We start from the raw sequence: 63,344 nt of genomic DNA on the forward strand, positions 1-63,344 counted from the left end.
TATGATCTTTTAAGGATTTCTACACTTTCCACTCTGCCTGGCAATATTTATTCTCCTCAACATGTCTGTTTAATGTAGCAGCATTCAGCAACGTCTTTCAACACATTACGGTTTGGTTTACTCTTGTTTTGCCATGCAGAGTTGGCTCTGATTGGGCAGTACTTAATATGGTTTCAGCTGTGGTTTACATTATATATTATTTAGTAGGAATATAGATGCCTCCTATGTGGGTCTTTTAGCAGTTTTGATTCATTAACAAATCTTTAACTCTACCACACACTTAATGCCAAGTACCTATTTTTCTCCCTTTTCATTTAGGTCTATGGAACACTTTCTATGCTTTTGCAGGCACAGCAGTCTGTCTTAAATTGCAGGTAATGAAAAACTCAAATGCATGTAGAAAGGAAATCTAAGGCGCCATCTGTTGTCTGAATATCAGACTGCAACATATTAATGTTTAATAAAGTATTTATTGACCGTTTTTTAACATGGGGGAATCCTTGATATAACTTTCATGTCATTAGAGAACCCCAGCTATTAATTAATATATTCACGGCTCACAGTGTGATGGTCAGTGGGAAGAATGCCTCTTACATTACTGATTATTGAGACGAATGTCACCCTTACAGAAAGCCAAGAAAAAGATCATTGGTGTCACCTAAACTGACTTGAGAGGTCAAATCGCTCATTACTCAAGGAACCTCCAGCAACTTCTGAAAGGACCCTGATTAAGAAATAACACCTCTAATATTTTATATAAAATTGTTTTACAAGGTATGGGGGCCATCAGGCATAACTCCTCCAGTTTATTAAATATATATGAAAGGAAATAAACTCTTGGGATATATCACTCTGTAATTAATCTATATGAGTCACTTTTTGAACTGAATTATTGAAATGTGTTAACTTTTCGTTTCTATTATAATTTATTGAGATGCACCTGTATATATGTATCATAGGTGTACATGATGTGAATGTGAGGTCATCTCCCCCAAAAGTTGAAGCAGAAGTTTACCTTTTTATAACAGTAATTATTCCGAGCACAAAAACAAATGGCTCAAACCTTGAACAAAACCCTTCATTTATTCCTTTTTAAATGTGGACAGATCCTCGGTCATAAGACTCAACACATTTTTGTTTTTTTATAGTTTCAAATGGAACCCATTTGATTAGTTGCCTCCTTTCCCGGGCAGACTTTTATAATAAATAAATAGGTCAATAAATATGATTTAATGATGCCTACCTACACCATGTTTCTTGGGCACCAACCAAGGAGGTCCCCCTAGGAAAATAGCCAAAATCAGTCCCTAGCTTTGTCCTTTGTACTGACTTTAGTGCCCAGAATATTCATAGTGGTGCTGCCCTAGTTCTGAGTTCTTCATTTAACAAACATAGCGATAGATATAATGGTATACTGCAGAAAAAGTAGGCACACCTTTGTCTTCTTAAGCTGCCATTGCCCGCCTTCTCATGGATGTTTTGTGTAACTTTTCACCAGTATTTAGCATTGAAATTTGGACCACTCCTTGGATATTTTACAATACATTTTTAACTACATTGTTTGTGTGATTCCTTTAATGAATTACCTGTTTCAATTCCCTTCACCATTTCAAGAGGATTCAAAATAGGGATTTGACAAAGTAGTCCAGAAAACCTCCATTTTTTCTTTCTGAGCTATTTTTTTTGGTGCTTTTGCTATTTCTGACTTGACGTTTCGGCAGACCACATTCTCATGAAGCACACATTAGTTGATGTAATACACAATTAATTGACTTGATTGACTCCATTCATCTGACTTGATGACAGCAAGCTGCTGCCAGAACCCTGAGCAGAAAATCAATCCCAAATCATTTCCATCATCATCATGTTTTAAAGTTGGTATGGGGTACTTCTGAAATGCTGTCTTCCATTTGGTCAACATACAACATATGTTTACGGTTACTGTGGACAAATAACTGTCAAACAAAAATCTATCAAATTCATCAAAACTCATTTTCTTAAGAGTTCAATAGCAAACTGTACTTTTTTTAAGGAATCAAAATATTTTCCTGGCTGGCAAGCTATCAATTTATGCAATCTATTTGTATTTGTAGATGTCTGCACTTTGGCACATATTTTGCAGAGGTAAATGGCAGTTACAGGAAATAATAACTTTGAGGTTAATGGAGTTTTATTTTAGCATCAGCCGTCTTTTTGCCTAAATTTGCCAGACTCACCAGCCCCTGACTTTTTAAAACTTCTTTGTAATGTATTCTATTGTAGATTTTTTCATTACATTCAACTGATGAAGTTCAAATTATTTAGTAATCTTAAAAAAAAAAAAACATTTGCTAGATGGGAATACACAACTTCCTTTATATGTGGCATCGTGACATCACCCAAACAAACAGAAAAATGTTCCCTGATACCTGAGGTTTAAATAAGATGAGATCACCAACATACTCTAAGAAGGTTCTTTTTATTAGATATATTCTGAAACATCTGGTTGTATTATGATGGATGTGTAGAGGTGTACTAATTTTTCCACATGACAAGAATGCAGTTTTTGTATCAAGTATATCACCTTTATCTGTAGGAACTATTGGTATTAAGATCTAAAGTCTAAATGCTAAAAAAAAAAAATCTAGAAGTTTCACCTAAATGTTCTTTTTGCAAATTTTTATGGATTTTTTTAAATACAGAAAAGGTTGCATATAAGAACAAAACAAAGAAAATTAAAAAGTTCTCACCTAGAAATATACACGCCTGGGAACCTGAAAAATACAAATGTATGACTTGCAAATAATATAATGGAGGGAAGGGATAGAAGGCCATAATACCAAAAAAGCTTAAAGTACTGACAGTACGCTAATATACCCAGCAATATCTATTTCACAGGTGTGCCCAAAGCGGAACACATGGGTGTATCAAACACTTCTTGTCCTCAGAGTTATAAGCAAGAAAAGAGCAAAAAGAAAAATAAAAGATAAAAAGAAAATGAAGAAAGAGAATAAAGAAACACCACCACCACTATTATAAAAACCACTGGTAGGAAAAGAAGAACGGGGGTAAGGAAGAGAAGAATAAGGTAGGTCCACACTATTGTGGCTCCAGCCGACACATCTTAGGAGGAGCTCCAATCATATGGTTAGGTAATATGTGATCCACGTTCATTATTTTAAGTTATCATTATTATTAATGATAGTATTTTTATAGTGCCAACATATTATGCAGCGCTGTACATTAAGTATTATTATTATTACACAGTTTTTATATAGTGCAATCATATTACGCAGCACTGTACAGAGTCCATAGTCATGACACTAACTGTCCCTCAGAGGAGCTCACAATCTAATTTCCCTACCATAGTCATATGTCATTAATGTAGTCTAATGTTAATTTTTGGGGGAAGCCAATTTACTTAACTGCATGTTAGGGGTTGTAAATGACAGAGAGATACAGACAGGGACACAGGAGGAGGAGAGGACCCTGTCCGAAGAGCTTACTATCTAAGAGGCGAGGGATGTAGTGGTGGGAAGTGTGAGGGTATTAAGACACAGAAGAAGACCGGTGGGCAAGTTTGAAAAGATGGGTTTTGAGTGCCCTTTTAAAGGAGCAGAAAGTAGGAGCAAGCTGAATAGAACGAGGAAGTTTTCTACCTTGTCATGCAATCGGGCCGCCATGTTTCATTAATAAATTATCATATAACTTTCTGTTTAACCTGAGCTACTGTGGGTGTGCCCACCAAGCTTTCGCAATGGTCTGTTTCATGACCATGAGTTGTACTAACATTTTCACTGACTGTATGATTGGCATTTGCAATGGCAGCTTTTCTTTCCCTCTCCATAAAGCTCTGCCCACTACATTTATATTACACAACACAATCTTCTACTTACTGCTTTGCATCTTTGCTCTAAGCACTGTCCACACAATGATGCTGAATCTTAAATATTTTTGTAGGTTTAACATTACAAAGGGTGCCACAGTCCAGTGATTCTGAGTTCTCACTAACCAGGATGTAACTGGACCTCTCTCATACAACTGATCTTGGTTGTTGCTACAACAATGTCACGTCATTGTGAGATGCTGTCAAGCTTTTTTACTGACAGTTATTGGACATCATACACCTGAGACCTTCGAAGATCCGATCCTTATGCACGAAAGGCAACAGATTACAACTTGCCTTGTTTTTTATCAGAGAACTACATGCACCTGTTTGATTTCCTTATAAAATAACTAAAAAAAAATTATTACTGATGAGAATAAGTGTCCCTGATCAAGCATGGTCAAGGTTGAAGATAGTAAAGAGTGATGAGGGTCTGGTGTGGTGAGAGTGGAGGAGCATGCATGGTCTGTGGTGGGGGAGTCACCATTATGTGTCAGTGGTTCGGGGGGTGGGCTAAGGGGGGTGTTGGGACCAGCACAATTGGTGCTCAGGCACAATGGTGGGAGTATTGGGGTGGCATGCACAGGTACCGAGTTTTGGTGGTGAGAGCCGGTTAAAGTGTGGGCAGGCAGGATGGTTAGAGTCCAGTTCTGGTGATGAAAGTGAGTGGGGATTTTGTAGGTACCATAGTTACACCAAGGGTGGGAGCAAGAGAATGAGTGATGACAGTGGGGGTGCATGAGGGAGCATGGTTTGGGCTCTAAAAAAAGTTGAAACCGCATAATGATAAATGCTTTTGAATATCAGGAGCTGCCAAGTTAGTCAACAGCAATACCCAGTGATAGGTATTCTGCAGTCCTGTGACATATTCCAAATTTATTGACAGCTATAGCGTTTAAAAAAATTGTAAGAAGAGGAAAAACCTAACATCTAGCCTCCTCCTCCCAACCACCACCCCTTGATAACTTATAACTTTACTCAATTCCTATTCACCATCCCCCCTCCCCCCTTTTATAATAAGTTAGGAAAAATACTAGGTGAATTCACTGAGGTATATTATGGAAGATAACACACTTTAGTGTACGAGGGAATGTAAACAGCAGGAGCCGATATAAGAGAAATAACTCCAAGAATGCAAATCTGGGACATTAACTATGTGTTAAATGTTATTAGCTTCCACCCTTAACAGCACTTCTTGATACTGTGTTTCCTTTTTTATTGTATATTGTATTTTTTTTTTTTATTCCTGGTTGTTCACCTACTATTGTATGTTATTTTGACGTCATGTTGAATTCATCCAATAAAACGTCAAATTAAAAAAAACATTGTAAAATATATCTAAAGCAAAGTTTTTTGTTTTTTTTTTTATTTTGGATACAGAAATGCGTAAATGGATGTCTGCGAACAACAGAAGACAGAACAAGGTGATGGGTGATTCAACATTTTATAGATTGTATAAATGGGGACACGTCTTTCCAAGAAGGAATTTCCCTTCATTTAGGAGAGAATTCTATCCACTTCCTGGTGTGTTTCTTGGACAAGTAGTGAAAAGAAATCCCTGTAATACAGACAGACTCAAAGAACATATATAACATACACAATAAAAATGTGTTCCTGCATACTAGTAAAAAATGTGTGAGAAATGCAGAGAGAAGGGGTCCTTGTATGACAGCAGCCAGTACATGCCGGAAGTAAGTTCCGGAAGGCATGAAAGGGGTAGTATGTGAAGATTTGGAGGAGTACAGAAGATATGACATTGGGCATTATGTGCAGGAGAGGAATCCTGAATCTTATGATAGAAGGCAATATGTGCAGGACAGAAATGCAGAAGGAGAAGTCCAAAGTGATAAAGATAATAGTGAAAAACAAACAACTGCTTAATTCTGTTCTGGCAAAATAATAAAAAATTTATAAAAAAAAATCAAATTATTGTGTGTATAGGTAATAATATACTACATATAACATTTGTTTACCTGGGAAAATACCTAGAGATGTAGCTAACAACATAGTGGTTGCTGAACATTTATTGTACCAGTGACATTTTATATTGCCTTCAGAACCATTGCATGCTATTGCCAGCTATGTTCTAATATGCTAAATCATTTTTAACATTTAGATTGTTTATACAATAACAATTTCATAACATATCTCTTAGATTGTAAGTTCTTCAGGGCAGGATCCTCTCCCCCTCCTGTGTCACTGTCTGTATCTGTCTGACATTTGCAACCCCTATTTATTGTACAGCGCTGCATAATATATTGGTGCTATATAAATCCTGTTTATTATTATTTATAATAACACACATGAAGTTAGTGATTTATCATTTGGTTTCACATTTCCCAGGCTGTAGGAACAATATTCTACCCTTTATACAATATATACTCATTAATGGTATTTTTATTCCTGTCCTTGTTATCATTGTTAATATTTTGTTTTGGTGCATATATATACACCTTGCAAAATTTCCACCAGTCCCACCCATATTTAAGTATGGTCCTCTAATCACAAAATCTAGATACTTTAGTGAATATTTCTTTGTCCAGTTACAAAATATTTACTCTTATCTGGTAATCTGACCTGCACTTTTGATCTATATGAGCTGAAAAGCTTTGCGGCACTTTTCAGGTGTCATTTTCAATGGATATATTATTTATGGCCCTTGAGTACTAAGGTTTAGTTACATATATACTTCAGGTATATTTTTAGGGTTAGATTTTAGTACAGGATGTATCATTGTGGGAGAAGAACACATTCTGGAGGACATTGGACCAGGAGATACCTTTAGCTATTCTCATGTGTCTGTGAGTACCAGCAAACAAATTGACTTGTTCTTGCATAGATGTCATCATTGGGTCAATGTTTGGACATGACCATACTTTGTCAGCCATTAATTCTTTGTAATGTGTGTAATGTCTACAAGTACATATAGACAGTAGAAGATATCTGGGTCTGCTGAAATCAACATGAATGGCCAACAAAGGTCATAGATTTAGAGTATTGGCATTGGGAAGCTATAGAAGTTTATGGTAATGCACAAAAAGCAAAAAAAAAAAAAAAACACGGAAATATCCTTGAATGGCCAAACTTTTCTCAAATGGCCCTGGAATGCTAGTCAATGTTCATGCATGTGGTTTAATGGAGGTTTTTTTGGAATCTTTAGGTCTAAGTTCACATAACTACATGTGTTAAAAGGGTATTGGTCACCCATTTTCAACTGCCGTGAGATGCCGTATGAAGCTTACCAAAAACAGCATGCAACTAAATACATATACATTGGACTTCAACTGCTCATATTATTTACAATGAGTGCTTTTTGGACTAATTGTTGATCATTGTGAACCAAAGCAGTACCTCTATTGCCCAAACACCCATGGTGCACATTTATACTGTATAATGTAACATCTTTATCATTGGTATATTATACCAGCTTAAGATCAGAACATTTTTATGCTACACATTTGAGGGTGCTTCTAAATGTGATGCTTTGTTACTGCAAGCATTCAAGGTCATTTTATGTATTCCAAATACTAATAAAATAAAATACTACTGTAAATGTGATTTGATACAAACTGACTTAAACTTAAATTTCCCTTTACTTTTATGGTTGCTAAATGGAGCAGCAGGAAAGCAAGAACTTACTGTAGTTCTGTATAGGTCTATAGAAGCCTCCAATAAAGTGCACAGATCAATTTACAATGAATCTGATGTCTCACGTATTACTATAATCTTTACAGGGCTCACTTACATACTCAAATCAACAGGCTGGGAATTGGATGTGTTTTAGCTGTGCTTGGATTGTAATGTTTTTGTGTTTGATGAAAATAGTTCTTCACTGGTATTTTGTTTTTTTTTTTTTTTTGTTAGGGGTTCCCATAAACTATTAATAATGGTAATGGAGCATGTAACATCTAAACTGATTATTCTTGTGGTACTGGTATCAGGTAAGAATATTTTTTCTTCTATTAAAAAGTTTTTGGATATAGGAAATTGATGATGATATGAAGTGGAAAAAAAATATGAGAAAAAAACATTGTAGGTAAGCATTTTAAAAAGCTTAATTTTGAGTCTCTTTCAGTTTTTTTCAAGCCTAATTTCCGTTGTTATTAAAATGTGATGTTGCATGACTATACATAAATAATAACAGGAAAATCACAGCATTTTATGACCATCCAGTGATCACAAGAGGCTGAATCAGTTTTGTGATATAATCATTCATGTAGTTTCGATAAAAAGCCTTTTTTAGTGTCATTAGTTACTCCTTTTAACATTTAATTATTCTGGTTTAAAGGTGTTAGGTGTTTGAGATCTTCCTAAATTTGTGTCCCTTTTTGTAAAGCCACACTCCAATTGGCTTGGACAATGGGCCGGATTTAATAAAGCTCCCCAAGACTGAAGGAGATAGACTATCATAGGAGAACTTGGGTGATCCAGCAAACCCAGAATTGATATGTTCCAGTATTGAACTTTGATTTTGACAACTAATAGCAAAAGATTGTTAAGAAATCCATTCCAAGTTTGCTGGAATACCCATGTTCTCCCACGATAATCTATCTTCTTCAGTCTTGGAGAGCTTTATTTAATCAGGCCCAATAGAACATGTGCTTAATTAGGTGGTCATCCAATCTAATAAATGTCCACAAGTCCCTGCACCAAGGATTAATAAGATTGGGTATACAAAATTCATCCTGGTAATGTTTTTTAGTTTAGAGCTTCTCCATACTTAAAAAACAGCTTTGCATAGCCTGAAACATTTCAGACTATTGTTGAGGGCTTTAAGCTTTGATTTGCTTCTTTCTTAAACACTTTTGCAATACAATAGTATAAATATTTATATATATATATATATATATATATATATATATATGTATATATAATGTATGTTTATTCTCAAGTTCTTGGACAACTTGTGGACATTCACCACTATTTTAACGTGTTCTGGAGCAAATACCAAAATGTAATAGTATTCTACTCTTTGGTGGAATTAACCTATTATCCCACAATTTGATACCGCACACAATGCCAGTGCCTTCCCGATGGTGAACACAATCAATGGAACACATATCAGGAATTTGGAATATAATTTTTTTTTTTGCATGTTTCTTTGTTTTTATTCAAGGTCTTGTTAGGCACCCCAACCCTCCATTGACAACTGCATCTACAGTCCCAGCCTGGCCACCCCAAACAGCTCAGGATTTGGTGTTACTCATGCAAGGAGTGAATCCTCAGTGTTCTGGTAGTATACAGTTTAACACATCTTCTACAACAATTGAAAGGTGGCAACAATTTCTTGGGTCATTGCTCCCACTTATCCTAAATAAGGACCCAACATTTGGGCTTCATGGAACTTTAAACACACTTTTAAATGCCGGCAGTACACAAGGTAAGTTCTATTATAATAAGTCCTTTTTATATAAAACCATAGCATATCATAACACAATAAAAACCAAATGAAGCAAAACAAATGAAATATACATGTAAGGTTCAAAAATAGACATTTATTATTTTTCTCTTGCAGGGGACTTGAAACATCTTTTGTTATGGTAAATGATTATGATATCCCTTGGTGTGTTTTCACAATTTCTAAATATTTAGTTTGAGTGGTTTGGTTTTACATTCTGTATATTCCTGTTCCTTTTTTAATCTGTTTTTATGTTTTTTTTCTACCTTTTTGCTGATTTAGTAAAAAGCAATTCCACTTTTTGGCAGATTATATATTGCAAAGTAGAGGAAGCCAAAGTAGTATATACTTCTTCTAATCTATTTTATTTTATGTTTGCACATGAGTTTGCACATACTTTGGGTGCAATAGAAAATGTTCATGTTTTGCATCTATGTAAGAAATGTAGACACTATAAGAATTCAGATCTATTGGACAGTAGCGGTACCATATATAGCAGGGAGGTGAAAAAAATGTGCAAAATGTGAATATTTTTCACAAAAAGTCTTTTGGAAGCACATACAGTATAACCAGACAAGGCAGCAGTACAGAGTTTATTATTTACTATCTTTATAATGTAAGGTGGAGTTATATGTGAATATTTGAATTTACTCATTGATTAACACCTATGATCTCTTTTTAGGGGCATGTCTCATAATCTGAGCTGGGGTTTCCTGGATTTGCCACTGGTTAGACCTCTGCCTAAAAGTTCCCAGGTTTTTGGTGTTTCCCTCAAAGCTAATCTTTCCGTGTTTCTAAAAACCTGCTCTGATCGCCTCCTCCCAGCACTGAGAAGCGTATGCACGTTTATTCCTGACTCCATGAGTGGTAGTTTGCAGTCACTATGTTTGCAACTAACAACTATTTCTCAAACAATGCAAAGGGACAACCAGCTATGCAGATATTTCTTCACACAGCTGTCTACCTTATTTGACCCATGTAGCACCAAGATTGTACGGACTGCCAGATCTGTGACTGTAAGTTGCAATTACACATCATGGCATACCTTAGGAGCCTCTTCTTCTGATGTATCCACATGCAGTGAGCAAGACAAGCAACAGTTCATTCACTCAGTCTGTGGGGACAAGACCCTACTTAACCAACTAACAATTCAGACAACAGACAACAACTGGTTACAAGGATTCTGTGCATACAACACAAACCCAGATAACATGTGTCAGTACGTGTCCTGGGACGCCAGTACTATCTCTGACTTTTCTGTTGCCTATTGCTGGCTGTATGACCAGGACCAGTTTACACTTTATCTTTGTGAAGATCCTGATTTCTTGTATAAGCTCAAGGGGAATCCAAACAATGAGTGGCTTGATCCAGTCTGTCCAACTGAGGCCCCAACTGATACAGCCACACTATCTATGATCCAGCAACTCTGCAACTATGACCAATGGCAGATAGAAAACATAGACCCTTCTCTTGTTGCATTCTGTGCATGGAATGATCAGACTGCTTTAGCAAACTACGTTTGCCTATCTCTTGAGGTTCCCCAACAATTGTTCATCTACGAGTTCAACCCCTGGATTGCAGAGATCTGTCATAATTTCACAACAGGAAGCTCAGAAAATACCTGTAACTATTTAGCATGGTTGAAAAAAGACAACAATAACCAGTCAACATTAGCTGTGTCTTCATCTTTAGTCTCCAACTGCAGTCAAATAGATGAGAACCAGTTCTTGTCTTCTGTTTGCAAAAACTCTACCCTGCTAATTACTCTGACTAGGGATACAAACAACATTTGGGTGCTTCCATTCTGTTCTCAGCACCTGTGTAATTATACAACATGGAACTCTAGTGTTGATGCTGAATCTGTAGATTTTTGCTGGCAGTTTGATCCGAAGCAACTGGAACTATTTCTTTGTAGCAATCAAAGTACAACCAAACAGATTAAAGTGTACAAATCTTCAAATCTAACGTGCAATGGTAATACCACAAACGCAACACTTTGTAATTACAACTTTTCCAACTTGACTGCATTGAACTCATCCATATTGGCAACCTGTGCAACTAAGGATGCACAACATTTTAGTCAATTTATTTGTGAGAATTTTACACTGGTGACACAACTCTCTAAATCATCTGAATATAGTTGGATCCCATCGTTCTGTAATGAAAAGCTCAATTATAGCATAGCTAACTGTACACAGTATATCGTTAACTTTCTTTCTTCATCATGTCAGAACTCAACAGATCTTAACAAGTTCACAGTATGGAATTTTTGTAATTACTCCTCCTGGACAGTTGTGAATCCAACAGCTTTTTTTGATTCTTACTGTCGGTATTTTGACAATATGACTTTCTCACAAGTTCTTTGCAATCGTTCTGAGTTGTATGATAAATTGATCCAATTTACAGCCAGTGGTGAGATCATTCCAAAATGTCATTCTGCTGAGATATGTCCAGGTAGCACATGGAATCTAACATCTTTACAAGATTTCCTAATTCAATATTGCTTCCAATGGGATACCCAAAATTTTACTCAGTACTGCTCAAACAGTAGCTTTAATAAATTATTGGATGAAATGAAAAACCTCTCCTGGGTCAAATCATATTGTGGTAACTCTAGTCTTCTGTCTGATGGTTTAAACCATTGTGCTTCCATGAACTGGATTCAGTCATTCTGTAATGGCACTCTTGGACCATGGTGGAGTCAAAATTATAACTGTGAATATGGTAACTGGGAAAATAACCCTCCTAATTCTGATAACGTTTTACTGTGCTGGGTGGTGGACAGAGATAACTTCACTGCCCATGTATGTGCACAAGCAAACCTTCTCTCTAACATGGCCAATGATTCGGCAACCTCATGGGTAGTCAACTTCTGTTCTTCCTCCAATACAACTAATGAATCCACTGCTTGCCTATCAGATGATGATAAAAAGAAGCTCCAGTGGAACTGTACTGCTGATCTGAGCTCAGTGTGTCCAAGAGAAGGACTAACATTGTCAAGTTTTCTTCCTCTCAGTGCCTGTTACCTACAAAGTACAGGCGTCACACCAGCAGCCAATATCACAGAACATTACGTACAAGCTGTGGACACCACTGTGATTCTTCTGCTCCTTCTAGAAGAGATGCAAATCCTGTCTTTGTCTGGCAGTGATATGATCCGAGCTAAGGTTTGGAATTCTGCAATGGATTTCTTTTCCCAGAAAGGATGGTACAGTGAACAGAGAAGAGAGTTAGTCCTGAAATTTGGGGTTTGTTCTTTTATTTCATATACAAAAATGCTTAGTCTTTTGTGCCATAACTGTTATGCAAGTACTGGAACAGATAATTAGCAATAAAATAGATACAATTAACTTTAGATTTGCAGGAAACAACATATAGTACTGGAACAAACCAATACTATTTTACAACTACCAAAAGACGGTGATCAATACAGTCTATGTACCAGGTTAACAGAGATTCTACATTTGTTTGTAATGTTTAGATTGCAAGAAATGAAATTGCTGTATTTTATGAGGGCATATCACAAAACAATTGCACCTTTATGTAAAAAATCATTTGTTAACACTTGAGTCCTTATTGAGTTTGACGTTGTTAAGCATCAACAGGTTACGTATTTTGTAATACCTGGAAGAATGCAGCTATTCCAAATGTGAGGCATGTGAGTTTCCGGAAGTTCCTTTTGGATCACTTGAAAATTGCCCTACTGGAGTATTCATATCAGCTAATGTAGTTACACTGTGTGCCAGGATAAGGATTGTCAATGGAGAGACATGAACTGTTATGGAGGAATGGATGTGCTATCTGCGTCTCCATTACTACCAATTGTCCACTGGAAGGACGTGTTGCCAGAGAAAATTAAAGACTAGTGCTTGTGTTGGCAGTGCCAGGATTATGGGTAAAGAAACTGATGGTTAGCAGAGGCAAATTTGGCTGTTGTGGTTGTCCCTGCATTTTATTGCCCGCATATTATTGCTGCCTATATGTGCATTGCTGTGATTGCCTATTTGTTGCCAACATAGGGTCTTATTGTTTTCTGTGTATTGCCACAATAGCCAGTTTGTCGGTCACATGTTGTCGCTGTTATCAGTTTGTTGGCTAAGTATTTCCATAATTGTCTTTAATTGCCAAATTTTACAAAAATTCCCCATTTGTTGAAAGTATTTCCATTATCTATTGTTAAGGTTCTCAATTAGCCCCCCATGCATTGCCACAATTTTCTTTTTTCTGCTGACATGTCAGTATTGCCCATTGTCTGAATGTTGTACCCCAATATTGTGATGACTGCTTGTTTGTTTCTTATGTATGAGAAATCATTGTGTATACTTTTAATTGCTTGATTATTGAACACATATCATTATAGCCATTTTGTTGGCCAAATATTATGATGATTGCCAGTTTGTTTTTCACATTTCTTGCTTGTCCACTGTTAGGTTGTGGTAATGTTCATTGCCCACATATTGTCATTGTTGCCTGGTTGACCACATATTTTTATAGATGGCTATGTGTTGCGTGCATGTACTACAGTTTGGCGTTTGTTCATATTGCTAAAACTAGTGGACTCCTCTCTAGTTTCTAGCAAGCTAGGTTAAGAATAGTGATGTCGAATAGTTCTGAATATAGTCAATTAAAAGTCAAATCTGAACAATTCTGAGTTTAGACATTGGACCAGAACTCTAAATTTGATCTCTACAAACATGCTGCCTTGGCACTCTTGGCCCTATTTTCTATAAAGGGCTGTGGCTCAGGCATGACATCCGTGCAAGCGCAGGTAGCCAAGGTGCCATTTTCTGTTTGTCCTGATACAAAACTACAGGGACAGTTAGGGTTTAAAGAAAAGGGGCAGATAGTGTTTGCTGCAAAGTACTTATGGGAACAGTACTTACAGAAAACATATAAATACCGATCATATTATTCATACTTGTCAGTTTGTCCCTACCTTGTAACTGCCACCTTGCGGGACATTTTTGTCTGTTTAGGGGGGATCATGTATGCATCATGTATGAAATCTGTAAATGTTGTACACTTTGTTCCACTTAATGCAACACAGTCACTGTCCCAACAGTCTGGTAAGCTAAAGAGAACATTGTATCTGAAAAATGGCAAATCATTCCAGTAATATAAAGTGTTCATTCACAGCATATTCAGTAAGAGTGAATTTATTGTACAAAGTTTATGGTCCAAGTTATATTTTTTTGTAACGTGTTTTTAATGTGTTTTTTTTTTTTTTGTTTACAGAATACGCTATTAATTTTGGCAGAAGAACACATATCATCAAATCGGACCTGGATCTTGATTGAGGTATATATAGAAGACCTACAAATCTATAATATATATTTATGTACACTAGTTATAACGTTCAGTACTATTCTACTCCAACAGGAATTATTCCAGCTAGCCTTGCCGGATTTGAAAGCTGTTATCACTTCCCTTCAGCCGGAAGCTGTCAAAACTTTCCTAAACATCTTGTATCAGAACTGGACCTCTTTACAGGTACTTACCCATATCATTCCCTCTGAGTGTCTTCTGTTAAATGATCTGATGCCATGAATTCTAGATAAAAGGTGTTGTGAAATCCCACAAAATTACACATTACAAAGATGTTGTTACTGTTGCCATATGTAGGTTGATCCTAAGTGTTAGGTTGTAAAATTCAGCAGTCGCCGGCCTGTGGTCTGCAAAAAAATTTTGGTGGTCCATGGTTCTGGCTGGTGCGCCCCCCAGCGAGGTCAGAAGAAGGACCACGTTGGGGGAATGCCCCGGCCAGAGCAACAGACTATGTCTACCCTACTGATAGCAACCTCAGGGTGGTGGATGGGTTTTGTCTCTGGACTCGACCCACCCACTCTTGCCTTGCAGGTCTGAGCCTGCAATGGTAGAGTGGGTTCTGGCATCATGACGTCACTGTGGGGGGAAGTTTCTCCCCCTTTAAGTGACACACGCCTCCCCGGGCGGTCCGGAGCCCCGAAATTTAGTGGTCTGTAGGTCTGAAAAGGTTGGCGACCAATGGTATAACTTCTATTTCAAATTTCCTTGATTGTATAGCAGCAAATACAAGCTTATTCATTAAATTAAAAATAACTTTTTTGGGGGATTTTGTTTATCTTTGTTAGTATAAAATGTGTACATATTTTTTAAATTATAACATTTTGTATGAAAAATGTTTTTTTTGGAAAGTTAAGCTACGTACCTACGCCAGATTATTGTTGCCCAAACAGTCGAGATCAATGAATGAGCAAATGGAGATGACCACTGCACTTTCCATTGGAAAAGAGCACATCAGGGTTCCACTCGTTCAGCTTTCTCTCTTCATAGAACAGAACCGCACTGTTTGTACTCCACTCATTTGCTCTACTGTCACCGGAAAAAATCACAAAAGATCATTTCCAGCAGAAGACATTTGTACATGGCTTTACTCCATACAAAGGCTGCAAATAGTATATAATACTCATCTATAGAAGATATTAGGACTTCTGAAATCTATTCCAATCACTTTTGGGGTTTGTGCATTACATATCAGAGCATCATAGTGCTGAGGTTATTGTAATTTTCTTTACCTGTACAAAGTAATCTGTAAATATCCTGGTTTGCAGTTTAACTTTAGTACTGCACTCAAAGAAGAAACCAGATTCTATTACAGTAAAACCCTTGGTAAACAATTCTCCCTTGTGCGCTCTTTGCAAAGCCAGGACTTTAGAAAGCACTGCTGTTTCTATAATTAAAAAATAGTTTCTACTTTCTCTTCCTGCAGTCAGTTCCAACTTCTAAAGTGCCGAGTTGGAAGGCCACCAGCTCTAGACGCAACTGGTAACATGGAAGAATTCTTTGGTTAAAAAAGTAACTAATATTGCCAATAACATGATGACAATAAAACTTTGTACACACCCTAAATTTCTGTTCAATCTGCCATGATTGTTTCCAGTGACAGTAAAATGAACGACTGCTGTACACACTGCACTGTTCAGTTCTATGGAGACGGGCGAGGGGAGGACAAAAAGGAAACAGCCACCATGTTCTTCTCAATAGGAAATGACAGTGGTTGTCCTGGTTGGTTTTTTAGTGATTCACCCTTGTGGGGGACTGCTGTTCACACGTTATATTTAATTATCCAGCATGTGTATGTAATTTAACAATCCCTGACCTCTTACCTACTGTATACCTACCACTTAATATGACCCTAATATTCAAACCACTGCCAACCATTGGGCACCAAGGATAAATAAGGCAGTACGGTGGCTCAGTGGTTAGCACTCTGGCCCTTGCAGCGCTGGGTCCCAGGTTTGAATCTGGGCCGGGACACTATCTGCATGGAGTTTGCAGGTTCTCCAAGTGTTCAAGTGTGTTTCTTCTGAGTACTCCGGTTTCCTCCCACATTCCGAAACATGCAGTTAGGTAATTGGCTTCCCCCAAATTGACCTTAAATTGTGGGAGCAGCAAGTGATAAGAGGGTTTTGTACAGTGCTGCATAATATGTCAGCACTATATAAATTCTGTATAATATTAATAAAATATTTCTGTGTGTTGAGGATGTCTTTCATCTCTGGTGCCCCATCTCATCTGCAAAAGATTTTGTTTTCTGCCTTTCTGTCTGTGCAAGAGATGAGTTCACAACATGCAGCTTCTCTTTTCACTGCCAAGTCATGGTCTTGGTGGGTTCTGGGTTAGGAGAAATGTGATGAATAATGTCTGACATCATACCAGAAAGAAAGTACTGCAGCAGAAATTTCTGGCTTTCTGGTTGAATATTGTGGAAAATTTGGATTTATTAATTTATCTTTTCACAGAAACAAAGAGGTATGTGGAACACCTATAGAGAAGGGTTCAGAAAAGCATCAATATATATCTTGTTATCCCCCGAAAAAACCTAATGGTGAAATGGGTCGGGATTGAGACTTTCACTGCATGATGCCAAGATCATAAACCTTATTTGGATGCTATATTTACTTTGATAGTTTACCTAGATTTGGTGCAGCATTTAGGTAATTAATTACTGCTTTATGCCAAAAAATCCTGATTTTCTGAACCCATCTATAATAGATGTTTAAAGTACCTTTTGTTTTCAGTTTTCTATACTACAAATCTTTTTTTTCATAAGTGGGAACACTTCTCTGACTGTTCACCTATTTTTTCACAGATTATTAATTTATTCTTGTTTATTTTTTCATTTATTATATATATTGCATTTTTTGCTGTAGTTCTGATTAAAACAGATGCACTTGGCTGCAAAATAATGACATAAAGGTATCCATTACAAAATTACAATACGTTTGTAACAGTTGAGTGGGAGAAAACTTTATCATAATATTTCATTTTTATGCCTTTATTTTCCCCCAATTTTCCAGGTATCCGAAGAATATTTTTCCATGATTATTACCACACTGCTTACAGTTCAGGTGACTTCGACCCCTCTCCTCTTTACTGACATTATTCCCTTTATACGTTTCCTGGAACCAGATGAGATAATAAGACTTCTTCCTCCACTTCAGGATGACAAGGAAGTGTATGTACATGAATATGAAGGCTGAGCTGGCATTTATTGTTCTGTATATTCTGTATATTATACCATTTGTTGCCGTCCAATACATGCAATACAAATACTGGAGATTAGTTAATATGTGCATGGTTCTCTGTGGGTCTGATGAAAGCTTTTAGCAGTGCAACAAAAGCATTTTATACATTGCATAAAATAGAAGCATGTTTCTGACCTCTTTTCCAGGAGAGATAAGAACACACCTGTTAAACATATAAAATGCATATAAAATCTAGGACTAGAAAGACTAAAAGGTGCGTACACACTTCCAATTTTTATTTTTCCAATCGAACGACGAACGATCGATTGGGCAAAAAATCGTTCGTAAAAAAGTAACCAACGACGCCGACGAACGAGGAAAGTCGTTGGAAACGAACGACCGGACCGGCGGATCGGATTGGACGACGATCGTTGAACATCGTTCGTGTGTACGGTCGTTCGTTGATCGTCCATGTTCAGAGCATGCGTGATGAACGAACGTCCGTTCACTTTCCTGCCGTGCACATAGTTCCTCTATGGCTTAAACGATCGTATCTATTGTGTGTACAATATCTACGAACGATCGTGTCGTTAACCTCTATGTGCAGGATCGGTGCTATACGATCGTTCGTATATATCGTGCAGGAAAGTTCGTCGTTCGTTTTCCGACGATAATAATTGGAAGTGTGTACGTAGCTAAAGACTACATTCAAGTATCAAATGATTGTTGTTCAAGATAAACAGTCATGTTCTCTAGCATGTGTACAGTAGGCCCTCAATGCTCTGGTAGATTTAAGAACAACTGCTTAGGGATGACCACTGTTCATTCCTATGGGGAAGAGCACAGTGAGGTGCCACTAGTGCTCAACTCTCCACTCTCTATTGAATGAAATAACACTTTGGGCCTGATTTATGAAAGCTCTCTAAGGCTGGAGAGGATTCACTTTCATCAGCGAACCTGGGTGATCCAGCAAACCTGAAATGGTCCAGGAATGATAACAATTGCTAACACATTGCAAACGAATTTTAAGAAATCCTTTCCAGGTCTGCTGAATCACCCAGGATTACTGATGAAATCATATTTTTTCCAGCCTTGGAGAGCATTCATAAATCAGGCCCTTTGTGTACAGTGCTTGTTTGTTCATCTGTTATTGGAAATGATCATGAAGGATCATGGCTAGTGACAATCCTCTGATTTACTTAAAAGCCAGATATATAGATCAATATTAGAACAATCACAAAAGATTATTTCCAGCAAGAGTAATTTGACTTCTCTCTGATGTCTCTATGGGGAATTAAACTCACATTTTAACCCAAGACAAGCACAACCATTCACATTGGGCGACAATCATCTAGTGTGTATGTAGTTATTATTATTACACAGTATTTATATAGCGCCTTCATATTACACAGCGCTGTACAAAGTCCATAGTCATGTGACTAGCTGTCCCTCTAAGGTTTCACAATCTAATGTCCCTACCTCAGTCATATGTCTTTAATACAGTCTAAGGGGAATTTTTAAAGAGAAGCCAATTAACCTAACTGTTTTTGGGATGTGGGAGGTACCCGGAGGAAACCCACGCAAACACGGGGAAAACCTGCAAACTCCATGCAGATAGTGTCCTGGCCCAAATTCCAAACTGGGACCTAGCACTGCAAAAGTCAGAGTGTAGTTTTAGATATATAAAGAACAGAATGGCTTTAAATCCCCCCAACAATGATAACACTTTTGCATATTAGCCTTGCAAGAGAGAGAACCCAACAATGCAATACTGGTATTGACAGTCACAAAATGATTGCAGAGCTGCATTTCTCCAGGACATTATTGTAACAGACAGCATCTCATACACCAGTACATTTTTACCCATGCGTGAGACATTCTAATGGTTTTAAATAATACTACCTGACTGTTCAAACACATGCTAAATATAGATTGTTTTGTATGCAAAGAAACTTTTATAAAAATGTATTTGTGTGTGCAGGAAGTACAGTATAATTTTAAATTCAGAGACATGGGTAATCTTATTTAAATATTAGTTTCCTATATGTATTTCTTTTTAATCCACTCAGTAATTCAGCATTAATAAAACCCCTGACTTGCAGGAATTTTCTGTATTAAAGACTGCTCACTACTGTTCTCATTCTCAACTTCTGTGTCCATCCCCCATTTCTGTGATAATATGGTTTGCAAAGGTTAAGCTCTTCGGGGCAGGGTCCTCTCCTCCTTCTGTGTCACTGTCTGTATCTGTCTGTCATTTGCAACCCCTATTTAATGTACAGCGCTGCAAAATATGTTGGTGCTATAAAAAATCCTGATTATTATTAATATTATTAAAATAATAATAATATTTTAAAAAAAGAGGCGCACAAAGGTCATATATCTCCTTTGTAGATATTGAGGAATGCATCTGAATAAAAGGTTTTGTACCTGGAACTAAACTAAGCTGTAGTGATCAGAACGCTATATACTTTTTTTACAATTACCTTTAACACTGAAACACCACAAACCCTATAAAATAAAATGTGTGTAAATTCACCTGAATCTTTGGTGAATTATAAAAGTAGGATTGTATAATTATTAGATAATAGTTGTTATTGTTATATAATTGTTATTGCAATTTGGTGCAATCCTTAAATTGTCTGGTTCTGCTTATAAGTAGAAAGTTTAAGTTTGCTGGTGGGAATGAGGGTGTAATGGCCTAGGAATTTGGCCTTATTGCCAACCCTGTTTATTAGTGTAGAAGCAAAGCAAAGGTAGAGAAGGGTTTTTTTGGCAAATATTAAATTGTATTAATGATCAATTCTCATAATACATAACAATCAAACAAGTAAAATATTAGCAATTTTTGCATGGCCAGAAACCATATTCTGGCCTTGACCGCCCAAAAGGGGCACTAGACCGAAGACCTCTAATAAGAATATACAATACAGCGTAGTTTGTATTTCAAACGTGTTGTTGATGACCCGAAGCATTTCACCCAAACTTGGGCTTCCTCAGGGGTGACTCTATGCTTAACGGGTATGTGCAAAGACTCGGCAAATATCTAGGTTCATAGTAGATATACAAAATATAAGTGCATTGAACAGGAATTGAATGTTAAACAAATATCTTAATCAAAACATGATACAAATATTTTTAGTGTATAAAAAGCTATGAGAGATAGTTTTAATGCAGATATGACTAAACCAATAAAGCAGATACAATTGTAGTTAATACGATTTGGTTTTACAGAGATTGACATGAAAAAATTGTTGTGGTGACACTTTGTGTATGTGTTGAGATGAGAATAGATAAAGGTATAGAAAAAATATATAGAAAAAATGTCTGACTTTATACTGTTAATAGGTTAACACATTAGTAAATTTAGAACTTACATGATCCAAAGGTTTAATCATATAAATTGTTAGAGGTGTATCAAGGGGAGCATTCCCCTGGTTATTCATATGGGTCTGCTGTCTTATATAGTAGAAAAAGGAACAATTTTTGAGGTATCCATCTAAAGGGAGAACCTATGGTGGAGTAAATATACAATAATAAGCATATAACCGCAAATACTGAGATGGCGGAGGTGAGTAAATTGAGTAATATATATTATGGTCATTGATTATTAGGTAAGGCACTAGGTTCATAAGTATTCATTGTGATTTATAGATCCTTGGTAGGATTTTTGGTAAATGCATAAATAATAATCAAGGGGCAAAATAGACTAATCTAAATGTAATGGGTAAATATATTGGTAAGCATATTAGTAGTCTTGGTAGATGAGCATCCAAGGGCTAAATATGGTTGTATTAAATATACAATATTTACCTGGTTATAACCGAGACCATAATAACCATCTCAATATTTCCCATTTAGGCTTCAGGTTTTGGCTGTGTATGCTGGATCTCTATCTGAAGAACAAAGGTTTGCCTTGGGCTTCTGGCTGCGAAGGTCTATCATACTTAGAAATATATCACAGTTAGATGACTTATTTATCCAAAAAGTTGGAAATATGCTCCCTCTTCTTCCATTGGATGTGTTTAAACAGCTCAGTGCTCAGCAGGTGAGTCAAGGTTTTATAAGAATTAGAGGACGATAGGATCGCACCTACATGACATAAGTATATGTTTTCTGGGACTTCAGGCAATCCAGTAAATACACACATTGAAAACACATATGATAACTACTTTACCTGCCCAAGCATTTGTACGTCTGTCCAACCAGTCATGAGATTCACAAAGCCTTGCTACATAGCACAGTCCTGTCCGCTAAGATGCTACCTGTTCTTTAGCTTCTGCAGCTTATGACTGTACAGAGAAATAAAAGCAGCTGAAATGTAACAGTGGAAGAGAACTGAACCTAAAAATAAAAATTGTAACCAGACTGGTGATGTTCCTACTGCCATAAAATATTCTTACCTGCCTGATCACAATTTTTTTTTATTACACTCACCTGTCATCTCTTGTTCTTTGTCTGGTCCTCCTCCATGTGTTGGATCTTCGACCATCTTGATTTGCTAGGTCAGGATGACAAAAAGTTCAGTCCAAGGGGGCTGTATGTAAATTTGTCCTCCTTGATTTTGAATTCTTAATTTGTTTGTCCAAACCTTGTTAGGAAAAAATCTACACAATTAAGTAATAGCAAATAAAGTTTATGTATGACTGTTTATGGTGACAATGATAAGGACAATGATGGTGATAACAATGACATCCCTCTTCCCATGTGTTAGGTTGTGAATATCCTCCCCGTTATCCCAGAAGATCTGTCTCCTCCATATCAGAGGACTGTGGTCTCCAGAATGTTACAGGTGGCAAACATCACCGTCCAGGATGTGGAACTGTAAGTGTAGTAACTATTCTGCAAATACTGTACAGACGTGTGGTTTCAATGATCACAAGCAGATTTCCCAACCGGCAATGCCGGTCTATGTATGTGTAGTCATTGGCTAGGTTGTTGAATGTAGGATTCTTTCATTTTTACATTGATTATATATAGAGGAAAGTGCAGAGATATGACCTCAATGATGTTCTGCTTTCATTGCATTGTAGAAATTGTAGAATTGGTAGATGTCTGGTAGCACTGAACCATTTGGGATATGTATTGGTAAGTACTGTATAGGCAGCATGGTGGCTCAGTGGTTAGCATACTGGCCTTTGCAACGCTAGGTCCCAGGTTCAAATCTTGGCCAGGGCACTGTCTGCATGGAGTTTTCAGGTTCTCCCCTTGTTTGTGTGATACTTTGGTTTCCTCCCACGTCCCAAAAACATTCAGTTAGGTAATTGGTTTCTCCCCCAAATTGACTGTAGACTGTATTAATGACATATGACTATCGGAGAGACATTAGTTTGTGAGCCTGTCCTTTGAGGGACAGATAATGACATGACTATGGACTTTGTAAAGTGCTGCGTAATATGTCGGCGCTATATAAATACTGTGTAATAATAGGTATTTGACCTGTAGTGGAAGTAGCATTCAGTCCTAGGCTGCTGCCCCAGTGGTCACTGACATTCATTGAACGCAGATTCAGATTTTTCAAAATAATAAACACATACAATAAACGTGACACACAGATTTAACTGTTGAAACCAACAAAAAGTGCACGTATTAAGACCATTATCTGCAAAAATAGAGTTTCTAAGGCACATAAGACCCAAGGGGGTACATAACAGATAATATAGCATCTGGGGACATATGGAAATGTTATATGGAAATGTATCCGCAGTCTTGGCTGGTAGAGGATCACCATTTTTATATGGCTCATAGTCATGTCATGTCATAACATGTCATATCATATCATAGTCATGTCATAACATGTCATATCATGTCATACCTATGTTTGTTTCTAGGATGGGTTACTGTGTATGTCAGGCTGATGTACAGGTCTTGGAACACTATCAGCAGAAGACAGATATTTTTATGGCACTGAAAAGAAACCTCTTTCAATGTGTAAAGTCCGGAGAACTGTTCCCTAATTCTCAGGTAAGCCTCTGGAAATCAGCACTGAGAAGGGGGAATACAGAATGGCAACTAAGTCCTATGACTGACATTTTTAATTTTCCTACAGATGCTCGATTTTCTAACTGCTGATCTGCACTGGCAGGACCCTCAAACGCTAAGCCCCCAGACAATCTCCAATCTCTCTACAGTAATACCAGCTCTTAGCTACACCTTTCTGCAGGCACTGACGCCAGAACAATTCCTTCCAGCCTTGGCTGATATAGGCTCAGCAAGACTGACACCTGTGCAGGTACTGCCATGGTAAATGTTTGTGCTTCTTCCATTAAGTCATATTACATGTGAAACTATGTTTTGTTTAAAGAGAACCTATTACACGTCACTCCGCATCAGACTGAAATAATATATAACTAGCTTTTACTTTTGAAATCATAAAAGTGTTTTGGTGGGAGCCATGTGGGACCTCTCTTTTCCATTCTTCCCCTTTGAAGGATTTTGAACATTGGTTGTCTACAAGGAATACTTGCTGTGGCTGTAAATGTATGTGTTTGGTATAGGTCCTATTTGGTATCCATTTATTGTTAGCTAAACTTTGCGATGTAATGCTTTAATAAATGGTGCTTCAAACTCCAGGAGTAAACAATTATCAACATTGTATGTTAACCAGAGATTAGTTTAAGAAAGCAATGGATACAAATGACCTTTTTAACATATGTAACTGTATTTGTACATATAATTTGTTATCTGTAAGTACAGCAATGTGAAGCAGCGGGCAGCCATATATACTCATTGCATTCTCATACTTTGCTTTCTTACAATGACTCATTACACACAAAGCACTATGGTGTGGCTGAAATCTTATCCTAAGTTGTTTAGCTGGGAGGAACAGCAAACTGTGATTACCTTCTCTGTTCTAATCTTTAAATATTTGTTTTAATTATTATATTTTATTGTGAGGAAATCCCAACCTGTAACCCCTTGGCATTGTGCTGTCCTCGGGGGGTCCCTTCAGACATTGTTCTCTGTTTTAGTGCTTCTTTAAGAATGTAAAGAATAATATTCTAAAAAAATAAATCCAATAAGTACCTAAATTTAATTATTACTTTACCCTATCCTTATATTTTTTTATCCGTTTTATTCTTTTTTTATGTTTTTATCCGTGGTTCAGCTAAAATCTAATAGGTACTGTATGGATCAAAATGTGGCACAGGGTGGTAATCATTATGATCTCCAGAAGTCTAATTTAAAGTGTCTCCTTTCTATGACTGATGAAGTGTGTTCCCATTTTCCTATAGTCCATAGACATGACCATTTGTTGTTGCACGCCTGTAGTTTCTAAATATTTCTGCTATTTTATCACTCACTGAATATTATGTAAGGCCCCGTGGTCAGGGACTGAAGTAGCGGTCCTGTACACCAAAAGTTGACCACCTCTGGAATAAAGTCTAATACACAGAAACAGTTCTGGAGGCAATTCTGCATTACTGTCTGCTCCAATCAACTTTACAATCAATAACTGCTCGATTTGAAGTCCAAAAATACAGGATACACTTGTACAGTATTCTCCTCTTCTAACCATGGGGTAGAGGTGTGGTGAACCACCAGACAGATGGGAAAGACTGAGTGAATCTTCTTGTGGCTGATCATACACACAATATGACTTGCCTACTTTTGCTCCAAATACCAACACGTCCAAAAACAAACCCAAATATTGTTCTTTTACAATCAGCCAGATACTTACTTTAGAATCACTTCAGATCACATAATATTATTGGGTTAGTAATAGGAATAGAAATTAAAATCGGTTCATGTATATTAGGCCAAGCATATAGAAATAAAGAAAGCCACAGCAACAATACATTATTAACACTTTTATTTTATGAATAGAATTATAGTTTTTGAGAAATGTTCATTGGAGAGTGTTGTTGAGTCAGGAGACTTTTTTTATAATGTTTATTTTACTCTCGCTTTAGCAATATTATTTGGGTATGATTTGTAATAAAAGCCTTGGTTTTGTAATTCTCTTTCAGGCTCGGGTGCTTGTTGAAAAGATCCTAAACATTGGAAATGTAAGTTTTAGACTTGTGTCCACTAGACTTACTAAAGCTACAATAATGCAATACAGAGAGCAGTAATGTTGCGCAGATACATTCGACTCAGATCAGTTTTTATCAATCCAAAGATATTTTTACAAGGCAATTGTAAATGCCCAAATTTAGCCTAAATAACTTTTTAAACAATTAACAATCGAAAATGTTTATTGCTACTGTCACAGTTTATTGCTGTCTGTGTTACTGTTGGAAAGTATTAATCTTAATAAATATATAATAATATATTAAATAAATAGAAAAAAATAATATAATAATACCACCTGTACTCCAAATATAGCCTTATTATTTCTGTTATAATTTGGTCAATATGTGCAGTGCAAGCTTCATAGAGAAAAAAAATGCCAATGCAATTGATAATGTTTTGATATCACAAAAAAGTACCGTATTTTCCAGCGTATAGGATGACTGGGCGTATAAGACGACCCCCAACTGATTGGTTGGAGTGGTCTGCCAATTAAATGGCAGACCACTCTAACCAAGCAGTTGGGGGTCGTGTTATACGCCCAGTATTGTACTGTTCCTTCTGCCTGTCAGAGCTCGCTATTACTAGTACTAGTAATTGGAGGAGGGATACAGGAGGAGGTGACAGCCTACACTGCCCCTCGCGCGCTCCACATTCCTCCTCTGCTGGAGAGCCAATCCAGACTCACGTTCTCCTCTGTGTGCAGCTTGCTTCCCCTTGCTTCATACTCCCCGCACAGAGCGGGGACTCGGCTGCACCGGACGTATGAAGCAAGGGGAAGGAAGCTGCAGGTAAGTACCCGGCGTATAAGACGACCCCCGACTTTGGCACAGATTTTTCGGGGTTAAAAAGTCGTCTTATACGCCGGAAAATACGGTAAGTACCTTGTGTTAAAAACTGCCCAAACAAATGCTACCTCCCACCATGTTTTTTGTAAATTCTTTTTATTAACAATACATCTCTACATACAAATTGAATTATAAAAAAACACACAAAAAAACAAACAAGAGAAAATAAATCCCTTCCCAAAAAATTATCTTTTTATGATAATAAAATCTTGGCATCAGTGCTTCTTTTCTTTTGTTTGTTGAGAATACCTTTGTATGTCCTTTGTAAGTCAGGGATTATAAGGACTGTTGATTTTGATAAGGTTAGAATACATCATTCAGTACCCAGGTCATTTACCTGAAGAAATATATATACGGATATCTTGGAATGATAAAATTATCTTGCATAATAATGGAGCCAAATCATTTACAATCTTTTACACAATTAAGACAGGAGATATCTCCAAGACTGTCGAAGATAGACTATCATAGGAGAACCTGAGTGATCCAGCAATTAAATGGATCCTGGTCCTGGATTGAAAACATGTGTCAACTAATAGCAAATGATTTTTAAGTAATCCATTTTAAATTAACTGAATCACCTATGATAGTCTATCTTCTCCAGTCTTGGAGAGCTTTAATATATCAGGCCCATTGCCTTTGCTTAATAGTGTAAACAAATAAAATGATTTTCCTAAATGTTAATATCTGATGGAAAATATAGTACCCTGTGATCCAACTGTCCTATTATTACAATAAAAAAGTGATTTGCAAGGGGGAATTTGTTTTAAGTGCTGGCAAGTCTGTTGTTTTTTTCCATATTAGATTTCAGATGAAATGCTACCAAACATCGGCTCCTTGGTCCTGGGGTTTAGCCCAATGTTTCTGCAAGAATTATCTGCCAAACAACTTATAAAGCTTCTTCCAGCTTTGACCAATCATTCCAGCTCACTGAGCTATGCTCAAACACTGGCTGTCATTAGAACATTGTGGGTATGTATATTCCTAGATTTCTACGGTCGTTTAAGCAATAAAAACTGGTATATGCATCTATTATATACTTGGTGACGATTATAAAGTTTTTTCATTTTGCTTGTAGACTTCATGGAATGTAACACACAGACTGCAAGAGCTGGGACCACTTTTAAACTCACTGCCATTAATTCATTTATGTACACGGAGCAACGAAATATTGTCCAACTTGAACAATTGGGGTGATGTAAAATGGAATCAGCAACAGGTAAACTACAACTATCTAGTAAACAAACCATTGATGAATATAAGATCATGTTGAAACATAACATGACATTTTTTTGTATTTATGCAATAGGCCAACTCTTCATTTTTCATTTCCAATTCCATATAGCTTTAGGAAGCATATGCTACCTTGCAACATCACCGTGTTCATGTGATATGTATATGCAAGACTATACTTAGCCTTCATTCTGCCACTGTCTTAGCTTAATGATAAGAACTTCCCTTTCTTAAGGCTAGGTACACACGTGCAATAATTGTCGTTAGAAAACAAATGACTGACAACAGATCAACGATTATTCATGACTGTTTTCTTTTTTTTTCCTTTACTATGTTCAAATATAATCTACTAATAATGTACACACTAGATACTATTGTTTGAACGATGCATCAAGGGACATGTAATGGAAAAAGTGTACCGTAGAACAATCAGCGAACACTGAATGACCGCACACTACACACAATAGATAGTAAACAACTGTCACCCAAACGGATCCTCCAGGCTGGTCTTTCATTTCCAGCGACATTCCTTGTTCATCAGTGTTGTTGGCCTGTCATTGTGCACTTTTTTTGTTAGCAATCAGTCGTTAATCGTTCCTGTCCAAGGACAATTATTGCATGTGTGTACGTAGCCTAAAGCCGATTCCAGGAATGCTTAAATAACCACCCTGTACCCCATTACCTCCTGGCTGCTGCAGACTCCGCCGCTGTGTGAACAGTTCTTTTCTCCAAAACACTCTGTGATGTTATCACAGGGACAGACACAGGAACAATAACCCCTGGATTGTGGGTGAGGTTGCTGAGGGTCCGTCCACAACCCAAAGTGTCCGAAAGAAGAGAAGATCGACAAGTATGGAGGGAGCGAAGGATTCATTTCTAAATCCCCTAAGCAAATGCAAGCATTTAACCTTTTCAGTGTGGAAATGGGGAGTACCACTTCCACTCTGGGTAGTTTGATGCAGCTCAGCTTTAGAGGTAGAGGTAATCTCAAAAGTAAAATGAAAAAAAGAAAAGGCTCTAACAAATTACACTTACTGTACATACAGAGGGATGCTGGTGCCAAGTGCCTTAGGCAGTGACCCATGGATGTCACATATCAGCCTTGTAATAAACTATGAAATAATGTATATAAACCACATTTGGCTCGTAAATTATTCGGTTTCTGTGTTTGACAGGCACTATTCCTGTTTCGAAAAGTAACCCAAACAATTCAAGTAGGAGTCAGGTAAGTCTATTTTTCTAATTCCAACTCCCCTGCACCCAATGTCTAAAGAACATTTTCAAATTTAACTTCATTTATTACATTGGGGAACAATTTTGAACACATTTTTTGTTGACTTCAATTTTTAGCTTATTTACACTAAAATAGGTATGCTGATTCTGAAAGTGCAGTTAGTATTCTTCTATCACGTCAGGTTTTTTTCTCTACTGCATATATGAATGTGACTGTAGCGTTGTATAGGCTATTCATTTACATACAAGTCAGTGTGGTCAGAGGTTGTGCACTGCTCTACTTAGATGATAAGCAAAATGTATTTTTCTACTTACACACATTATTCCTATCTATCAGAATATGTCTGGCTCTGCTGTTTCTCATCGTAAGTGCCTAAACAACCCTGATTCATTTAGTCATATCTGTGGCAGTTTCACTATTCCCAGTCAAAGGGCGAACATCAGCACATTTGTAGAGCAAGCCTATTTGGCATATTTCAAAGTTAAACTTGGTGATCAAGATAAGTTTTGGGCCCCTCATAAGGTGTGCAAACAGTGTGTCGAGGCTTTACGGATGTGGACAAAGGGAACACGTGATAAGATACCTTTTGGTATACCTATGGTTTGGCAAGAGCCAGGGGATCATTTCAGTGACTGTTACTTTTGAATAGCGAAAACTTCAGGATATAACAAGAAAAATAAATGTAAAATAGAGTATCCTAGTCTACCATCGGCTAAACGCCCAGTGGCTCATTCAGATGAAATCCCAGTGCCAGTTTTCAATACACTATCCTCTGAAGAGGACTCTGTTCGTAAGGGATTTGATCAGCATGAGTTGAGTGATTTGGCACGTGATTTCAGACTATCGAAGAAGGCTTCGGGACTCCTAGCATCAAGACTGCGTGAGACAAACTTACTTGAAAAAGGAACAAAGGTACTTTAGAACTGACAGTGACTTTGTGTATTGCCATAACATACCTGGTTTAATGGAGGAATTGGGAATTCCAATCCATAACTGAACTGAATGGCATCTGAATAGCTTAAAGCGGACCTTTAAGTGTGTCCTCCTTTACAATAGTAAATTATTTGGGTCAGTCCCAATTGGCCATTCAGTTTCTCTTTGTGAAGAATATGCAGACATAAAAAGAGTCATTGAGTTGTTGCAATATCACCAGCACAATTGAGTCATCTGTGTATGCTTTCTTCTTGGTCAGCAATGCGCATACACCAAGTATTCCTGTTATCTGTACATGTTGGACAGCAGAGCTTGTGAGAGGCATTGGGTGGAAAGGAATTGGCCTCCAAGATCTGCGCTAAAACCAGGTGATCCAAACATTCCACATGAGCCACTTATTGATAGAAAGAATATTATATTTCCGCCTCTGCACATGAAACTGGGTCTGATGAAGCTTTGCCAACTGAAGTAGAATGTTTCAAGTACCTCATTTTGCCATTTCCTAGTCTGTCATTTGAAAAAATAAAGGCCGGTGTGTTTGATGGTCCACAGATTCGGCAGCTCATTAAAGATGAACATTTCATCAGGACAATGTCAGAAGTCGAAAAGAACGCTTGGTTATCATTCAAAGCCATTTTCAGGGACTTTCTTGGAAACACAAGAGCAAATAATTATACAGAAATTGTCCAGAAATTCTTGGAGAGCTACAAAATGCTTGGTTGCAATATGAGCATCAAGGTGCATTTTCTGCATAGCCATCTTTCTAACTTCCTGGGAAACCTTGTTGCAGTCAGTGATGAGCAAGGTGAACGATTCCACCAAGATTTGAAGGTCATGGAAGGATGATATCAGGGTAGATGAGATGTACATATGATGGCTGACTGTTGGAGCATCCGGCGGGATTGTCCTAACACTGAAGACTCCAGGAAAAGCTATAAGCGTAAATTTTTACCTAATTAATTTTCAAATGTTTTACTGTAAAAAAAATGTCATAGAGTAACAAGAAGTCCTTTGTATGAACAAAAGAAATTTAAATAAACAGTACATTTAAGTTATAATTTCATTATTTTTTCATTGTATGTAAAATTTTTATGTTTTTTGACAAAAATGGAGGGTACCCTGTATCTTAAAAAACTGGATAGGATAGCAAAAACCTGGTGTCATTTCTGGATTCACCACCCAAAAAATAAGATAAAAACAAGTGTAAGATCTAACTCAACAAAAAATGTGTTACCCTGTGTTATTCATATAAAAAACATAATTGTAATATTTATTAAACCGTGTTACTATTATTTGGCTTTAAATGTTTGTGCACACTACCTTTCTTTACATTTTCACTGAATAGAGGGCAGGTTAAGATCCGCAGTGGGAGCAAGCAGTTCCGCACGGCTCCCAGACGCTTGCTCTGTAGTTCTAGTTCTGAAAGAACCTGCTGCACCCGTTTGCACATTTGGCAATAGGCAGCAGTGAGCAATTCTGATGTGCTTACTGCCTCCCAATGCATTCTCTATTGTACTGATTCAAGTAGACAGTTCATGTAGCGTCTTCCCCAAGGTAACAATTCACTTGTGTGAGGAAGTGGTAACTGCAATACAACCACACCGCCAGTCTGAACAAGTAAATGGGCTGCCCTAACACAACACATGTCAATGTGCACATCAAAGTGTGTGCTTCTTCAGAATCTCATTGGATGTGCTTCTTCAGAATCTCATTGGATAGCATGGTGTGAACAAGCTCTTAAACTGAACATGTGACTTTTTTCAAATTAGCGAATTGAGGGGTTTGCTTTCAGTTCAGTACTATAGATAGATTTCCATTTGTCTCTGTATTGGTCATATTTCTATGTTTTATCTTGTACTTGCAGGTCATCAATGAATACAGTCATTGGAAATACCTGTGATCTCCTGAAAAAAATTCTGCAAGATGATATACAAATTATGACGCAGTTATATGGCATTATTAATTCATTGCCCCGTCAGCTGGTAAGAACAAAGAATGCAGTACAAGCAGATGATTGAAAAAATATTAGTAGATTGCCAAAACAACCTAAAGTTTCACTCCAGAGACAATGACGATCCCCAACGTTGCAGGATTTAAATGCTCATTTTTTGGTAGCAGTAAAAAACTAGTTGCTTACACCATGGGCCTGATTTATTAAAGATCTCCAAGGCTGTAGAGAATACACTTTCATCAGTGAAGCTGGGTGATCCAGCACACCTGGAATGGATTTCTTCAAAATCTTTTGCTATTTGCTTGCAAATATTTTGAATCCTGGACCAGATCCATTCCAGGTTTGCTGAATCACCCAGCTTCACTGATGAAAGTATATCCTCTCCAGCCTTGAGAATTAGGCCCCATATCTCACTCCCTTAGCAGCCTGGGAGCAGGCACTGTCCTCTTTCCTTGCTCTTGGTTGTGGATGAGCCCTCAGCATCTTTCTTTACAATGTAGGATAACTACATTGTACGGGATGACCTCAGAGGTCTGTAACCAACAGAAAGAATGTAAGGAGAAAAGTCTCAGTTTCTTGAAAAGAAGGAAATCTACAGCTAAGCAATATGTTATTTAAACGTGGCCAAAAATTATGATTTAACTCTTGCAATTCATAGAAATCTCATTATCAGTTGGAGAAATTTCGAATTACTTTCTATTGTATCTTTGGTCGAGAATCTCCCCAGTGAGGATAAGGACAGCAAAAATAATTTGTACAAAGCTAAAAACAGAATAACCATTCATTCCTTTAAAATGATACGTAAAGAACTGTCAAAAAAATTAGCAGCCCTGGGTAACCATGTAATTATATTTCACCCACCTCTTAGATTGTAAGCTCTTCTGGCCAGGGTCCTTTCCCCCTCCTGTATCACTATCTGTATCTGTCTGTCATTTGCAGCCCCTATTTATTGTATAGCGCTGTGTAATATGTTGGCATTATATAAATCCTGTATAAGATAATAATAATTTATTATTATTATTATTATTATTAATAATAATAATAATAATATGTGGTTGCCTGGTGATGCTGTACCTGCATTTTTTCCATAATGTATTATACCAACATTTAGTTGGAATTGATGAACTTCACCTATTAGTCCTTAGTCTCTATGACGGAAAACATTTTACAAAACCTTTAATACCTGCATGCATGTTTGTAACTCCTATTTATCTAGATTCGCTGTGCACTTGATGAGATCAATACTCTTCCTCTTATTCTTTCGCTGCTGAACCACTTGAGTTCGCGGAACCTCCTTGAGATCCAGTAAGTCCAAATTTAAAATGTATATAAACCCTAAAATAAACTTTGCCTGTTCTCTCTGCTTTTAGTCTATTAAAAGCAGTCTGTTAAATCTGTATGAAAAGTGCAGAACATACCTGTTGATCATAGCAGAAATTCACAGCTGTCTTTTGTCTGACTGCACTGCAAGGATTGAGACAGCCTGGGGAGGGAAGGGCTGGAAGATTCTGGATGTCTTCCAGTCAAAAAATGGGGTGGGCAGCTTCTAATCACCGTGAGAAGCTCATAAAATCAGAGCAAGCGATTTTTAGTACAGGAGAGGTACAAATGTATACTTAGGCTTAATTTCAGCTTTAATATTTGAAATTCAGCACCCGAAAACTGGAGACATGTTTCTAGTGAAGACTACTCATATTACATATTTAATACAGTACTGATTTTTTTGCCCTGCAAGTGATTTGTAAAACTATAGAAATATTTCTGGTGTGCACAGTTCCAGATGTCTGTTGTCTTTTGTTCCAATCTGCTTAATTTTGTCTTTTAGCCCCGGTATGGTTTCTCTTCTTCCACTGAAGTCTTGTAGGAGTTTGATGAAAACACTGAAGTCAGAGGCCCAGTTTGTATCTGAATTACCCCAGCAGCGTCGTTTTGCCATACTTGATGCATTGTTACAATGCCTGGTGCGTGTTTAAACTTTACTGAAATAATAAATTTGGTAAAAAGTAAAGCAAAACCACAATCAGAATTCTTCAACAGTGACCTGCCACCTCCAATTAGAAGTCTTCTGTGACCTGTCAGCTCCTTAGACTTGCATTGGTGCCATATGCAAACTTTTAAACTTTTGAAAAAGGTTTTTACAAGCGGTTACAATACAGAAAAAGTGAAAAAACAAAAACTACCAAGATTTTGTAGCCACTTAGAAATGCCTACACAGGCATTTGCAGATGCCTGAAAAAGTCAAACAGTTACTGCCTGGTATTGCTCCTCTGCATCTGCTATTTGACAGTAGACACCAGGGGAAGCAGCTTTAATCTGTTCTATCTATGTATTAAAACTACTCTCCCATTACATATCCATTCTTTAACTTTAGTTTTAAAAAGAAACAATCACAATCTTATTATGATGGACCCAGCCTTCCCTTTACTCAGTGTCGGGAAAGGATCCTTTAGCATCCAAGATGAAAAGTGCAAAATGTGTCCCCCTCACCATGAGCCTGATTTATTGAAGTTCTCCAAGACTGGAGAGGATGCACCTTCATCAGTGAACCTGGGTGACCTAGCAAACCTGGAATGGATTTATTGTAATGTGCTATTTGTTAGCAAATGTTAGCAAACAATTGCTGGAGCAGATCCATTCCAGGTTTACTGTATTACCCAAGTTCACTAATAAAAGTGTATCCTCTCCAGTCCTGGAGAGCCTTAATAAATCAGGCCTCTTATACCAGCATAGGTTGCATGTCCTGGTCTTTTTGAACCCCTCTTCTGCTGAAACACACATGGGGGCCTGCTCTTTTGCCTACCCCTTGGCCTGACCTTGCCTCCCCTACATAGCACAGCTACAAGCCGCTTTCTCTCCACTACAATGAAGGAGCCAAGTGGTTGTATTTTCCCCACAGATTGAGCGTAAGTCCTCCTTACATTATGCTAATTGTTAGTCTCAACTCTCTTTCAGAGTTCAGCACGGACCATGTCCACAACAGAAAAATTTGTAGCTCTTGGGATCCTAACTCCATTTCTCCGAGGTTCAAGCTACCAGTTATTGTCTTATGCTATAATGAGGCAGAGTGTGGAACGTGTGACCGGTTACTGCTACCCACAGGAGACAAGACTGCTGCTTGGCCAACTTCTGCAAAGTGCAAAAGGGTTCAGGTTTGTAGTAGACAGATATAAAGTATTTTCTGAATTTCCGAAATATTGAAATGGCTTAATAAAATGAAAGGATGAGGGGTATGAATGCATTGTCAAGTTATTTATCGATATAACACATTAGTAATTCACAAAACATCCTTGGGGTACCATTTGGCTATGTTCAGACTGGCGATGAGGTTGTGGTGAGGTTAGTGCTTCCTCTGATTCTTTAGGAATAATTTAATTTGAAATGTATATTAGGCTGGCTTTTCCAAAATAATGATTGTGCTTACTGTACAATGGTGGCTGTTAGGTCCTATCATTTCTTTTGTATTCAGGTCCTCCACACTGTGGACCTCTTCATTACTAGAACGATTGGACAGACTGGTCCCTTTATTGCCAATTAGCACTCTGCAGTCTCTTAATACGGTAAGAGCATCATTTACTTTATGTATTTTGCTTCTCTTTTATTTGTACCATACCTAAACTGCATCTGCTGTGTGAATCCTTGGATCAGTTCTTTTTCTCATATATTACATCTAAATATTTCTACTTTGCTTTTCATTAAGCCCTGCACAAATGTTAGATAGATGTCTTTCATAATCCTTTTTCAGTGATAGGTCAAGTCTTCTCTGTGTGTAAAATGTGTCTGTATGTTCATATTTTACTATTTAGGAAGCACTCTCTAGTATATGGGCAATGCAGATCTTGTCTGAAGAGCGTAAATGGAGGGAGACTCCTTTGGGCGTTGCGTGTAGACAGTCAGAGAGTGCAGCAGAGTCTCTAGACAGCATGCAGAGACAGCGCACATTACTAAAACGCTCATCTTTAATCCGTTTACAGTTGAAGACTTCAGGTAAGAAGCTAAATTCAAAGACTTGTATACGGCTTTGTATTGTTTTCAAAGACGTCATAACAAAATTTAAGGAAGTTTAAAAGCTAACATTCTAAATTTCCCCAGGTATTAATATTATTAATTATTAATATTAATAAACATATAAAAATATTAAAAACAACTAACATATTACGCAGCGCTGTACATTAAATAGGGGCTGCAAATGACAGACGAATACAGAAAGTGATACAGAGAGGACCCTGCCCCGAAGCGCTTACAATCTAGTAGGTGGGGGAATTTCACACACAATAGGAGAGGAGATATGTAGTAGTGAGCGGTAGGGATGGTTTCAAAAGACAGAAGAAGATGAGTAGGCAAGTTTGAAAAAATGGGTTTTGAGCGCTCTTATAAATGAGCAGAAAGTAGGAGCAAGCCGAATAGGACGAGGAAGACCATTCCAGAGAATTGGGGCAGCTCTAGAAAAGTCTTGTATCCGTGCGTGTGATGAGGTTATGAGTGAGGAAGTCATTAGTAGGTCATTGGAGGAGCGGAGAGAGCGGCTAGTGATGTATTTTTTTACCAGGTCAGAAATGTAAGTGGGACAAGAACTGTGGAGGGATTTGAAGGCAAAGCACAGGAGCTTGAATTTGATTCTAAGGTGAAATGGAAGCCAATGGAGAGAACTACAAAAAGATGCAGCAGAAGAGGAGCAGTGGGAAGGATGGATGAGTCTGGCTGCAGCATTCATGATAGATTGTAGAGGAGAGAGTCGGGTTAGTGGAATACCAGAGAGGAGGATGTTACAGTAGTCCAGACGAGAGATGATAAGAGCATGTACAAGGAGTTTGGTGGTCTAAGGGGACAGGTAGGGGCAGATTTTAGGGATGTTGTGTAGATGAAAGTGACAAGACCTGGAAATGTTGACCATACTATCTCCCCCGTACACTGTGATACCCAGGACCAGATTTGACCGTGACTATGCCACATGGACACTTTGTATTGGCAGAGCTGTTTAGATTTCTAAATATAACCTAAGACATTGATGTCAGGTTGTGGAGCTTTGATGATAACTAAAATGTCAAATGCCTATTCTTCTAAACCAAAAAATTAAAATAATTTACTGTCTGTGATCAATTTACCCTAAAGAGGCATTCTCATTGCCTGGTGCTCAGCAAACTGAAGACAGCCAGAGAAACTGAAGAACCTGCAGAAGCTTTGCCTACTGCAGCAGTGAGATATCTCCGTGGTCATCCTACAGCACAATCGTCACATCCGCAGTGTCAGAAAGAATAATCATTTTATTGAAGACATTTTGTATTTGTCCTATGTTGCCTCATACAAAATATGACTGTAGAGGACCTGGTCCAATTTTATTAAGTGTATAAGAGTAATTTCATATTTGTGTTACCCTTTTGTTTTGTTACCTTTTAGTGCCTGCTCATACAGATGTCACCAGGCACCCAAATTCAATAGCCAGGTACCCAGGAGCAAGGCGGTTAGTTTAGGTATTTTCTGGGATTTAGCAAACATATGGAAAAACCATAGAAGCAGTTTTTTTAGCAGGAAGTCTAAACACATCATTTCTTTGTACTTCTTCCTCACAAAGGCCTTTCAAAAGTTTGAATACCATTTAGCAGGTATTGGGAAGCATTCTCATTCAGGTCTATTGAAGTAGTTAAGCAGCCTACCAACAATGATGCTGCATGTAGCATGGTAACACAACTTTAAAACTGAAATTTTACCACCCTGCAAACAAAACTTTTCAGTCACTTTCAATTATTTCAATGATAATGGGGACGTTTGTTGGTTTCTTCACATTTTTGAAGCAATAAAACTGTAGTAAAACCACTTGATTTAATTGCCAATCTAAACAAAACTGGAAGCTCTTTTGTTGACTGATATTCAGTAATTTGTGATTTCTTTTGATTTTATGTGGCTAAAAAGTTATAACTTTTTTCAAATTTTTTGTTATTTCATATATTATTATCCAGTGAGTGCTCCCGAGTGCAGCATGCTTCATGACAGTATTGTCTCTGCATGGGGTGTGCATCTGATTTTGGGAATGACGCCCACTGATTTTATGGACTGTCTGGAAATCATCGGTCAGGATCCTGATATCCCAACCAGCGAGCTGGGTCTTCTACTGAGCAGAGTATTGGAGGTAATAAATGAGGGTTTGCCAAATACTTCTTAAAGTCATTACAAAGAATAACGTGTAAACTGACTGTACAAAGCTTTCATATTTACTCTGACAATGAAGGGTGATTTCTTAGTGGTTGGGTTTCTGCACTTTTATTATATAATATATTTATTTAAAGTTCATTTTCCACATTCTTATAGATTGCAGGCCCTCCTTCTGAACTCCCCAGCCTTGTCCTTGTTCGGCTTGGCCGTTTGGCAACTCAGTTTAGTGAGAAGCAGTTAAAAGAGATTTCGCTGAATGACTGGCAAGTAATGAATGCTTTTGGAAAACAGAAAGAATGGACCACGAACCAGGTAACTCTATCCACAAGACATTACATACTTTTCTCTTGTGCTTTCTATGTCAAAAAGTACAAGGATCTTGTGAAGCTGCATGCCTTTCTATAAAGGATTCATACTATTGTATAAAAGTTCTCGGTTCAGTTTTACAAAAGTAGCCAAAGCTTGGAAAGGAATATATTATAATTTTTTAAATATGAAGTATTAGTATATATAGTACATGAAATAAGTGTTCATGAAAAATAAAATAAATCCCAAATTATGATTAAAATAAAGCTGCTGACACATGGTAAAACATATAACTATTAGTAAAGTACAAAAATATGTGTGACGTAAATACTGTGATAAAAAGTATGTAACAAAATTGTATGTAATGTTCACAAAAGGTCCAAACTCAATAAAATGTTTGAAATCAAACATCGCCATCACCGAACAAGTCACTTCAATGAATAACTGGTGCTCAAGGTATGCATGTAATTTAAAATCATAAAACTTAGCTGCGCGCCCCAGTTTTGTGAAGCTTAGTGTTCCAGTGTTATAAATCTCAGACTAGTAGCTGCTAGCTAGTGCACCATAGGGTTCCCTAAATGTAAATTATAATGGCTGCTCTAAATACCCAAACTTTTATTGGTTTCTCAGGGTGGACTTATTCCTTTTTGATCCTCAATACTAAGGTATGATAGGTATTTAGGTTATTTCAGCATTACAAAGTAGTAGTTTTATCACTTTCATTTTGTTGGAAAACAACATGGTATGTACTGGAGTTCCACATATTGGAGTCACTGACATGCAATGGATACAGCAGCCCACTGAATAATTTGTATATAACGTATATAAAATTGGTATACTGCCCAAAAAAGAGTTAGTAATTTCCTTCCATATGTTCTCCCCTATTGCTAGCCTGCACAAGATGCCAGTAAATATGGAAAAGAGGGTTTGAGCAGCCAATTGCCAAATCTAAATGCTGTTACTTAAAAAGTGTGCATAGCCATGTGAAGTTTTTTGCTTGCTAATACTGAACCACACAGAAATTATCACACCTAAAGCATTGGAACTCATATGTTAATATCCAGCATTTGTCTGTAATGGATAAAGCTGTCTTAGATTTCCTTTATATATGGTTTATATGGTAAATGACACCCTCTCTGCAGGGTGGAGATTTTGTGGGAACCCAAGTGCTGACTCTGAGAAATCTGGATATGTTTGTTTGGTAGCTCCTAGAGAGTAAATTCTGTTACAGACTTGGAGTATTTACACATGTAAAATAATTCTCGACTGATACGAGCCATCGGGCTCATCTTGGACAAGAATCTGACATGTGTAAAGAGGTCGTTCAACATCTTTCATGGTCCTGGTGGATCCATGAATGACAGAAGATGAACGACTGCAATGGAAATGATGGAGGAGCGCAGTGAGGTGTCGCTCGCCTGTTCTCCTCTCTCCATATTGCAGAACAACGCTGTATGCACAGCGCTCATTCATTCATCTTTTAGTCGTTTATCAATAGAAACAATAATGAAAGAGGGTGTGTACGTAGCCAAAGGCCAACATCAGATTGCTATAAAATAAAAAGTATTTATATTTCTTACCCAAGTCATAATGTAAAATGGAATCTGGGCCTATGGGATAGATTTTGGGGGAGGGCAGGGATAGTAAATCCTGCACATGTACTCTCCTGTTATAAGAACTTATCAATTTTCAGATTCTCCATGAAAATAAAAACTTCTCCTTAGAAATAAAAATAAAGAAAAGTGTCATTGCTGGTTTTGTCTGATGTTGACTTTGGGGATTAATATTCTGATCATGCAAAGTAAAGCGTTCTAATAATATGTAACATACATACATTTGCTCCACTTTAACCATTATATTGGTCCCTGCAGCTGACGATTTTAGCAACAGGATATATGAACTCCAATAGTCTCATTGCTCAGACTCTGGACTCTTTACAACTGGCCACTCTTGGGTATGCAGTATGTGGGCTACCAGAGGAAGATATGCGGCAGATAAATGCAAATGAATTCTGGTGAGTGAATTGTTACATTAGAATGATTCTGTCCAATGTAGCTATGCACGTAAAGTGAAATGTAAAATGATATGATTATGTTGTATGCTGTTATCTGTTCTTTTAGTTTGGCAGTCATGTACCTGGGCCAACTTGCTTTGCGATGCACTGAGCACCAACTATCTGCTCTTAAACAGCTCTGTGCCAACAGTGGTATGTTTGGACCAGTTAGTGGATGGACAGAGGAGGTCTTTAGGGAGATTGGATCTGTGGCTGGTGAGTTCAGATCACTCATTGATGATAAAACTTACTGCACATCAAATAAATAAGTTGATGAGAGCTATTTATGTAAATATTTATATTTATTTTACATAATTCCTTGTTAACTTGCTTTAAAATTGCATATTTATGCCTTATTTATATATCAGAAGATTGTCAATCTTTGTCCTCTACTATTATCATGTAAGAATAATATTTTATTGCTTGGCCTGAATATATATAAATATCCTAAATATCCTAAGACATTTCATTCAAGCACATGACATGTTGGATGACATGAAGCCCTTACACTCTCCTTGCAAATCCACCCACAGCCACATAAACAGCACAAAAGCATATTGAACTTTTTATATTTTCATCTTCAGCAGAGTAATTCTTTGTTTTGGTGAAGAGAGAGAGAAGGGTTTGCACCAATGTTGGTAACGTTTTTACTGATACAAATAAATGCATATTATATGAATGATGAAAAAATGAGAAGATTGAGTATTAGGCTATTTTTTAGAGCTAGTAAGTTGAATTAAGTGTTAACGTTTGGGTTACATTTTGGTTAAAATGGAACTATTGGGTAAAATAAAGAATAACGTATATGATGCAGTCTGTCACTAGCAATAACACTACAGTTTGTATTTTCCTGAATTCACCTGACCTTCCATCATTGTAGTACTACTATAGCCTTACACTTTATGTCCTGGATGTTTTTTGCTGACAGCTGGCCTGGACGATATGGAACTCTCTGCCTTGGTTCTGGAGCAGATTCATGGTCTGACACCTCTTGCTGTATCCCTCATCCAACCTACAAAGTTTGCAGTAAGTACAGATATGTGTGTTTTTAATCATGCCATGCCTTATTATGTATAGTTCTCATAAGTAAATTATTATACATGAAGCTTATGCACAGTGTGTCTAGCTGTCACCATAGAGCCTGCCAGTTACAGCATTTATTGTCTCAGACTGTCTTGCAATTAGCACAACCTTGTCAGTCTGCAATATGTCGGTCTATTGGCTCTATCAGGCAGTCCAATTGCCAACTGAAACTTTCACGGCAAGCAGAAATGGCTTCCGCTATTTGCAATGCTGTTGCATATTTTATGCATTTTATTTACCAGTAAAGCCCTTCTTGTGTAGGGATCTAAAATCCAATGACTTCTGCTAGATGCTGCCATCTTGGATATGTTGTCAGCAGTACCAGCAGACTTCAGACTGTCATTCACATTGCACTAAATAGTATTCCTCATTTGTTTCCCCATGTGCTACATAAAGTGGTTATGGAAAGAAAAAAAAACACTGCATGTAAACATTTAAAATACTTTATTTTCTTTGCTTTCACCAAAATGTTTTAAATCTCTTTAAAACAGAAAACTGTCTCTATACACAGAAAATTATGTCAAGAGAGTGAGAAACCTGCCTTTATATTGTATTAAAATGAATATGAAATATCTTTGTTTGCAATAAGTAAAGTTTGCATTGGCCAATAGGATGTCATAGGAAAATTGTTCTACTTTTTCTCCATTTCACAAATCCAGGTAGCGTTCTCAGTCCAGCAGCTGAAGATGTTCTCCTGGTTGCAAGCCAAGGCAGTAACTGATCAGCAGAGAAAACTACTAGACATGGAACAGCTAAAAGCTCTTACCCTGGCCCTCAATGAAGACAGTGGGAATCAGACATACAAAGGTATACATGGGGCTGGGAGGCTGATATAAATTATAGGAGAATCCTACTATCTGTGTAGCCTGACTCAAAATTGTCTTTTTTTTCTGATTCCAGCAGGAAAATCCCACGCCAGTCACTGCTCACTGTGTGCTTTGCTCCATCTGTGCGTTCTGATCCCAGCTCTTCATATATATAACTTGCTGAGACCCATCACTGTCCACGTTCTGACACATTCAGTGGAGTCAGACACTATTGGTGTCTATCATATAAATTAGATTAAAATATCCAGCATCAGGCTTTAAATAGGTTCATGATGTCAGAATGTTGTCCTTGCTGATTTCTGCACTGTATACAGTAAATATTAGATGGTGTTTGGTATTACTAGAAGTAAAAATGTATTTTGAAAATATTTCATTATTATACATCACCATATTTTTTATAATGTGGCTAAACCTTGTAGGAGGTGAAATGCTTTGATTATAATACATTCTCTAAAAATGGCTCTGATTCATTAAAGCTCTCCAAGCCTAGAAAGGATACACTTCTATCAGTGAAACTGGGTGATCCAGCAAACTAGTCCAGGATTCAAAACATTTGCAAGCAAAAAGCAATTAACTTTGAAGAAATCCATTCCAAGTTTGCTGGATTGCCAAACCTTGCACAGCAAAACAGGGATCATCTTTGGGTTTTTAAAGCAAGCAAAAATTAAAGGGTCCCCAATGAACCAGGTCAGAGGAGAGGTGAAAAATGATGTATTGTGTCTTCACATCGGGAACTGGGCAATATTTTTTTCTGAGGCTCAAAATATGGAATTTTCTCATGAATTACCTCCTGATTTTACACAAGTACATCAATGTAATCAGTTCTTCATTAGTTCAGTTCAATGCGCTGGGTACATACAGTACATACAACACATTCAGAGCTTGGTGTAGATTTATACATTATTAGCTTCCATGTTTCCGGGAAGACTTTTTCAAATCAGGTGAAGCACAAAAATTTACTTACTGTGACTTTTTGATAATACTGATGTAAAGTTTCTCTTTTGACTGTTTTAAAAACACATCTGGTATCAACCCATTTTAAAATGGAAGATGCGGCTGTCTTGAAACTATTCGAGGGTACAAGATGCCTATGCAATATGCAGATTAAGGATTTACCCCATTTCTATCCTCTAGCACAGAGGTGTCAAACTCTGGCCCCCAACGTCTTTTTTTTGGGCCCGCAACAGAATCCTAAATATGAATTGCAGCTGGCCCACCGCTGCAGTGAAATAGCACCGCTAATACAATTCCCAGCATCACTCGCGTCTATAGACCAGCGGCCTCTCTGCCTATGCGTGGCCCCGCATTGGACTGTTTTATAGACGCAGGGAATTGTAGCAGCAGTGCCATTTCAGTAAAGAGGGAGTTCCAGCCACTCATAACATTAAGCCCCACATTGGACTATTTTCTTGACGCCGGATATTGTAGTAGCGGTGCTATTTCAGATTCAAGTTTGGCCTGCGACTTTGTCTAAGTTTTTAATTTTGGCCCACTGTGTATTTGAGTTTGACACCTCTAATCTAGCAGGCGAAAAGGTAGGCAAACAGCCTATTTACTACCTCTCTGGGAGGTACATATCTATATCTGTCTGTCTATTTATATATGAATAGATATCTGTACATATCTGTAAATCTCTGCTTTTTCTACCAACACAACGATCGTTTAAACAATCGTATCTAGCATGTGTACATTATTTGTGGATTATATTTGAACGATCGTATCGTTACAGCATGTACAGAATCGTGCACTATACAATCGTTCAAAATATTCGTGTATAATCGTTGATCTGTCATCAATCGTTTTGCAACAACAATTATTGCACGTGTGTAGGTAGCCTTACTCACCAGGTAATGGTGGGATAAATCCTGGGACCAGGACACCATTGCATGTCCTACAGGGGAAAACAGAGGGTTGCTTCTGGAAGACCTCTGCCTGTCTGCATAACATGCTTTTTTGATATGAAAACAGCTGTTAGAGTGATCACCAACAGCCCAAAAGTTCAAACATACAATCACAGAGGGGAGAGACAGATCCCTGGACTACTACATTGTACTCCCACCACAGCATGTCCATCAGAGGTAAATGACGGGCTGCCTTCTTCTCAAACCAGGGCACCACCAGCTTGTATGTGCTCTACAAACAGACTCACAGGCTGATCTGATCTAAAAAACAGAGCTGTCACAGGAAAATTCTGCCATGGTGGGGAATTGTATGTGCTTGGTGACTAAAAGGATCTTGATTATTCAGCAGGTCACCCAGCCAGTTGTTATAACAAATCCACCGACCTGCTTAGAGACGGCAAAGATAGCACTTTTGCAGTCAAACCTGATGTGGTGAGAAATTGCATGCAATTGGTTGCAGGACTGGAAACATGTCAATGATATATATTATCCAGCATGTCAGCCGAACAGGTATTGATTAAAGAAGCCCACTGATTTGAGAATTTAAAAATCTGTCTAGCACAAAAAATGAACAGCATCCCCAGATTAGGTCCTATCTTCTTTACACTAAGCAAAAACGGCTTAAGCTTCAATCAGACGGGGTGTACCTAGTGCAGATAGTAGTATAACCCATCTCTCAAGAGCTAAAGGTCTCAACCGTCCTTCAATGAATGGGGGAGAACGATCAGTGCTGGCAAGCTCTACCAAATGTTTCTGGCTCCAAAAGGCTATAGCTCGACTTACTCCCAGCAACGTCTGGAGGAACCCTGCGATTTCATGAAACCTAAAGAACAGCTTGATTAGGTCCTGTAAGCTAAGTAGATGTAATATATAACGGTATAATATTTAGTTTGCTGAAGCACTTTGTGTTTTTTTTTAAACATTTTTGACAACTTTTATTTATTATTTTATGCATTTTTAAGCAGCTATTTTTCTCCACATTTGACAGTGTGGCAATGCAATCGCAAAAGTAGAAGACAGTTGTCACCCCATAGCAGGAAGTATAATCTTTATGGTGTTATCATCAAGCAAAATATTATTGAAAATAGCAGATATAATAAATCAGTCATAGATTTTGAACATGCAGTAAAACACAACACATGCAACATGTGGAAACATCTGCAATTGATTTAGAAAGGCACAGCAATGCAATGTACAGCAATGGGCAAAGCACAATGTACCACAATTGGGGTATGAATTGAGGAACAATAAAAAGGTGTACGTTTTTGTGCATTAAGGCTAACTCATTCCCAATAAATGAATAGGCACTAACACAAGGAATAATATGAAAGGGTCCTTACATTCCTTTTCAGTCCTAAAAAATAGGACTGCAGGTAAATCCGTTTATGGTAAAATACTGGGTCCAGGTATAAGAACTTAGGTTCATTTAGAAGTAATATGGAAATGAAATATGGCAAAATAAAATGATGTTAAAAGAAAAATTATATAAAAATGTAAAAACGTATTACTTAAGCTTGTATAAAATGTTTGTAAATTATTAAAAAAATCAATAAATAATTTTATTATTATGGATCAAATTGTCAAGAAGTCACGTGTCAAAGTACATTTGTAATTTCATAGCTCACTTGCAGCTCTTCTACTACTGCTAGACCTTAACATTTTAGGTGCCAAAAATACAGGGTTTGCAGATCAGTTAAAGTAAACTTGTTTCCATTGTTTGCTGTGGTTCCTCCTGTCATAAATAAAGAAATATATCAGTCAGTAGGAGGAACCACAGTGTGCAGTGGGGGACTATGTATTTTACAAAACTTGAAATGTTTGATAACAATGGCCAAAGTAGTAGTGATCCCCCTTTCCTTCAGTATGGTGCTCTATATAAATAGCAGAAATGCCTTCTTTTTATGGGGATCTGTAAATGTAATATGGTTGCCTCCCTTCCCTTGTTGTCAGCGCTCTTTATACAGTATATAGCAGGACTGTGGAGTCAGAAGCAATCCTGGAGTTGGCAAAAAAATGTACCAACTATAAATACATTTTAATTGTAATTAAATAATGCAAAATGTTAAAATGTTCCATTTCACAGAGTATTCATCTGCTGTAGCATTCAAGCCCGGTGAGTAGCTGTTTCAAAAGTGTGAAGTCCAGCTGAGCTATTATTTAATCTGAAATTTCTACATCATTTTCATGGGTCAATGGGTCTGATATATTAAAGCCCTCTGAGACTGGGGAGGGTACACTTTCATCAGTAAAGCTGGGTGATCCAGCAAACTTGGAATAGATCGGGTCCAGGATTTAAAACACTTGCTATCAAATGACTTTGAAGAAATCCATTCCAAGTTTGCTGGATTACCCAGCTTCATGTCTCTAGGGACAATTGTCATAGGGTGTTGCTCATTCTCCTGTATATGTAGTAGTGACACCCTCCATCCATGCCATGGTGTCCTGTATATGTAGTAGTGACACCCTCCACCCATGCCATAGTGTCCTGTATATGTAGTACTGACACCCGCCACCCATGCCATAGTGTCCTGTATGTGTAGTAGTGACACCCTCCATCCATGCCATGGTGTCCTGTATGTGTAGTAGTGACACCCTCCATCCATGCCATAGTGTCCTGTATATGTAGTAGTGACACCCTCCACCCATGCCATAGTGTCCTGTATATGTAGTAGTGACACCCTCCATCCATGCCATGGTGTCCTGTATATGTAGTAGTGACACCCTCCACACCCTCCACCCATGCCATGGTGTCCTGTATGTGTAGTAGTGACACCCGCCACCCATGCCATAGTGTCCTGTATGTGTAGTAGTGACACCCTCCATCCATGCCATGGTGCACAGTATAAGTAGTAGTGATACCCCATAGTTAGTAATGGGAATATAGAAATAATTGCTAATCGTGTCTTCTCGCATGGTGAAACTTGTCCATACTAAAACTGGACCTGGCCATCTCCACCAATCTCCTGCAATCCCACTATCGTTCACCCTTTCATAGAACTCCCACAGATCACATTCTAGCTGGCCTCAGATACCATTACTCCATCCATGCCCAGCTACCCAAGCTCCCAGGCAATCCTATATTGGCAGGACTCAGATCTGTCCATGTGCAGTGTGTAAATAATTCCATTCTGATATTTCTCTGTAGGTTCTAGGGAAGGTCAGACTAAAGAAATGATGACACACAAGCTATGATTTATAATATTTATAATATATTAAGAATAAATTGATACAAATGGAAGGGAATAAACAACAATAATCAACAATACAGCAATAGAACCAACCAATATTAGTTCCACAATTATTATACAGAAAGGACAGAATTTCCACAATCTAATACTGGACCACACAAATATATATTTGCATGATGGGTGATGTGGGTATCCCAGGAGGCTCTGTGCTCCTTTTTGTGATTGGCTCAATGATGTCTTATTTCTGGAATTTACTGCACCAAGTATTGGCCATGCTCCAAGAGAATTTACTAGAAGCCCCCAGAAACTCCTCAAGAAGTCTTATCTCCCTTGGCCAGACTGTCCACTCTCTTTGTTGTGTAAAAAATCTAATTAACATGACACTGACATGATTACCCGGATATGTGTTTTCTATAGAGACAGTAAAATCTGTTACAAAGGCCAACACTACATTGCTATAAAGTAAGACTAATAATATTTCTTACAAATGTACATTTATTGACCTACAGGATATTTTTACCTGTGATTGCTATCTTGTTTTTTGTTATGAACTCTTTGTGAATTAGTGAATGGTTGGTAACCCTGAGAGGAAGCACATGCAAAGTTTATGGAGTCCTCCAGCTGGATTCCCTCTTCCATACTAAAAACCGGGATGCTCTTGGCTGCTCCTTCTGTGCATGCTCTAATCTCGGACATGAGCAGAAGGAAGGAGCCCTTTCCCTAATGTGTACCTAAACTCAGAATGTTAACTTTACATAAAAGTGTAATCAGCCCTTTTAATTAAAATAAAAAAAATTTGTTTTTTTGTGTTTTTAAAAAAAAAAAAGGAAAGAGTGCAGCACCACCCACCCCCTTAATCTCGATCACCTAGGCGATTGAGAATGAACGGGAGCGCAGAACCTTCCAGGATACTTACGTCATGCATTCCGGGAGGCTCTTGGCTGCTCCTTTCATCAATAGGGAAAAAATTGCCGATCCCACACATGCACAGTGCAATCGGCAAGTGTTTTCCCAATCTACATCACCCGATCTCACGCCTGTGCACTGCAAGATTGGGTTATGTAGGAAAAACACAGAAGAAGAGACGTGAGGATGGCAGCGCCCAGCTCCCGCTGCGCTGGCCCAAAGATGGATACCGGGACAACGCAGAAAGAAACCTCCCGACGGAAAGACTGATCTGTAAGATTGAAGGTGTGATTTTTTTTTGGGGGGTTAGTTTTATTTCTGCTTTAATGGAAGAAAAAAGCTGCCGATCTCATGCATGCGAAATCTCTTTCCCCATGTACGTCACCTAATCTCGCGCCTGCGCAGTGCAATATCTGGTGATGCAGGAAGAACCTGGAAGACGGATACTGGGATGACACAGGACCCAAAGAAACCTCCTGACGCATCTGCATGATTAAAGGCGTGTTTTTTATTTTGAGTTTAGTTCCGCTTTGAAGTTTGTATGATCAGAGGGCGACTATTGGAGAAAGAGACGGGCGATGTCCCTTCTGCAATAATGCGCCTTACCTGCGTGATCGGTCGGGGGTTCTGGCATCAAAGGGGAGTTGCGCATGCATGCGTCTCTGTTGGGTAGAGAATGAACACAATTCAAAATAAAATTTCTAATGATTGTTCTTGAAGTCAAATCTGCAGCCTGGCAACTATGTAGGCCCCAGATTGAATATTATTTAGTACAACGCCAAGTTATGATATTATCACACACCCCGCCATCTGCCCTTTCCAGAACATTTCACGTATTGCCCCGGTACCGAGGAACACGTGCTGAGGACACATGTGCGGCTCACACGGGCCCGGCACGTGCTGCTCACGTGATAGCCCTAACATGGCGGGCTGGGTGTGATTCCGGGTGAGCAGTACACCGTTCCCGCCTAATATGTGGATGTAGTGAGGCGGCCCCGCTGGGTGTAGGAACATGGAAGTTTCTAGGCTGCCCCCTCCCTCTCTGTATGCTGTGCAGTGACGCACTTCCGGCGGGGCCCCTCTAGTCGTCAGTGTGGTGCGCGCGCAGCTGGACGCGGTGAGTCAGTCAGAGCCGGAGCGCTGCAGCGGGAAGGAAAATGGCCGAGAACGACAGCTGGGGTAAGAGGACACCGGGACACTCCATGAACGGCACATACCGAACTATATTCTACTGGGCTGGGGAGCTTTATCCCCGGGTGGCCCTACTCTCTTCACCGGGGCACGAGCCCTGTCACGCCGCGTCCCCTCTCCTCGCCCGGTTATTAGTACGGCCTTCCGATCCATGCCGGCATGGGGCACACTGGGCCGCCCAGCACCGACCGCTGCCACGTGTATCCGGGCTGAGCTGTGTGCCATGTGCCCCGGACAGCGCCACTGTGACCCCGTGAGCTTCCATCTGTTGGAGTGATCCCAGACCCCGGCTCAGGCCCAGACACTGCGCTGCCCGACTCTGCCCTCATGTATGACCCACCGATAGGGGGAGACCGACACCGGGTCAGCATATGGGGGGCAACACATGGAGCGCTGGGGGGGGCATAGCATGGGGAAGGGGGTACCTGTTGGGGGGGGGGCACAGGGGGTACGTGCATGGAGTGCTGGGGGAAATGGAGCACACTATCTGCATGGATTACCCAGCAGGGTATTGGAGCATAAGGTGCGCATGGAGTGCTGGGGGGCAAAATTTGAGCCCAGAGTGTATTTAGAGGAGGAGGGGGGGTGGGGGAATGGGGGGCAGAAGGGTTACCTACATATAGTGGGAAGGGGGGGGTATTAGATCACAGGGTTACATGACTTGCAGGGAGTGGATGGAGCACAGATGTGAACATGGGGATTATATGGAGTATTTTGGGGGGGATTGGGGCTCGGGGTGTACTATGGTGTGAGCACAGATGGCTGGGGGGGGGGGCACACAAAATACCTGTGGGGGGTGGGGTAGTACTTGTACTGTACCTATGTGATGCCCTGGAGGGGTGAATGGAGCTTGGTGATAACTGCTAATGGGGCTCGCTATCAGCCAATGTGTTTTCCCCACTGTGGTCTGTTTTTAAAAGGTTCAGAAAATGGCGCCATGTATGCACAAATCTTTCCTATAATTGACACAATGTTTGCTGGTATGTGATATATTGTGACATCCATCAGATAGCAATTTGCCACCTAAAAAGCATAGAAAGTCATTGCCTGTAGTAGGTGGATCAATGGACGCAGTAGGTGGATCGGTGGCCCTAGCAGGGGGTTTGGTGGCCCTTTTGCAGCTTTTTGTCACTTGAAGCAGAGCTTCATGAATAGAGCTTCATATTGACGCCTATAAGGATTTTTTAATGTGACTTTGGGTTAAAGGGAAACTTCCTTACCTATCCGTCCCACCACCGATCTTCACTCCCATTTGGATCTTCTGGAAGAATCATTGACATGTCCCACTCCTCTGAAACTGCCAGATAACCTTTTGGCCCCGCTGGCTCTTTTCTGCTGAACAGAAGGGACGTGTGGGGTCATCAGAAGTAATCGCATCGCTGGGGCCCCGGTGCTCCTGGAAGTGTAAATGACGATTCCCTCTGGAGCTTTGCCTATACCAGAGCAGGAAAATCGGTGGTGACCATTTTATTGTGTCATTGAATACCTAGATTTCTTATAAAAACCCTCAAAGCCGAACTAAATCTACACAGGTCACCTATCCGTGTTCTAGTGCTGGGTGTCCCCATCTTCTCTCCGCAGTCTTACCACTCCAGACAATATTCGGCCATGTTGGAATGACACGTATACATGGACGTTCAATAATCTTGGCACATTGCAAAGGAAGTTGGGATTGCCGGGTTTCCCTGACACGCATTCATAACTCAACTTTGACTTCAGGAACCTTGAACAGTCCAGTAGGTGGATGCATTATTGCAGAGGGGACATTGCCTGTCCCTTTTCTAAAATAATGACCTTCCTGATCACGCAAAGCTATTATTGGAACATTGCATTTACTAACAAGCTTCTAGTTCCTGGCTGACATGCAGATTCTGGATAAAGGTCTTGGTATGCATCAAAGTCCTAATCTACCTACATATGTGGTCCCTCTAATATAGTAGATGTTGTTTTGGCATCTCAAGACAATGTGATGTGTTTCTTAGGCTGAGGACACACGTGCAATGGTCCTCGCCCGATAATTGGCCCAGGGCTGATATCGCACGAGAAAATGCCGTGTGTACAGGGCTCGTCGTCCATCGACGAATGATTATAATGGAAGTAAGGGGAGGCAGGGCTCAGTGGGGTGCCTCTCTGTCGTTCTCCCCTCTCAGTAGAGCAAAACAAAGCTGTATGTACAGAGTTTGTTCATGCATCGTGCAGTTGTGCAATTTTTGTAGCTGGAAAGGATCGTTCATGATCCATTCCAACTACAAAAATGGCCCATGTGTACCTAGACTTAGTTATATTGCCTCCCTCAGATTGTCAGTCAGGGTGCCATGGGAAATATTCAATGCTTCTGTTTGGATAGAAGTAAGAGCGTGTTCAGTCTAGTCGTATTTGTGAGCAGTTTTGGTACTTGCCGATAATAAAGATGGACCAAATGGGTCCATGTATTATTCATTACCAGGCGGTAGGAGGTGGTAGCGTTGCCACACGTTTTTTGAGATGCTACATGCAGAGTTCCAGGACCGCTTGCCACCTTAATAGACTAAAAAATGTTGTGCAAGCCTTTCTGTTACTTAAATTCTCATAAGGTAAATAAAACGCTTTGCTGGGCATTTGCAGCTGCTTATAAACGTCTAGCTTATAAACGTCTAGCTAATGTGTCCTGTCACCATTCCTCGGCATGTATTGGCATTGGGTGCCCTGGAGCAGTAAAAAAACAGAAGTCTGCACATGCTTCAAGTCTAAGTATTATACCCCAGGATGCGGTGTTTGGGTTCGTGGGGCAAAACTCCAGGTCCAAGTACCATCATGGGAATGGGGAGAAGATACTTAACTTCCAGTGCTCAACCCTTTTGTAAGCTGGGTGGGAAGAAGCTGTGGGCGGGTGGCCGCCCCTTTATTGTGACCCAACTTATCAGTAACCACCCAAAAACTGCTAGAGGGTTGCTGAAAAGTGCCCGGTTGTGTGCCCGGCTAAAAGGGGCTGGGGGGAACTATCTTGGTGGGGGTATCCTATCGATTTTTCACTTTGCCCATTCAGGTTCCCTTTAAAGCAGAATTCCAGCCTCCTCAAAGTAATTTATTAAAAAATGAATACAAATGGTAGAAATAGCGAGGGTCACTTAGTCCTGGATATTGTGAGCCGTCCTGTATGATTATGTGAAAACTAGGTGGTCTCATAGAAAATGGCTGTCCAAAGGGAACTAGTGCTGGAGCTAGGTGAAGGTCGGACAGTGTTGGAGCATAGGAACAATAAGAAAAACTTTTAAAAGGGAATACATTTGGGTGATGCAATTTTTAAACCAAAGCACCTGGAGTTTAACTTTAAAGTGTTGTATCTGGCAGCTACAAATTACAATCCAAACCATTTACATGGAATGGTTAGCAGCAGCCTCTGGTAAAGCCCATTAGATTCTGTCAGGTGAGTGTCCATAGATTTTTACATTCAGCTGATCAGCAAAGATCTCAGTGGTCATCCATCTCATCTGATCTACACCTTGTCTGCTCTGCTGCAGCATTTTGTGCATGAATGAGATTTAACTCTTTAGATGCTCCTTATAATGTAACTTAAAGCAGTACTAAATTGAAAATAAAAAAATTACCCTTACCTTACAATCCCGCCGATTCCTCAATGGCACTGGACCTTCCCTCGATCCGCTCCTGCATCGTCCTAAAATTCCTCTCCCGCAACAGGCGCGACCTTCTTTAGTCTTCCCTGCGCAGGTGCGAGTTCGGGTGACGTAGCCCGCTGTAAAGAGGGGAAAAAAGAGAGCTGATTTCACTGTGTATGTGTGAGATCGGCATCTCTTTCCACTTAGTGGTAAAAATGCCCCTTCTGCACATGCCTAATCGAGCATGCGCAGATGGAGCAAAAAAAATGTCAAATGTTTTAGGTATGCTTTAACCTACAGTTTTGAGAGCACCCCCTCCTGCATTCTTTTATTTGCAGTCTCTGATACAAAAAGATATCATTAGAATAGGCAGTGATTCTGCTTTAAACTGTGAATTGGTAATATTGGATTTGCCTGTAAAGCAGAAAATGAAGTTGCAAGTTCTGTCTGCGGGAAGTAGTGTTGTCAAGGCATTGAACACGTGGGAATTTAGGGAGAAGATTTAGTTTGAGAGAAACTGGTTCACCAGTCCATAGGCTTTAAAGCTTATGTCCGGCTGTATTGTGCCTGCTGTTCTTTTAGACTTTTAAATTGTAGTAATTAATGAGACTTCATGTGTGTTTGTCTAGTCTATATGATGGAGCTGGTTAGTGCTCTATACCATTACACTGCTTGTAATGTGACTAATAAATTGGTCATGTTTTAGCATATAATGTGCTGATCCCTACAATTTCTGTGCTTAGAAACAGAATTTAGTTGAGGGCAGGGAGGGGACATCATATTCTCAGTTCGCTTCTAATTGCCGGCTGCATCATTTCCCAATATATAAAGGCTGATCACAAAACACGCAGGGTCATCTTCCTCATTTCCATGGATCAGCAGTCGTGTTTGATTGCTGGTACGATGATGTCTGTCATCATTGTACTAGGAGTACATAATTCCATGGCTGCTCCTTTCGGAAAGTGGGTTAAAGCACTGCACTGGATCGGCAAGTGGGTGAATGTGCAAACAGAGAGGAGGTGAATGTCGCAGCTGCATTTTTATCTTTAAATTTGCTCAGGCCCATCATTTCTAAAAAATCTAAAATGGAAGTTGAGGTTTCAAAGGGCAATAAACGTTCCATTTTGTATGTTAAAATTCCATATATACATAGTGTGTTATTGTAGAACAGAAGTGTTTGTAATGCAAAAAATGTCTGATCGCCAAAAGTGTTTAGTTTGTTGTATCTGTCCTGATGGTATTGGGCCATTGATGTGTGCTTACAAGCAAGAAACCAGGTCTGGACATCTGGAACATTAAAGTGTCCTCTGTCTTGCATCCACCTATGACCAGTTATAATAAATGTTGTGTGATTTCTGAGGTTTTAACAATTTTTATTCTCCTTTACACAGAGGTGGAAGACTTTGAGCCAGAAGCGCCAGTTCGAAAAGCTGGTCCAGTGTCAGCAACAGACCGATGGGAGGGAGAAGATGAAGATGAGGAAGTCAAGGTTAATAAACTGTTACAGTTTTAGTAGATGTTTTATTTTTCATCACCAGTAATTCTATAAAATGAAGCATGTTGGGTTGATTTAAGGGACATAATTAAAACTGATGTCTGTTTTTGTTGTGTGACTTGTGCAGACATTGGTTTTAAATATGCATAAAAATGTATATTTTGATGTGAATATTTCCCATATGTTAGATTTTATGATGAGTTACATGGATTAATAATAGTATTGGCCAAACTGTACACATGTTTAACTGACCAATCACGATGCAGAGACAGCGACTGGCCATATAAAAATTTAACAGCCTATCTCTGTGTTGCTTTAAGATGTTAGGCCTGCAATTTTGTCCTCCTGTCTACATATTGTGGTGGCTTGGTTGTGCTTGCTGCCATCTAATTTTTAGAGTTTTCACTGATTTAACACGATTGTTAAAACTTAAAATCTGAAATAATATATAGACAAAAAGCCTTGGACGTATCTGCTTTGTTGTCTGTTATAAAGGAATTCTTAGGTTATTATTAAACAGGATTAATATAGTGCCAACATACTACGCAGCACTGTAAATTAAATAAGGGTTGCAGATGACAATAACAGGAGAAGACCCTGCCCAGAAGAACTTACAGTCGAGGTTACATCGACTAAAATGTGAAATCACACAGCACCCATAAAATCTATGTAAATTACATTGTTTATGGCTTTCTGCTCGTTTTCTTCTATTCCCCCACTACACCCAATATCCATACTAACATACTGAAAACATAATTAGATTTGCTTTCATTTATATTTTGAAGGTATACTGTATAGTAATGAATGTTTCCTAAAAATGTTATTGTTCTAATCAATTATTTTTCACTTTAGGATAACTGGGATGATGAGGAGGATACAGAAAATAAGACAGAACCTCAGAAAGTAGGTAAGTCATTGGAAATATTAGGCCTATTAGTGGAATACTGATTATATCAAGTAATATATAAAAGGTAAAAAAACAAAACAACTTTGTGTTGAGCGAACCTTAAAGACCTTCTGGATGGGACTTCAACCTCTTCTCAATCATATTGTTCTTGTCAAACACCCTGACCCCCAGCAGTGGGCAAGAGAAGAGGCTCCCTCTGCAGGTACAGGTTATATGCAGTGAAATCGTGACTCTCCCAGGTTATGATGTATGGAGCTTGTGTTTGCCCTGGTTTGTGTTTCAGGACAAACGTTTGTGTCATTGAAATAAATTTATTCTGATGACTTCATCCTAAAATATTTTTTTTTTTTTTGTAGAATCCAAACCTACAGATAAGAAGAAACTGAATGAAAAAATTAAAGAAAAAGAAAAGCTTCTGAAAAAGAAACAAGAGGAACTTAAAAAAAGGGTTGGTAAAATAAACACTAGTTTACTGACGGGTTATATCATTTGCCATTTCTGACCTGGATCTAAAAAGTGCTTGGTGTTCTGATCCTCAGTCTGTAATATTTCCTCTGAGAATGAGTACACTGACACTACTGATATCATAAGATCAGCTTTACACCCAGGCAATTGATATTCCTATCAATGAGTTTAGCAATGGCAGCTCTACTTTTATTGTGTCTTTACATTTCCTGTATCCGTAGATGTCATACATTTTCCTTCTGTTTCAGATAGAGGAGGCTGAACCTGTAGAGTTGTCGCCAGAGGAGCAGCTAGCAGAGAAACTGCGATTAAAGAAACTGCAAGAGGAAGCTGACCTGGAGTTAGCAAAAGAAGCTTTTGGTAAATAGATGAACAACAAATAAATCCTTTTTACAAATAATTACCAAAAATGGGTAGAGATACAGCTTTCCTTTAGATTATTTTTAGTTATACATTTTAAGTGTTGTGGTAGAAAACTCTTGACATTCTTTGTTATACAGAATATCTTGTGTAGTTGGGCCAAGGGATACAAAGTACCACTAGGATTGTTTTCTATTGAAGGGAAAGCGTTAACTGCTATATTATTTCTATGTCAATGTCCCTTTTGTGAAGACATAGTTATGTATGGATGCGAAGGTATTGTATATTTGTTACATGAATTTTCAGTGTTGCACCCAGGTATTTATTTTAAGCTGGGTGGGAAGAAATTGTAGGTGGGTGGCGGCCCCTGTATTGTGACCAAACTCTTCAGTAACCACCCAAAAACAGCCGGGTGGTCACTGAAGAATGTCAGATGGTCTTACAAGTTAAAGGAGCTTTATTTTGTTATACAGAAATATTGAAAACAGTCTTTCATTGATGATGTGGCTTTGTTTATGATCCTTTTTTATTTATCCCTAAGTATAGAAAATTGCTTACATGATTTGACTTTTAGTGTCCACTGGCTGGCATAGGCGGCAGACCTAATGCTTTTTTCGGTGGCTTTTTTCAGAATTGGTTTTCATATTTTGTATTAAAAAAAAGTACCTCTTTGACTAAGGCTTTGACAGTGACTCAAATGTTTCTTTTACATAGGCGTCACCAATGTTACAGGATTAGATGCAATGAATCCGTCCTCGCGAGAAGACTTCACAGAGTTTGGAAAGTTGTTAAAGGAGAAGATTACACAGCATGAGAAATCACTCTATTACCCAGGTTTTCTAGAAGCACTATTGCGGGACATTTGCATCTCATGTAAGTAAAATTGTGGGCTGTAAGTTTTGGCAAAATAGAACTGTGCACGGTTATATGTACAAACTTGTCAAAAAATGCATGTTTTAGAACAATTGTTGCCTTCAGAAATGTATCTTCAAAAGTATTTATTAATAAGTAACAAATTAAATGATAAATCCTCCTAAACCCCCCCCCAGTGTAATCCGCAAGCAGGCGTTGTTTATAGTGATTTAAGCTTCATCAATCTTCCAAACTTTTTATGCCTCTCCCATCCACCCTTGCAAACAGTGTGTCACTGTTTTGGGTGTGTGCCCTGTGACAGTGCCTGCAACATCAGAACAAAAACTCAAGATGACAGAAGGTCGGCTCTGAAAGCAAAATCTGCATATTTCTCATGCGCACACAATTTCTGTTTAGATCCCTTGCAGCATACAATCCCTATGCAGATATGTCCCAGGAAACTCCAATCTGTACCAGCATAGCTGCCTCCTGTACACACTTGGAGGGATAAAGAAAGCTGCAAGCTGCCTTGACGGCCAGTATCTTAGCATGCAGATATTCTTTATTTGATTGGTTTGGAATTAGGACATGGTATTTTATGGGTAGTTCACCATCAAGCTCAGCAGTTACATTTTTTCAAATAAATATACTTGCAAAGGTAAATAGGAGTGATTTGTGAATTTGGATTAGTAAACTTGTTTTTTAATGTTTTTATACCCTTACAGTGGGTCCCCCTCCCCCGGACCCATCCGCCCATTTTCATTTATATCATTCATGAGGTTTTGCATATTTTGGATGTTTTTTGGAAAGTCTTTATTCTAACTAGGCAACTTTTCTTGCAGTGGAAATAGAGGACTTGAAGAAAATAACAAATGCGCTAACAGTTCTGTGCAGTGAGAAACAGAAACAAGAAAAGGTGAGGCATCATTATGATAACATAAAAGGATTACTTTAACTTGTTTTAAATCAATCAATAGATTGAGGGATACTTGGAGGCTGCCACTGTTCAGCTGTCCCCCAAAATAGTGCTTTGCAAATTTAGGAAATGTCAGCATATTTTCTTTGAATGTTAAAATGAGCAGAAGCTTAACAATAAGAATATTTGCAATTTAAGTAATCTTTAATTTAGAGCAGTATAGATAACCTTTGTACTATTATGCTCTTTTTTGCAATGAATAAAGGTGAAGGAAATTACAGTTTATACTAAGCTGTGAAATCTTTTTTTTTTATCTACCTATACAGCAGCTTTTGGGTGGGTAGAGGGAAGGTCGGCACTAAAAGCCAGTGAGTTGCAGTTATGAGTTGTGACGGGACTAATGTTTAACTATTCCGCACTTTTATTGAAGGTCACTTGAGGATTGATTAGGGTTGATCATTTCTTAGAATGTTTCCATTTAGTTAGAAATGCATGTCAAACTCTGCTAGCTTTGTTTTATTCCTAAATTTCTAGGATGTGGTTAATAATGATTATTGGAAAAAATAAATATTCATACAGTCTTGGTTGTGTTTTTCTTCACTGTATTGTGTATTGCCTTGAAAGTCAGAAAGAAAAATGTGATCTAGATAATAAGCTACTAATTGTTCAACTTTTTTTCATGAATGTAAAAGCCAATATTACATTTATAGAAATATTTTCATTGTCTTTCAATTGTAATCTCTCCTCCCACTAATCACACTGAACATTGAAGCAGCATTTCTGCCTTATCTCAGTGTAAAGTGTCCCTGTTCACAGAAGATACTTTCCTATCATTCCTCACACTGCTGCTACAGGACAGATAATGACAACATGGAACGTGTGATACAGCTTGTGGTATTTAGTTAGAACTAACCTGTTTTTGTTTTACTAGCAAAACAAAGCCAAGAAGAAGAAGAAAGGTGTCGTACCTGGTGGAGGGCTGAAAGCCAACATGAAGAACGATCTGTCTGATTATGGCGGCGTAGATGAAGGATATCGAGAGTTTGAAGATTTCATGTGACGCTTGCTTAATGTTCACAGCTCTGGCCGAGTGCACCTTCTCCCCTCTTCAGAACTCTGCCAAATGCTACAGTGGAAGAATTTAGCCCCTTCACCCAGCCTAAAAATGGGGTTGGGTGAATCTGGATACTACAGGGTTAATAAGACCCACCTCACACCCTGCATACTTGCTCGTGCACTATATATTCTGGCCTGTGATCTCTTCTGCTCTGCTTGTGGCATGCCTGTGTAGCATTGCCATGTTGCAAACAGAGTGGCCTTTGCTTCCTACCCTACCTACTTTCCACATACAAAGGAAAAATCCCTTTTAAGCCGCACTCTTTCTTCAGCCCCTTCTCATAATGACACTGCTACCTTTTCTAGCTACATTAGGTTTTACATGCCATTGGCCGAGCCTTGTACTGGTAAGAGCTCTGGGTTGTGCTGTGCTGAGACTTTCTTTCCACAGCATAGAGCTTTCTTTTCATGTGTTTAACATAAAGACTTCAATCCATATGGGATTATCTGACTGTGCAACCATGAACACCCAGGAGAGGAACGACATCTGCTACTGATGCCTCAGACTTGGGGTCAATTGTTGATCCTTGGACAGAAACTTGAGCTACCAGTGTGAATTCTACCACATACAATGCCCAAGCTGAGAGATCACGATTTTTGTTTTTTGGCTTGATATTTATTTTAGGAGTCGAGTGCTGGTGTGGTTCCAAGGTTGGTTAGATGCTTTCTAACTCTTGCTCAGAAGTGCACAGTCTGACCCTTTCTTCTCAATCTTCAATTCTGCTCACTTAATGGATGAAGCTTTGCAAGCAGGTCCTTCCATGGGAGAATTGTTATATTAACAATAAGACTGCAATGTTTGTTTTATAAGACAACTAATTTAATAAACTCATCCTTGTGACAAGGTGGCTGCTGTGCTTTCTCTGGTGCGGTTTTACTGGTTGCTTTTTGGCAGAAGAGATCCTAAAGCTAATTTTATGCATAGACATAAGGAGCAAGATCCTAATGTGATGATTGGCCAGTTTGGCATTTTTGTTCATTTGACATCGGAAGAGTTTATTCTAAACGTGACCTCTAAATCGTGTTAACTGACTTTTATGCAACAATCTTGTTTTATTAAATCGTGAATGTTCCATACCAGTGCCCAAATAAATACTTTTATTCTCTGCAATTGCCTAATTTTACAAATTTGCTGCTGCCAGAATATTTTGAGTCGGTCACAAGTTTTGGGATCTAGTAAATACCTTGCATACTGTTTCACTGCAAAAGTAAATCTTCTAAGTTCTTCACTTGCAGATGACCAATATTTTTGGAAATACATTGAAAAATACCAACATACGTGGCGTCTTCCAGTGTTACTTCATGTACTTTGTCACATTTGGGGGGTGTTCGGCTTCCCATAGGAGTTCTGCAGATGTCTGGCTGTTCATATAGGAATGAGCATATCTTCTTTAAGAGATTAAACTGCTACAAATGTGGCTATCTATACCAAATTGTGAACAAGAACTGTTTGCTGTTTTAGGCTCTAATCTCCTATTTGAAGAGATGGTGCCATTCATTCTATATAGCACCCCACTGATCCTTGCTGGCAGACCTGTGCTGCATTGCTGAGGACAGTATTGCATGTTTTGTATGTTGCAGTGCAGATGTAAGTAAAAAATGCAGGCATGATAATTCTTTCACACTGCTGTGTACAGCCCATTTAAATAAAGTGCACATAGGGTAACATCTATGCAGCAAAGATATAAACCGGCCCTTACAGCCAACCAGACTTGTCTGTCTGTGTAGGTAACATGCAACACCAAAGGGTCGGTGGAGCCTTTTAGAACCCTAGGAGAGGCTGTAAATGTTTTCTTCACATTAAATTGAAGTTCTAAAGTTAGGGATACAGGAATAAACTTTACTTTGATTTTCAGTTTGATAGCATATATTTTTTTTGACAATATTTATATCACGCTGCAGTCAGCTTTGATTCTCTCAATTTATTTTATTTGACTGATATAATTTTGATCTTTTAATAAAATTGCTTCAATCAGGTAACGATTGGGGGGTTTAAAAACCTGTAAGATGTGCACAAATGTTCCCACATGATTAGAGTTCTTTAATTCTACACTTGAAGTTTCAAATTTTCTGCTCAACCAGCGTATGGCCAACCTAACATTTTGTCATTTCACTGGGGATAGAACTTTTCATTGGATTGGGATTTTCAAGTCAGCTTATCCAACCCACCACCCTTCCTCAGCATTAGAATACACAGTTTATGTAGGGGAGCTGTGATGAATCCAAGCAGATACTCTTGGTTTCTCTTGTATGTGGAAAGGATTCCCTCAGGAAATAATTCCATTTAAGTAAAAAAAAGAATCTGCATGCATTTCTAATAATTGATTCTGGGCTCCTAAAGCAACTGGATATTACCAGGGAGTAAATATTCTCCCCAGTTTGAGCGAAGTTCTCCATAACTTTATTTACTGTTATTTGCCATCTTCTCAAATAACAGTCTTTATAGGGTTCCAATAATGGATTGCTTTTTTAATTCCTCCTTGCTTACTTATTGTCTTTTCAAGTCTATGTAACAAAATACCTGAAGTCAGGTAGTGCCAACTAAAAACCTATTCCAATTTCATGAAATACATCAATGTCTTAGCTAGGAGATGAATACATTTTAATGTCACAGAAGTTTCACATGCTGAAAAGACTCCATCGTTAGGATTTCTAGATGAGTGATCAGGTGACTTAAAAATGAGAAAAAAATGGACCTCATGGTTCCTACTCCTACTTCCTACTTTCTTATTTGTGAGACTTTCAGGATATAGTAGGACGTTGCTTGATTAGGAGAAATTTAATTTAATCTGCCGCAGTGAAAGGTTGAAGATGGACCTAAGAGGACACAAAATTAATAGCATGATTTACTGAACAGGGAAGGTAAGAGGAAGGACTGTCTTCTAATGATTATGGGGGGTCCATCCAAAAAGAAACAACACTGAACTCCTAAACTACTATCTGCAGAACCAAGAAGGTTTCCTGCACCATTAGGCTCTGCAAATGAAAATTCATGTCTATCTTCTGTGCATGGCTACTGAAGCACATGGACTATCGATGTAAAAAACAACTTCTTCAGAACATAGTGGGGATGCTAGAATATGAATCGGAGTTCAAAGCTTCCTAGATTGTAAGCTCTTCAGGGCAGGGTTCTCTCCTCCTGTGTCACTGTCTGTCATTTGCAACCCCTATTTAATGTACAGCACTGTGTAATATGTTGGTGCTGTATAAAACCTGTGTTTATTAATAAAGCAAAAAAAGGAATTTAGAGGTGGGGTATAAAACCACCCTGAGGGTATTCTGAAAGTGGTGGCGTGAAGAGCTTTGTCAGGTTTTCCATACTTATTGCCTTATGCTCAACCTTTGAAACGGGATCTGTGGAACAGGGGATCTTGTTGGAAAATAATTTGCTTTTCTCTAAACTTACTGGTTCAGACAGATAAAACCATCTTCATCTAGAAAAAAAATTGTCCAGTTCTGGTGAAAAGGTAGAAGAAAGTTCCATAAGATCTGAGAACTTGGAAGACCACAAGACTGAAAAGATGGGAAAGCTTGGAAATGAGAAGTTAATTTTTATATGAAATTATAAAAAAAAAAAAAAAACTGGCAGTATGAGTTTTCCTGGGCTGGTCTGAAGTGTTCAGTCATATTGTAGAGTACAAGTGATGAGCCTTGGGAGCTCTGTGCAGACAAAAAGGTGACACAAGCATATAACACAAACATGCAGATTTAAAAAAAATGATAGCTGGCTAAAGAGTTGAAATTGAAAATTGTTTTTTTAATAACATTACAAAATATAGAAATTATATTGATAGGGTAAATCAAATTTTGTCATTTGAAAAGTTCTTCCTATCCTAATTTGTTCGATGCTCAGGTCAGGCCAGCTACCTTGAGTGTGGATTAGAGACAATTGGATCTAAAATGGATTATATTGCAATTTAGACCTTAGATAAGGAGGCTGTAATAATTTTTCACCTAGTTCACTGACCATGGTTGTCATTTATACTGGACTACAAACATCTGCCCTTGTTCATCTGGTATATGGGAATGTGAAGATTATTAGTTTAAAAAGAAAAA

General features: G+C 38.5%; 3 protein-coding genes across 3 annotated transcripts in view; 2 read left to right on the forward strand and 1 right to left on the reverse strand.

Annotated features, from left to right (window-relative positions):
• Positions 1-9,968: 9,968 nt before the first annotated feature.
• Positions 9,969-45,809, forward strand: LOC140324543 (stereocilin-like). Its single transcript, XM_072402533.1, has 25 exons — positions 9,969-12,511; positions 14,499-14,561; positions 14,643-14,753; positions 17,603-17,760; positions 21,629-21,815; positions 22,482-22,591; positions 23,599-23,731; positions 23,817-23,999; positions 25,738-25,776; positions 27,433-27,600; positions 27,707-27,847; positions 29,037-29,086; positions 31,893-32,010; positions 33,196-33,284; positions 33,805-33,940; positions 34,932-35,128; positions 35,446-35,536; positions 35,783-35,963; positions 37,934-38,103; positions 38,283-38,438; positions 40,304-40,446; positions 40,553-40,701; positions 41,414-41,511; positions 42,228-42,375; positions 42,469-45,809. Exons 1-25 carry the CDS (start codon positions 10,124-10,126, stop codon positions 42,627-42,629), a joined length of 5,568 nt encoding a protein of 1,855 aa, XP_072258634.1. The 5' UTR covers positions 9,969-10,123; the 3' UTR covers positions 42,630-45,809.
• Positions 45,810-49,412: 3,603 nt separating this feature from the next.
• On the forward strand, positions 49,413-60,399 carry EIF3J (eukaryotic translation initiation factor 3 subunit J). The gene is made up of 8 exons (XM_072402534.1): positions 49,413-49,569; positions 54,569-54,666; positions 55,525-55,579; positions 55,936-56,027; positions 56,293-56,404; positions 57,119-57,277; positions 58,099-58,172; positions 59,104-60,399. Exons 1-8 carry the CDS (start codon positions 49,548-49,550, stop codon positions 59,230-59,232), a joined length of 741 nt encoding a protein of 246 aa, XP_072258635.1. The 5' UTR covers positions 49,413-49,547; the 3' UTR covers positions 59,233-60,399.
• Positions 60,400-63,024: 2,625 nt separating this feature from the next.
• Positions 63,025-63,344, reverse strand: part of SPG11 (SPG11 vesicle trafficking associated, spatacsin) — a gene marked incomplete in the record, with an annotated part of 32,233 nt that continues 31,913 nt past the window's right edge. The window contains 1 exon segment of the mRNA XM_072399119.1: positions 63,025-63,344.

The sequence above is a fragment of the Pyxicephalus adspersus genome, chromosome 2, assembly GCF_032062135.1.
Source record: "Pyxicephalus adspersus chromosome 2, UCB_Pads_2.0, whole genome shotgun sequence".
In the NCBI taxonomy this organism is placed as follows: Eukaryota; Metazoa; Chordata; class Amphibia; order Anura; family Pyxicephalidae; genus Pyxicephalus; species Pyxicephalus adspersus.

What these genes read in the sequence shown, in the direction of transcription:
- LOC140324543 (XM_072402533.1), top strand. Translation starts at nt 10,124, where the DNA reads ATGAGTGGTAGTTTGCAGTCACTATGTTTGCAACTAACAACTATTTCT. An exon ending in CAAGACTGACACCTGTGCAG is followed by an intron (nt 24,000 to 25,737) that starts GTACTGCCATGG and finishes ATTCTCTTTCAG; the next exon opens with GCTCGGGTGCTTGTTGAAAA. An exon ending in TTTACAGTTGAAGACTTCAG is followed by an intron (nt 35,964 to 37,933) that starts GTAAGAAGCTAA and finishes ATTATTATCCAG; the next exon opens with TGAGTGCTCCCGAGTGCAGC.
- EIF3J (XM_072402534.1), top strand. Translation starts at nt 49,548, where the DNA reads ATGGCCGAGAACGACAGCTGGG. An exon ending in GACAGAACCTCAGAAAGTAG is followed by an intron (nt 55,580 to 55,935) that starts GTAAGTCATTGG and finishes TTTTTTTTGTAG; the next exon opens with AATCCAAACCTACAGATAAG. An exon ending in GTTAGCAAAAGAAGCTTTTG is followed by an intron (nt 56,405 to 57,118) that starts GTAAATAGATGA and finishes TCTTTTACATAG; the next exon opens with GCGTCACCAATGTTACAGGA.